The sequence below is a fragment of the Xenopus tropicalis genome, chromosome 2 (genome assembly GCF_000004195.4).
Source record: "Xenopus tropicalis strain Nigerian chromosome 2, UCB_Xtro_10.0, whole genome shotgun sequence".
Taxonomy (NCBI): Eukaryota; Metazoa; Chordata; class Amphibia; order Anura; family Pipidae; genus Xenopus; species Xenopus tropicalis.
In genome coordinates this window covers 148,799,071-148,871,159 of record NC_030678.2, presented here as the reverse complement: position 1 = coordinate 148,871,159, position 72,089 = coordinate 148,799,071, and the positions used below count along the sequence as shown (strand labels likewise).

Sequence of the window (72,089 nt, the reverse complement as noted above, 5' to 3'; positions counted from 1 at the left end):
CTTTTGGCAGTCAAGCTTGATTGCAGACAATTTACTTTTTTCACATTTTCTGGTGATTAAGATGGTTTGTCGTGAATATTGTGTTTTACTAGCGGCAATCTGAAGTTAAGAAGTGGGGAAGGCATTTCCAGGAAAGTGCAGATATACCGTGGGTGACAAATCTGTGTGCCAGTACCCTAGGCACCTTCATAGAAGCTTACAGAGGGGAGGCACACCTAATGATAAACAAACTGGCCTACCATTGCTGCATATGTACAGCCACACTCAAAACATAATGTGTTTGTTTAATTGCTGGAGTTTTGATCTGGGACTGTGGGTGACAGTACACGTGGGGGTACTTGGAGAGAGAAGAGAGACCACATACAGACAGAGGGATTGATAATCAGGCCTGGTGTGGCAAAGGCCTCTGGATTATTGCTTTATCATTCATAGACAAAAAAAGACATAATACAGTCTTATATAATCCTCAAATCACTTGAAACCGCACAAGGAACCCTGTGTTCTATGGAAAATTGTTACAGGAGGATGTTCACCTTTGCTTAATATCTTGCACTGTGACCTGTTAGATGCCCCTGCTAAACACAATACTTTTATACATGATCTCCTGCTAGGGATTTTTAACCTTCTGAATGCTGCCCTCTGTGCTGAATACACAGGACTGTTCTTAATTGGCATGTATGTGCAGTTGTGACTTATGTGCTACAGCAGCCTGTGATGTGCTTACTCTAAAACACATTAAAGGGGATATATACCATAAATTTTACAATGCACTAAACCATGTAAAATAGAAGTGACCACTTCCTGTGGGAGACTGAAGCGACACTCCCATCTTTCATTTCAATCTAGCTTCTGACTTGAGAGGTTGTGTATTCAGCTCTCATATAATGACTGTTTTAGGAGGTAAAATGCTTTCAAAACATCTCTTTCTGCATCATTTCACATTTTGAGGGATGATGAATATTGTAATTGAATATGAACTTTACATAAAATGTCTCCTTTAAGGGTCAATTACAATGCCAGGCAAAGTTTAATAAAGCTGCAGTCTTTTTGGATCACAGAGACCCACAGCATGACTTAGGCAGGGCTTGATCCAAGAAGGGTGGGGCACACAGATATCCCCACTAACTTCATCATTCAGATGCACAAGTCAGGGAGTGAAAACAGGGCTATCTGCACCTCCCACTGTGGGGACTAATATGGCTAATTTACAGCTGTATATTATTAAAATGCTGCATAATATATCAAGCAAGTATTTCATAGTGGCCGTTCAACTCTTTCCACAAAGTGGGCCAATTTTAGATTATATCAAAAATCATGTTTTGCACAGCAGTTCATGGAGAAGATAGGGAGCATAACAGTACCTTGGAGAGGGCCACATCTGGTCCGCTGGCCTCAAGTTGGATAGCCCTTTGCAAGGGAAAATCTGCTATTGCGCTCTGTAAACAGTGTGACTGTACCACATACATGGCCGTGATAATGTGGGCGGACGGCTGTTTCTCATTCAAGTTTTTCTTATGGGTCCTGATTATTTTGTGACCCTTATTCAATGTATGCATCTCATGTCAACTACTATGGGCAGTTGGATATGCATTTACTGTAAATGGATCATGAGGACCCCTTGTTGGGTCTTGACAAGGGTTGAAAATACCTGCTTTAGTCTCTTCTGTAAATGTTTCCCTATTAACAAAATGGGCAAAAACCTTACAATGAATGGTCAGATACCCCAGTCACATACTTTGTTCCACATCAGTCCAAACCTGTTTCAGGATAAAATTTTTCTGGCTCTAACTCTGTCAAGTGTATTTGCTCTGTGTGTTGGAACAAATAATCCTGCAAGTGTTTTGCATATTAAGGAGCCAGGTATTCAGTTTGTAAAAAAAAAAAATACATTTTATTTTAATTGTCTACTTGCTGAACATTAGGAAAAGGGGATAAGTTATCATTTATACACAAGAGACTGATATTTTCAATCCCAGAACCTCAAGATGGAATTCAACAGGAAGCCATTTCATGGTAAAGGCAACATGCTCCCTGCTGGACAGATTGGGTTTGTGTTCAGGTTGGAGCCAGAATGATTGATTCAGTCTTTCATGATTTCTTCAGTCTGATTTTCTGCTGCCAAGCGCAGTTGTTCTCTACGCTGGAAATAACGATACGCCCGAACACTACACAAATAACCACCATATAGCGTCAACAGCATCATTGATCCAGAAAAGAGTCTGTAACCAATATCTGCATAGCGTTTGGGAGAAGCCATTGCTGTCCTATGAAACATAAAAAGAAAGAAAGGTTAACAAGTAAATCTCTGGACAGGAACAAGTCAGGGGGGTTATCCTGAGTGGTATGGATGTGCCATACACTGTGCCCTTGTATCGTGCTTTTTGTGGGCTTCTGCCTTCAGTATATATGGTAGCATACTCCCAGCACAGCAGCCAATCTTTCAGCCAACTGCACCCTAACACACCACACATACAAATTCACAGTGCACCCATTAAGGTTCATCTTCAATGTTTAATTTACCTAAGGGTAATCTCCAGCTCCAACTGCCATCACAATAATCATAAAAAGTGTTATATAAAGCAAACAGCCCTTGAGGGCTACAACAGATGCAATCAAAGGCAATAGGATAACGTATTAACTACAGCTAATATGCAGAGTCTCCTAGGCACATGTGTACAGTGTCACCGCCCTATATTAAATTGCAAGTAGTACAAAAACATATCAAATGTTGAAACAGAGAATTGATATTGTTTTCTGAAATATATTCCCCTTTTCAACACAAGTTGGAAAAGGGCAAGTTTTCCACTGTGTTTTATCATCAGGAGACCAGTTGCTGAAAGTGAAATGCTCTCCCACTCTTGCCCAATTTAGGATTTCAGCTGCTCAACAGTTTGGGGTCTCTCTTGTCATATTTTTCCTTTTCATAATACACCCAATTGTTATCAGTGGGTGACAGGCCAGGACTGCAGGCAGGGGGACATTTCAGCACCCAGAGTCTCTTACTATGGAGCCATGCTGGTGTAAGAAGCGCAGTGTGGTTTGGCATTGCCTTGCTGAAATAATCATGGCCTTCCTTGACTATGAAGATTTTCATTCATCCAGGTCATGGTATATCTAGTATATATAAATGGTATATCTAGTATATAATAAATTTCCTCCCTTGGAAAAGTCGTTGCCTGGATGGCAGCCTTCCCAGATGTGCCAGCTACCCATACTATCAAGCACTCTGGCTTTTCAACTGTGTGCTTCTTTTTAGCCCAGAATTTACAATGAAATATACAGTTTAAATGATTTGCAAGTCGCCCATTCTCTTTATTTGTGTGCGCATCTTTCTCCTTTGTGGCTGAGCAGTGAAAGGTAAGCGGAGCAAAGAAGTAAGAAATATGTTCAACACAAGCCCTTTTTGTTGCATTCATGTTAAACAAGTGCAATGCTGGAAGGGTTAGCCAAATCATGGGAAATTGCAGAGTCACGCTGGAATAAGCCAGTTATAAAGCTGCTGGGTCACAGCATGACTGGGGTGCTGGCAACTGGACCGAGGAACCCAAACAGTAGTTCTCCTTTAGAAGACAGCCGCATGTCCCCTCTCTCACACTGCACCAGTGCTGTTCAGCATGGTGGACAGCTGCCATGTCTGCCTGCTGGCAGCTATTGCTTACTTGGTACATGTGCACTTCAAAAGAAAATATATATATATATTTTTTTTTTAAACTGGCCATACACAGAAGGATCCGCTTGTTTCGCGAGGTTGCCAAATGAGTGGATCTTTCCCCAGTATGCCCATATTGGATTGATCCATTTGTTTGGCCGCAGGCCGTATGATCAGTCACATTGACAGGATGCAGCCCATTAGGGTGAGGGCCACATCAATGTGCTCCTTGCAAAACACTGCCCAATCAACAACTACCCGATTTCTAGCTAGATATCAGTTAGGCAGACCCACCTATATAGATTGTAAGCTCTACGGGGCAGGGACCTCCATCCTCTTGTGTCTTTGACTCTTAACTTATTGCAACTCTATTTATCTTGTATCTATCTGTATTTATTGTTGTACTTTTTATCTATTATCTTAATAATCCCCTGTTTATATTAATGTATTCTACTGTACAGCGCTGCGTACATAAGTAGCACTTTATAAATAAAGATATACATACACAGACAGACTGATAAGCTGCCGACTGTCTGGCTGAAGCTTTTATTGGGCCCGTGTATGGGCACCTTTCCAGAGCATGGTCCCATAATTCTGCATTTTCAGCACCAGTACTGAGGGAGGAGTAGGAGGTGGGTAAAAGGAGCCTATTGTTTGTTCTCTGAAAAGGCATAGGACGACATTAAATAATGTAGACAGTGATATTCCAAGACAATTTGCAGTTGGTGTTTTGTTTTTTTTTTTTAAATTTGGGTTTTGTTCAGCTGCAATCTGGGTCCAACTTTCCCTAGCCCCTTTACAGTAATTTGAATGTGACAGGTGGAAATGAATAGGAGAGGGACTGGAAAAGGGGGATAAAAAGAATTAAAGCCTCACAGGGCAATAGATTTGGCTGCTGGGGTCAGTGACCCCCCCCCCATTTAAAAAGCTGCTAAGAGTAGGGCATTTCACAAGATACAACTACCCTTTTAATCTCACCTATACTGCCCAGCTCACACAAACGGGGCCAGGTGGCGCTTGTGGAAGCAATGGTGAAATGGTGAGACAGTGTAGCGCAACTCATTCCTGCCAGTGACGCACAGGAGCGGTGTGTAGGTAACAATATCAGGCCTGTCACTGGGTAGCACAGCCGGGCTTTCCCTCCTTACCTTCAGTCAGCAGCTCCCCCTATGTGTCCGAACTGCACCGCAACACTAACTGGCAGCCACAACACCGCAAAGGACTTGACATTCACACGATTTCCCCGTCACTTCCGCGACTACCACGTGACCCGCTAACTACGGTGCCTGTTATAGTACAAACCGCAGCCATTGCACTGAGCGCCTTACGCCCCGCCCTCGTCACGTTTTAAAGAAAACAGCGAAGTATGAAAAAGAGGCAGATTTGTGTGAGGCACTCGCCGTGTACAAAAGCTGTGCCTATTGGCTGGTTTTAGCTGTTGCTGAGGGAAGTAATGATTTTGCGCAATGATACCCAAGCAGCAGGCTAGCTTCCTTACAGTGAGTTGCAGTGTAACAAGATGGAGCCACATTCAGCAGGTAACTTACCTGTTACTTTCAGCACAGGGTGTAAAACCATTCCTATGGACACTGGGCTGATAGCAAAACCAGTTCTTTTGCAGCCGGCAAATTTTTTGACCACGCCCACGTTGTGGCCACGCCCCAATTACCAAACCCCATTTTTTAAAATTCATTTTTAAAATAGTGCCCCCCATACACAGTAGCCCTCTATACACAGTAGCCCCCCATACACAGTAGCCCCCTATACACAGTGCCCCCCATACACAGTAGCCCCCTATACACAGTGCCCCCCATACACACTAGCCCCCAATACACAGTAGCCCCCATACACAGTGCCCCCCATACACAGTAGCCCCCTATACACAGTCCCCCCCATACACAGTAGCCCCCCATACACAGTAGCCCCCCATACACACTAGCCCCCCATACACAGTAGCCCCCCATACACAGTTCCCCCATACACAGTAGCCCCCTATACACAGTGCCCCCCATACACAGTAGCCCCCTATACACAGTGCCCCCCATACACAGTAGCCCCCTATACACAGTAGCCCCCTATACACAGTGCCCCCCCATACACAGTAGCCCCCTATACACAGTGCCCCCCCATACACAGTAGCCCCCCATACACAGTGCCCCCCCATACACAGTAGCCCCCTATACACAGTAGCCCCCTATACACAGTAGCCCCCCATACACAGTAGCCCCCCTATACACATTGCCCCCCATACACAGTAGCCCCCTATACACAGTAGCCCCTATACACAGTGCCCCCCCCATACACAGTAGCCCCCTATACACAGTGGCCCCCCATACACAGTAGCCCCCTATACACAGTGCCCCCATACACAGTAGCCCCTATACACAGTAGCCCCCCATACACACTAGCCCCCTATACACAGTGCCCCCCATACACAGTAGCCCCCTATACACAGTGCCCCCATACACAGTAGCCCCTATACACAGTGCCCCCCATACACAGTAGCCCCTATACACAGTGCCCCCCATACACAGTAGCCCCTATACACAGTGCCCCCCATACACAGTAGCCCCCTATACACAGTGCCCCCCATACACAGTAGCCCCCTATACACAGTGCCCCCATACACAGTAGCCCCCTATACACAGTGCCCCCATACACAGTAGCCCATACACAGTAGCCCCTATACACAGTGCCCCCCATACACAGTAGCCCCTATACACAGTGCCCCCATACACAGTAGCCCCTATACACAGTGCCCCCCATACACAGTAGCCCCTATACACAGTGCCCCATACACAGTAGCCCCCATACACAGTGCCCCCCATACACAGTAGCCCTATACACAGTGCCCCCATACACAGTAGCCCCCTATACACAGTGCCCCCCATACACAGTAGCCCCCTATACACAGTGCCCCCCCATACACAGTAGCCCCCTATACACAGTGCCCCCCATACACAGTAGCCCCCTATACACAGTGCCCCCCATACACAGTAGCCCCCTATACACAGTGCCCCCCATACACAGTAGCCCCACCTCATACACAGTAGCCCCCCATACATAGTAGCCCCCTATACACAGTGCCCCCCCATACACAGAGCCCCCCATACACAGTAGCCCCCAATTGCCCCCATAGAGAGTACCTCCAATAGAAAATACCAACAGTGCCCCCCATAGACGCTGCTTCTTGTGGCTCCTGCTCCTTATGCGGCTCCTTCTACGGCGGCGACAGGACCTTTTATAAGGTTGCGCCCCGTGCGTACGTGTGACATCACACTTACGCACGGGCGCAACCTTATAAAAGGGCCTGTCGCCGCCGTAAGAGGAGCCAAATAAGAAGCAGGAGCCACAAGAAGAGACGGAGACGGAGCGCTCGGCTGCAGCCAGCGCATCCCGCTGGCCTGGATAGTTTAATTGAACAATCGGGGACAGCGGGATGCGCTGTAAAAACCGGGACTGTCCCGCGAAAAGCGGGACAGTTGGGGGGTATGCATTATACAAAATGTGGCAGGTTATTTAAATACACAAAAGGGGGTTGTGGGAGCACTCCAAAACTAAATAGAGTATACACAATGGAAGTGCGACTGATCTAACCAAATTAACTACAAGCATACAAAAAAGAGACGGGGATTGGTCAATGCACATTCCCTGGTCCCCTATTTACAAAAAACAGGGGTTTTTAGTTACAAAATTATGAGCGTAAGATTGGTAAGCCACCATACCACGTCAAGGTAAACCCCATATGGTGGTCCTATCTATTTACCTCTGGTCATATTTTTCAAAGGCTGGCACTCCCGTGCACAGTAGCCATTCTTGCCTGGGGGCTGGTTTGAGTCAGAGGGCTTAGTCCACCCCCATGCCTTCAGCTTTTATAGAGAGAGATTGCCAAATCCACAGCATTGGTTCTACAGGCTTAATCCTCCCCCGCTTGCGGCTTGTAAAGGAGAAGACTGCCCATTAACCAACACCCATTTTTTTAAAGGCATAAGACCCCCCCCCCCATTTTACATTCGGACAAATATTCAGATGATGATGAAATATTTAACAAAACTGACACATTATTGGCCAATAAATTACGCTATATTGATATCACCCTTACCTATAGCCTATGCACAAAACCTAGATCAATAACTAGTAACCCACTCACAATTGTCAACACTTTTTGAGAATACTATTCGCAGTTATATAAAAACCAAACCATGTTTGCCATCCGCAAAGCTGATCTAATTTTTCAGAAAGTGTGCCTACCAGAACCCTCGATACGAAAGCCTTCATGGCACAGCCTGTTACCACTGTAGAAGTTCAATGGGCCCATGAAACCGTCTAAGGCTCCTTGCCTTGATGGATTTACAGCCCTGTATTATAACCTTTTTGCTAAAGTTTTAATCCCCCATATCACTAACTTTTTTAACTTTATAGGGGGAAATCAATACACACCAGACTCTCTGGGCATATGTCACAGTGATCCCAAAACATAATAAGGACAGAAATTTTGTTGAAAATCATAGACTTATAACCTTCCAGAATCATGATATGAAATTAATTGGGAAAATGTATGCAAAATTCATTGACATTTCTCCATACTTGTACTGATAAAGGCCAGGTGGACTTTGTGCCTTTTAGACAACCGACGGATAACATATGCAGCGTCATTGCCTTGATAAACCGGTCTGGGGGGGTAGGCACTCCAGCAGTGCTCCTCTCCCTGGATCTTGAAAAAGCATTTGATTCTCTGTTACGGGAATTTCTCAAATATGTGCTTGCTAAATATTATTTCTCTTCTAACTACTTGTCCCATATTTCTGCGTTGAATAACTTTCCAGGTGATCAGATGAAATACTGTGAATTTCTTTAAGCCCCTATAACAATAGAATGAGAAAAATGACAAAGGATCATCTTGTCCCCTATCACATTTCTTTTAGCAGTGGAATTGCTGGCTGAACTACTACGCACTAATAAAGACATCAGCAAAATAACTGTAGATCAGCAAGAATACAAATGCTGCTTATATGCAGATGACTTGATACCAGGGCTGTGGAGTCAGAGTCGAAGTCGGAGTCGAGGAGTCGGAGGCAATTTTGGGTACCTGGAGTTGGAGTCGGCAAAAAATGAACCGACTCTGACTCCTACTAAATTTAAATTTGAATAAAAAAAAAAAATAAAGCAAGTTTAAATGTCCCAATTCACAAACAGTCATAATTAATTACTTCTCTGCTATAAGAATAAAGCCCAATGCAGAGCCAGTAGTTTTGTGGTTAAATGACATGTATGTCTCCTTCCTTTCCTTCAATGAATGTATAAAAACATTAGCATATTAAAAACCGAGGAGATGGAGTCGGAGTCGGAAGTATCAGAAACTGAGGAGTCGGAGAATTTATCTACCGACTCCACAGCCACTGCTCTCCCTGCCAAATCTCTTTAACACTTTAGATAAATTCATCCAACTTTCTGGACTTAAGGTCAATATTACCAAAAGTGAAGCTCTCCCACTTAACATGCCATCTCATATGATAAAACTTTTGAAAATGAATTTTGATTTTGCATGGTTCCATTGGCACATCAGATATATAGGCGTTTGAATAACTAATTCATACAACACCATGAGTGAAGCCAATTATAAAGATTTCTTCAAAAAACTTTAAGATGGACTCCTGGAAACACTCCTGGTCTCATTGTTTGGGAGAATTAACTTTATAAAAATCTGTGTAGGAACACATAGGATTAATATGCCCCCATGGCTTTAAACCCTACCGTTTCCTCTTTCTCCTTGTTTCTGGGCAAAGACTTATGTGTCTAGTTTGATATTTGCATTGGCTCATAGGTAGACTATCTTCGGCTGCATCTGTTGAGGTTCCACTGAGTCTGAGATCAACAGGCCTCAGTAAACCACCCAAACTCTAGCAAAGTCGGAACAGGGACCCCGTGAATGAGGATTAACAAGAGCAGGATAATACCTTTCATAGCACTTTCTAGGAAAGTGAGATAGTTAGTTTAGTTGGAAAGAGCAGTCTCTGGTTCCAACCAGGAGAGATTAGCGGGGAGTATTCTCCTATATGGGCACTGTGACCTTAGTGTAGGGCTGCAGTTAGAACACAGGTGTCAGGTCAGTGCTTATCCCTGAACCACCGTCGCTGTTGGGAAAGTTGGGGAACCATTGCAATTAAGGTATACATCCTAAGGATACAGGATACTTACCCAGACTACTCTCCACAGTGGTGCTTTGCTGTTTGTCTTTACCCTGCCCACACTAAGCTGAGGTGGGATAAAATGGTGGACACCATCCTTTCTACTTTTTGTGCCTTTACCTGCCTAATCCGTCTTGTGAGTATTTCATAGCCCTGTGGATAATTTGTCTTGGACAAATAAAATAGTTCAGTTCTCTTTACTGCAAAAGAACCTTCTGGCGTCCATTCTTTCATTTACTTTGCACACAGCCTAAGTGAGTTGTAGTAGCCCATCCTGTGTGTTAGAGTCCTATGTACCCCATGCTCTAAAAGCCTGCCTAGCTGGCCTGTAGTTACAGCCAAATGCGGCTTACATGTGTATTCTCCCACGTATTCTATACTTGTTCAGAACACTCCTGATAGCTCCTCCATAACAGTTACTAGCTAAATTACAGAAAGTATGTATCCAATTCGTATGGGAGAAGAAACATTATATACAGTCCATTGGAGGACGTAGCGTCCCAGACCTTCGGGAATATTTCTTGGCACAGGCTATACACTAGGATACTTTTGTGTCACCACAAGAGGGCAGCATTGGAATATATATACCACCGTTATACACGTAACGATAATATTGTATGAAACCTCGTTTCGTACGATATTCGGTGCGTGTATGGCAAGTCGGCGAGTCGACCGGTATCGCAGGAGGCTGCTGATATCGGTCGACTCGCCGATCAGGCGGGTTAAAAGATTTCGATTGGGCGCTATAGAAGGTGCCTGATCAAAATCTGCCTTCAGGGCTGAATCGGCAGAAGGAGGTAGAAATCCTATTGTTTCTACCTCCTTATCTGCTGTTTCAGCCCTGAACGTTAGTGGCCGATTGAACGATCTTTCATGCGACCGAAAGTTCGGAAATCGCCACGTGTGTGGCCAACTTTACTTACATGCGTGTGCTCCTTCTATACTGGGACTGCACACACAAAACACTCTATTCAGATATATTTATTACCAAGTGGTAAAGATTTTAAGTTTTATTTCAGAAGACAGTGGGTCAGCATATTCTGGAAAATGCCAGACACGCTGATGTAAACTGCCATTGACCTCTGCTTTATTTTAGGCCTGTGAAAGGTATGAAAAATGGCACCTCAGCTGTAATTCCTGTATGCAGTGCTGGGACATAGTGACCTTCAGTGTGGCTTAGCTCTATTCCAATACACTCCAGTAAATGATTAGCATACCTGCCAGCTGCCCCATATTCCTTGCTTGAGCTGAGGCAGGGCTGACCAGAAAGTGGTGGGACTGGAGCATATGAGCAACTGTCTTCTCACCAGGGGGAAAAATTCTGGATATTTCACTATTATTATTGTATGTATATTTCATATTTATAGTGTTATGTATTTGCAGAACTGTACAGCAGTACTGTACAGATAGAACAAATGGGGTCATTGCAATAATAGATACAAATAAATACTAGGTACAATAATAAATACATAGTACGGTTGCATTAAAGATTCCCCAGAGATAAGTGTCAGAGACCAAAACATGGAGGTTCCTGCCTAATAGAGCTTACATTGGCAGCAATGTATTTTATGTGTGAGAACATCTTTGGTCATGCAAGACCTTTCCATAGACACCTATAAGAATTCTTACCTGGTGCTAAAAATAAAATTGATAAACAAGGACAGTGCTGTAATAATAAAACACGTGGGGGGGAAACAAACTTATCCTTTAATAAATCAGCCCTTGAATGTCACTAGTACAAATCTTTAGTTGCCATTTAAGGCTAATGCCCCATGGAGAGATTAGTCACCCAAGATAAATCTCTGCTACCACTGGTGACTAATCTCCCTGAAATGTTTTTCCACCAGCAACAAAGTGATTGGATAGTGGAAAGGCGTACCCATCTTTGTTTTTCCAAAGTTGCGGAGTTTCCTCCTGCAGGCAATTTGTGTGACTTTGAAAAACAAAGTGGGGCAAATACCTTTCCACCACTGATTCAGTTTGTTGCTGGTGGAAAGGCATTTCAGGGAGATTAGTCGCCCACGGTAGCAGAGATTTAGTGCAGACTAATCTCTTCTTGGGGCATTAGCTTAAGGGCTGTGACAGACGGGGGGATTAGTTGCGCTGCATCTTCCGGTGGGATGGCATACGTGGCGCAGTTTCCTCTCAAGGCAACTTTGGTGACTTCTGCAAATTGCGGCGCCGCGTATGCCATCCCACCAGTGATTTACATTCTAGCCGGTGGGATGGCATTGTGGGGAGATTAGTCTCGGGCCTTAAGGACGGTAGATAATCACAGTAATGACAATAATGCCCAGCATTACATTCACAGATGTACTAAAAATCTGCAAAGCATAAAGTTTTGTGCACTCTGCTATGTTTTCTACCCACAGTGCAAATGTATCCCAATAATTTCATTGTAATTGTGGCTGTCCCAAACTGGTACTCAGATTCTAACATTTTGTGTCAGTAAATAAACTGCACACATTTGGGCTTATTCTGTGAATGTGGCATAAGGACTGACACGTGGCACAGCTGGTACATTGGTGCCATATGCAGTTAAACAGGCACTGGCACTGCACCACACCTTAGCCTTGCACTGAAGCATAAGAAGCTTCTCACCGAGTCAGGCAGCTTGGCAGCCATAGTTTGTCTAATCCGGATCAAATAAATTGTGGTTTAGTCGCTTCACTAACAACACAAAGGAAAAGGCAGATGGGGAAATTAAGAATCAGATTATAAATGATCAATGCCCATTCTTGACATTTTCCCTGCTCAGCAGGTAGCCAAGAATGTGATGTTAGTCTTCCCCCCATCCCCTGTGATAGCGTTTGATGTGAAAGCAAATAAATTAGTTCAGTAATTGTGGATCAAAACAGCTTGAAGGCTTTTGAGGTTGATGTGGTTGATTTACAGGGTATTATAAGAAGGGACAAATTAGATGTATTTTCTTTCCCAATATGGCCTGACTTGATAAAAACAGGCAAATGCAAAATAAACATTGGTTACATGTGATCAACAACATCTTAATGTCGTCCTAAACTGACACTAATGTATAATGATTCTACAAACTGGCTTTTGGATAACTAAACACTGCTTAACTGGCAATATTGACATTTTAAGGTTATTTATTTCCTATTACTTTACATATAGCCTACATGCCTCCCCGATATCGCCACCCGTAGGTGGGGATATCGGGTGAAGATCCGCTCGCTTGGCGACGTCGCCAAACGAGCGAATCTGCCCGTGTATGGCCAGCTTAAGGCTGACGCCCGCGCAGTCATATTAAGTAAATATATATAGGGCCTTCCTACTGGCACCATACAGGTACCCCACACATCATGCCTGGACTGAGACTCAAAATAGTCACCGGCAATTCAAGTACTCAGAGGCCTAAACAGCCCCCACCAGCCCAATAGTGACTGTCTGTCAGCAGCCCCTCTGGCATTTGCCAGAATCCACAGATTGCCAATCTGGGCCCACCCCACTGCTCCAATATGGTGATCACTAAAGTCATTAGCTTAGAAACTCAAAATATGCAGTTCTCCCAAGCAGCACACTGCCAAATCACCATGATGTGTTTTTAGTGAAAAAATAGTAGTTATTCACATGCCTTAAAACCAAAAATGATCGGCTGCAACCCTTACTTAAGGAATTACAGGAGGAGATATTGATATTACTCCTTTATGCCTCTCTGGTCAGCAATGCAGAACCACTGATTTAATGGCATGGTGCAGCCTAATAATTCAGAAGCATAAGTCCAAACCAGGAGACAAGCCTGTTTGATCTTTTTATAAGTGCAAAATATTAAAACATGGCTTCTGAGGGCTAGGACTTGGAGAACAACTAAATTGAAAAACTAACAAGGTTAGGAGGAAAAGGGCTATTATAAGCCAAAGAGTCTTTAGGAAAAAGATAAAATTCCAAAAGAAAAACTTGGATTAACATCCTTAATAATTTAAAGGAGAAGGAAATTCATTTTGGCATTTTACTACCAATAGATTTGCCACATTAGTACCACCTAGAACAATATATTTATTCTGCAGAAACCATTACCGTACCTGAGTAAAGAGCCCTAGAAGCTTTCTCCGTTTGCTTAAGACAGCAGCTGCCATTTTAAATAGCTTCCTGCTTGCCGATATAGCTCAGATCACACATTTCTAAGGGAGGGGGCAGCAAGAGAGAGGAGAAAACTGTGCAGACTCTGGCCATGGGAATTATGTATTTCTCTGAGAGAGGAAGTCAGACACAGGAACAACATGTTTACAAAAAAGGAGACAAGAAATCCTGTGTTTCTTTTGATAGAGGACTCAGTGCAGCGTTTCAGTGAGTGCTTATGTCTGTATTTACATAGATCTTAAGGATAGGGCTTACTTAGTTTTTACCTTTCCTTCTCCTTTAATATCAGCGAGTGGGGGTTTGGCCACTCTATCATGGAAATACATATAGCCAAGGAAGCAAGAGCAGCACCCCTGGTAATTACCTGGGCAAAATATAACATAGATATTTAATAAGGGTCATGTGCCACAATCTTGCAAAGTTATTCCCTGGCATCATTGTTTTTTTTGTGTGGCTGTTCTGGTGCTTTGCCACTAGTTTGGAGACCACGGAAAGGAGTAGTAGGGTAGTCAACAGACAAGTGACTAGAACTACAAAAAAGCTGATAGAATTTGTGCCATTACACAAGGGTTTGGGTGCAGCATGAGAAGTTGTAGATGCAGGAGTGTGATGGGGCTGATTTACTAAAATTTGTTTTTTTCCGGCCTTGAAAGCCGTATAAACTGAACATCTTATAAATTCGAATGAAACTCGGTCATTGCTGTATTTATAAAATGTCACAATAATGCTTAAATCATTTGTAGGAAAATTTCAAGTTTACAATCGAAAAATCCCAAATTTTTTGAGTTGAAAGTATTGTTAAAACTCGAAAAATTCGAGTTTAAATGGACGTTCGTTTCCATGAATCCTATTTTTCCCAAACAGGAATTGCTCCAGCAGCCATTTTAGGAGCACTGGCGATCATTCTTGAAAAACAATAATGTGTTTAAGTTTCACTTTAAACTGGGTGAAATAGAGAACAATGATGGGATTCACTTCCCCTTGAAACTTGTGATGTGGTTGTGATGGGAAGGGGTGCAAGTATAAGGCAATAATAATCCCGCCTTAATGTATGCCACCTTTCAGGCTAAGTACAATCTTCCTTACTTTCTGCTCATAGTCTGCTACTCTTCCCTGCCTTCCTTCCCAGCGTAACATTAGCCCGCCCAGCAGAGGCTACATGGAGCTGAAATTACTGAGGGAAAGCAATGCAGAGAGCTGGAGAAGGTGCTGCTTTACCTTATTAGTAAGATAAGCACACATATATTCATTTATATATCATTTATTTTTATAGTCTTGTACTATAATCGGAACTGTAGGAGTGCTGGCAAAGTTTTACATAGTTGTAATGGATCTCATGTTGATCCCATATAAATTGAAGTACACCCAAGAGTTAAGTCTGAAGTGGAAACTGATTCTTTTGGGGCTATCTAGAATAATTTTTCTAGGAAATGATAGGGATTGATAAAGGATTGAGGTGCTAGAAATAGGAACTCTGTTAAGGCTTATGGGAGAAATGTTCAGCTGGAATTGGTTATTTTGGGGGGCTTAAGTTTTGGAACTGAAGATGTTAAGCAGAAAACATGCATGATATGAGTGGCCAGCCAGCCTTCTATGGAAAGTCTCTCATATAACCCACATAGGGCTTTATTGGGTCCAGCTGGAATAGCCATACAGGCACCTGCTTTCAGGTCAAACACTTTTCAAATAGATGTGCCTATTTTTATGTTATGAATAGTGCAGCACAGTTTCCAGATTCATTGCCTGCCTTAAATTTGGTTGATTGTCCCTGTCACAGCTAGTGGAACTGAGTCTATGGCAGCTGAAAGTAACTATCACAGGAAACATCACTTTCTATCCACTGGTAATAAGAAGTCACTGGAATTGGTTATTGTGGGGGGCTTAAGTTTTAGAACTAGAGATATTAAGCTGATAATGGCTGGACTGGCTGGGAGTTGACAGAAAAATGCAAGAGACAATCTGTAGAACTTAAAAATGAAAGCTGGGAGTTGATTGTAAGGCAGCCGCTGGTTTAGAATTATTCTCATATTAAGTGTTCTTAGAGAGACAGCGTTATGGAACTGAACAGAGTGAAAAAAAAATTCCACCTGTAAAGGACCAATGCCACCAATAAATGAATGATTTTTTTCCATGTTACCCTAACTGCTCCAAACGGCATTTTTACTTCAGTATTTTAAAGTTCTCAACGTATGTGTGTGACAACATTTTTAAAAAATTGTTCATGGCTCTTACATACAAGTGTTTTTCCCTGCCTTTCCCTGTGCTGGATCTTTCATGTGTTTCAGCACAGGGAGAAATGCAGGCCTATATATCCTATTAGGCTGTACTCTGTGTGGCACAGGGACGCTCCTAACACAGCAAGTGGCATTCCACCTGCATTCCACACTTGCCTGTGCCACAGTGACTACAGTCATATAGGAAATACAGGCCTGTGTTTCTTTTTGTGTTCCCCTGCGCTGAAACACATGCAAGATCCAGCGCAGGAAAACGCATGTAAAAAGTGCTTGTCTATATGAGTGGGGTAAGTGTCATTGCATAGAGATACGCAACATTTTTAGCCTCCCCAAACAAAAAAATCACCATCCGCCTATGTCTGTAATAATAAAACAGAACCTGTACTTGATCCCAACTAAGATATAATTACCCCTTATTGGGGGCAGAACAGCCCTATTGGGTTTATTTAATGGTTAAATGATTCCCTTTTCTCTGTAATAATAAAACAGAACCTGTACTTGATCCCAACTAAGATATAATTAATCCTTATTGGCGGCAAAACAGTCCTAAGTGTGAAGGAATTGTTCCAATTTTGAAGACTGTAACATTTAAAGGCAATTTATAATGCTAATGCATTTACACTGTGCTGTACTATTGTTACTGGATTGGATTCTTGATTAGTAATTAGCTGGTGCCATTTATTAGAACTGCATGTATTTATTTGAATCATGATTCCAGCTTCTATTTTTTAAATGCAGCTGTAGGGGGCGCACTAGACTTGCAGTTAAACCTCAGGTGGCAATTGAGAATTGACAATATTCATAGCACTGGCTATGTAAAATAACATTTCAGAGAAAGCAGTAAATTGAGGTCAGAAATGAAAACATTTGTTCATACTGAATATAAAGAGTTCTGTCTTCTTGGTTCCTGTGTATTTTGCAAGATTTGTGTAAGCATGGGGACAGCCCTGTAGAACAGCCCTAGCCTCCAGGTGCTGGGAACTCCTTGTAGTGCAGAACTGTTAAATATTTCTAACTATTCTTTTCTAGAACCTCCTGTGATTCATGGAATGCAGACACATAAGTTCCCATACACGGGCCGTGTATATAGCAGATCAGTGCTATCTGACCAACCTGGGTAATGGCTTGAATGAGTAGATATGAACAGAAAAGGAAGCCTGGGACCTTGTGATGTTTTGCAGATGCAAAAAGTGGCACTTTTATGAATCTGTTTAAGGCAGACCAACTACATTCTGACTGTTGTATCTTCAGTCTTCATCCTGGAGTACCAGACGCACAGCAGTGGTCAGGCAGTAAGGTTGATATCAGACAGACTGGCCGACTCCTTCTCTTTTGCTGAATACCTAGGTGGCCTTACATGAGCCCAGAAGCAGTTCTGCAATGCTGCCCCCACCCCATGGTTACCTTTCCTGCACCCGGGGGCTGCATCACTAGTGCAGGGAGTGAAATCAAATTTCTGGTTTAAAAGCTGCCAATTAGGCTCCTAAAGTTACCAGGAGGGGCGAGTTGAGCATCAGCATCCCTGCATGGACTCATAAAAGCTGCTAACAGACCAAGTTAAAGGATTTCTTAGTCAATTTAAGGCATGGTGATCCAAATTACAGAAAGACTCCTTATTCGAAAAATCTCATGGATCTCTATGGGATCTCATATGTAGAAACCCAATATCAAGAAAGCTCCTAATTACTACTACTACTAATTACCTAACTCCATCTCTCACTATATTTTTTGGTTGTAGTAAAGTTTGTTTGCCTACTCTACTAACATTAAGACCTGAACTGTCAAATATGCAGGTAAAAGCAAAGGAATTTGTTATCCCTATCTGAAAATTCAGCATTAACATTACCATGTTCAGGCGATGAGACGCAGTCAGCTAGTTGATGTGATCCTCGCTCCAGTGCCCAGTATTCCCATCTTTGTGATCTGATTGCTTGGCTCTAGGTGCTCAAGGTGGGCATATCGGGGAAAATCCACTTGTTGGACGACCTATAGATTGTAAGCTTTTGCGAGCAGGGCCCTCTGATCCTATTGTTACTCTGCATACCCATGTTTGTTAAACTTTTTAAAATTCCTTGCTTGTTTAAATTTATTGTGAAGTGCTGTGTATTCTGCTGGCGCTATATACAGTGGAGGAAATAATTATTTGACCCCTCACTGATTTTGTAAGTTTGTCCAATGACAAAGAAATGAAAAGTCTCAGAACAGTATCATTTCAATGGTAGGTTTATTTTAACAGTGGCAGCACATCAAAAGGAAAATCGAAAAAATAACTTTAAATAAAATGATACTGTTCTGAGACTTTTCATTTCTTTGTCATTGGACAAACTTACAAAATCAGTGAGGGGTCAAATAATTATTTCCTCCACTGTAAATAAATGGTGATAATGATGATAATGACCTTGCCAGCTTAGTATGGCCAGCAGGAATGGCCAGCTTAACAGTGCTGTATGTTTCTGCTATGAGAATACAGCTTAGCATGTGCAAAACTGTCAAAAACTGGACATTAGAAGTTCTGAATTAAAAAGCAGCACTTTCATACTGTGGTTATATTTAGCAGATCCGATTATGGAGTAAGGTGGGGATAAGGATGGCGGAGAGAAGCAGATTGTGTGCTTTGCTTGTAATGCACCTCTGCCCACTCTGTGGTGCATGCCCTGTGCTCTCTTGACCAGAACTTTCCTGCACCCTCAGCCAAACACTAAGCATGAAGGGAAGTCTATGGGACATGCCAGGAGTTCCTCTTGTATCTTAACTCTATAATGCCTGTGGCATGGAGCATTCATCCTTCTATTTGCTGCTGAGTTGCTAAAAGGGAAATCAGTCTCACATTAAATATACGCTTATTGTCAATTAAGAATTCCTCAGCCAAGCATGGCCATAGCTATTGTTTATTTATATAAACTACAGCAGTGGTTCTGAAGCAAATGCACAGCTTTTGTATCCAGTGCATAGTAGCAGTGCATTATATTCAAATGCATACAAACTACTGTCTTTCTTTTTGGCGTTTCTGGTCCTTTAAGATAGTTACATAGTTACATAGTTACATAGGGTTGAAAAAAGACCATTGTCCATCAAGTTCAACCCATCCGAGTAAACCCAGCACACAACCTATACTAACCAATCTATACACTCACATACATAAACTATATATATACAACCAGTAATACTAACTGTAGATATTAGTATCACAATAGCCTTGGATATTCTGCTTGTTCAAAAACTCATCCAGGCCCCTCTTAAAGGCATTAACAGAGTCTGCCATTACCACATCACTAGGAAGGGCATTCCACAGCCTCACTGCTCTCACCGTGAAAAACCACCTACGCTGCTTCAAATGGAAGCTCTGTTCCTCTAATCTATAGGGGTGACCTCTGGTGCGCTGATTGTTTTTATGGGAAAAAAGAACATCCCCCAACTGCCTATAATCCCCTCTAATGTACTTGTACAGAGTAATCATGTCCCCTCGCAAGCGCCTCTTTTCCAGAGAAAACAACCCCAACCTCGACAGTCTAACCTCATAGCTTAAATCTTCCATCCCCTTTACCAGTTTAGTTGCACGTCTCTGCACTCTCTCCAGCTCATTAATATCCTTCTTAAGGACTGGAGCCCAAAACTGCACCGCATACTCAAGGTGAGGCCTTACCAGGGACCTATAAAGCGGCAAAAATATGTCCTCATCCCTTGAGTCAATGCCCTTTTTTATACAAGACAGCACTTTATTTGCTGTAGTAGCTACAGAATGACACTGCCTGGAATTAGACAACTTATGATCTACAAAAACCCCTAGATCCTTCTCCATTAAGGATGCCCCCAACACACTACCATTCAGTAGATAGTTTGCGTTTATATTATTCCTACCAAAGTGCATAACTTTGCACTTGTCAACATTGAACCTCATTTTCCAGTTTGCTGCCCAGTTTTCCAATTTTGTCAAATCGCTCTGCAAAGCGGCAGCATCCTGCATGGAACTTATAGTTTTGCACAATTTAGTGTCATCAGCAAAAATAGAAACAGTACTCTCTATGCCCTCCTCCAGGTCATTAATAAACAAGTTAAAAAGCAAAGGACCAAGGACTGACCCCTGCGGTACTCCACTAACCACACTGGCCCAATTAGAAAATGTTCCATTTACCACCACTCTTTGTACTCTATCCTTCAGCCAGTTTTCTATCCAATTACAAATATTATGTTCTAGGCCAATATTCCTCAATTTGATCATTAACCTTCTGTGAGGTACTGTATCAAACGCTTTAGCAAAATCTAAGTAGATGACATCAACTGCCATTCCAGCATCAAGGTTCCTGCTCACCTCCTCATAAAAGGCAACTAAATTAGTCTGGCAAGATCTGTTACGCATAAAACCATGCTGGCACAAACTAATAGTATTGTGAACTGCAATGTATTCAACTATCCTATCCCTTATTACCCCTTCCAGAAGCTTTCCTACTACTGATGTCAGACTAACAGGCCTATAGTTTTCAGGCTGAGAACGAGATCCCTTTTTAAATAACGGCACCACATTAGCAATCCGCCAGTCTCTCGGCACCATGCCAAACCTCAACGAATCCTGAAAAATTATGTGAAGAGGTTTGGCAATCACAGCGCTCAGCTCATTTAATACCCTGGGATGAATCCCATCCGGCCCTGGACCTTTGTTTACCTTTACATGTTCAAGTCTCTTTTGAATTTCCTCCTGAGTGACCCACGCGTCAGTAGCTAAATTACTAGAACTGGGCATATTAAAAGGGAAGCCTTCATTATCTGGCTCCTCAGATGTATAGACAGATGAAAAATAAGAGTTCAAAATTTCAGCTTTTTCCCCGTTCTCATCAACCAACGTACCTCCCCGTGATAATAAAGTTCCCACCCCTTCTTGCTTCATTTTTTTATTATTCACATAATTAAAAAATAATTTTGGATTCTTTTTACTCCTAGCTGCAATATCCCTTTCCATCTCTATTTTAGCTTGCCTGATAGCTTTTTTGCATGCTTTAGTTGCTTCCTTGTACCTGATGAAAGTTTCCGCTGTCCCAGCTAACTTGAATGCTTTAAAAGCACGTTTTTTATTACCAACCTCGACCTTAACTCTTTTATTCAGCCATAAGGGTTTTGCTTTGCGATGCCTCTCCTTGCTTACAAGGGGAATATACTGTTGTGTATACCTGCAAAGCAATGTTTTAAAGATGTTCCATTTTCCTTCTGTGTCTAACCCCATGAAAAGCCTTTCCCAGTTGACACATTGCAGAGATGCCCTTATACTGGCAAAGTCTGCACGTCTAAAATTGAGCGTTTTAGTTACTCCCTTATAGAGCTGTCTCTGCAGCATTATCTCAAAGGAGGGAAGGATGTAGAACCATGAGTTGAAGGTTTTTTTTTAGTATAAATGCAGGTAGGTATGGAAATCCCTGGCAAGGGGCTCGTTGGTAGGATTCAAAAATGGATTGCATGCTATTTTACCAAAGTTGTACTGTATGTGATTACTATTGTATAAACAACAAGTAGTAGTTGATGCAGGGAATAGTCAGACTTCAGGATCTTTTGGGAACGCCATGGCTTTATGTCTACTGAAATTGAGTTTCTGTAACAACTGCTTTGATATATCTCCATTATTATTAAAGGTTTATAATTTACATACAAATTTGAATTCTAAAATGAAGACCTGTATTAAAACCCTGGGCCGGCATCCAATGAGTTAAATATCCGAGGGTTCTATAATGAGAGCCTATCTTGCATAGAAGGTGTACCTTTAAATCTTCCCCTGAATGAAAAGGTCAGTAGTGAGATCCTGTAGCGCACCCTTATTTAGTAACAGCAGAGGGGCTTGATCTGAGCGCTATTCCTGCTATGTGCACACGATACGCCTGGAGAGGTGCAGCCAGAGCGCAGGGTTGAAGAGAGCACACAAGCCTATTGTACTTATTTAGAGCTCAGAACTGCATATATAATATATATATTCAGAGTTCTATGCTGCATCTCGGGCAGGCTCAGCAGTCAGTACCCAGGACCTGCTGCCTGTATGCAAGAATGGAAATTATAGGCTCTTGTTCCTGTTTGGCTGAAGAAAGGTTACCAGGACAGTGACATTTAGCACAGACAAGCTCCCAGCTCCCTGCTTACTCAGCAGATTGGGTTCCTTATGCCTGTGAGTTGGGGGTGGGAGCTCCAGTCATGGGAAAGGTCAGAGTCTGCACACAGGCCCACTGCCCAGTCTGCTCCATAACCAACTGCGGAAGGGCATTGCATGCACAGATGAAACTATAGGATACAGTTACATGTACCAGTATAGGGATCATAGCAGGGCACTACTGTGCTGCTTATTCTGGACTGAGGTATAGAATAGGACCTAGCATTTCTGGTACACATAGACCCAAACAAAAATAGTGACTGTTTATGGCATCTTACTGGCATTGCCAGAGTCTGCAGATTTCCAGTGTGGGCCTGCTGTAGTGTATTGTGTAGTGTGGAATGGGCACCAGGTATAAGGCAGCACAAGAGGCATAGCCAAGGGCTTCAGTTAGTGGTACACCTGCCCCTTGTGCTAAAGGAACAGGACCAGCCCAGAACTGCAAGGAAACAAAAACACTTGCTTATGGTCTGGGGTCTGTTTGTAGCTGCTTTATGTGTGTTACTGCTCTGTGTGTGCCAACCTAGGCACTTGCCATTTGCTAACATCAGGAGTGATGGCAGGATTTTGGCTACCCCTGTCAGGCAAAATGCTGAAAATCACTTTTTGAGTCTAAGAATATCCTACTAATACTGTACAACAAGGGACAGACATGTGTATTGGCTCTGCACTAAAATCAGGGGTGTTGACAACTTCAGTGCCATGTACTATATATATAGTGGTTTTATAAGTAATCTAGCAGTCAGGATTCTCACTGCAAAGTTTATCTATAGATGTTATATATGTAATATATTGTATATATATAACTGGGGCCATCAGTTACTGGAAAGCTTGTAATAGAGATGCCATGAGCAGTTGTAATGTTATGGCGCTGAGTGTTGTTGGTGCTGAGATGTTGCCTACAACTGTGCTTATGTATCATATTCCTTGTGTATCTCACACTGTTGTATTGTTATGGGTTCCCCTCGTAGGATCTAGCAGAGCTTAGTTGTGAAGTATTTGCTGTGTCATTTGGAACAGGGACATATTTGGCTTGTTCTGCTGACTCCGGCCTCACTGTCATGCTGCATTCATGCTGACACTTGGTTCAACTAAGGAGATGCTGTTCTGTAGCAATAGAATCTCTATGGGCTCTAGCTGCTATTACACTCATACCCCACAGTTCCCAACAAAGAAGGACTTAGGGGGGTTGGATTTACAAAATGGGGTTTGTGAAAAATTGGAGATAAAGTGGAGTAAAATGTTTGTTTCTGGCAAAATCATAATGTGTTGCACTGATATTAAGGATGTATAATCTCTGTGTAATGCTCGGTGAAAATGAGTTGGCGCTATATTAAAACCAGCAGATTTGTTACATTGCCTTATGCCAAAAAGGGAACAGTGTTTTTGGCAGTTTTACTGCATCTTTCTCAATCTGATGTTGCTTAGGGTGGCTGCACCTTGAAAGATCCACTTGTTGGTGATCTCAGTATGCCCACTTGAGATGGGGAAATTAATACTTGGGCCAAATGATCAGATCATAATTGCTGCTAGGCAGGCTATGGGATCAAGGACCGTATTAATGTACACATCTAGTGTGCATAAAAAAAAAATCAAACATGCTCTATCTGGACGATTTTCGGCCAGATATCTGTCAGGTATGGATGTCGGAGGGCCCCCATACACGGGCCAAAAATCTTCCAACTCAGTCTGTCTTTTGTCAGCCCCTGTATGCCCACTTTAACATAAGCAAAATGGAGTTAACCCCAAACCTTCATGTATGGGGCCTTCCTGCTGGCCTGAATGCCTGAATCAGCCAGACATCTACCAGGCAGGTCAGACAATCCTGTCATATGGGGACTGCATGCACTTATTCCTCTGCAATGCATTCCTCTCCTGACAGGTCTCCCTAGATCATTATTATGATCAGATTTCCTGGGGGCCAAGCATTTGGATCATTTTGATTTCACCCAGCACATTGGTGGCCAAATCAGTAAAATTTTCGGTATTTACAAACCTGGAGTGAGGCTTTTATACATTTTATGTTCTTTTTAAGACAGTTGTGCTACTTTCCTATTTCTTACCCCAGATTGACTTGACTTTATCTTGGTAAATAACCCCTAATAAGAGCGGCCAGTGTGTCCAGGTGTCCCGGGGATTGCTACATGCCATAACTATTTGTGTGGGGAGGAAGGGGGGGGGGGGGTGGATTAGGGCAAAGTTCAGTGTGATCAATAATGGCGGGGCAGAGTTTGGTGTGTTTTTGTTCATTCTCAGAGATGACCCGGATGCTGAAATAAATCACTTTCCCTGCTGTTTTGTGAATTCCCCTTGATCTTAAACAAAAGGACGAAGTGGAACAATGAAGATGTGCTCTGCGCTCACATTGCAAAGAAATAGTATAATAAATTGCTCTTGGGTTTTGCACTCACACATTACTTAAACACAGATAAATATTAGGCTGAAACTTTAACATAGGGGTCTTTGTCGCATTGTATATGGATGCCTTTTAGTAGACGCCAACTGGACTACTTGCATTGAGAAGGCCTCTGCCATTTAGGACAATTTAGATACATGGGGCCCCAAGCCCAAGATGGTGTCCGTGATGCTTATCCAAATGATAAACTGCAGGTCAGCTAACTAATTGAAAGGTAACCAGGCTCACCTACAATTGTTAGGTGCAGTATTGTGCGCAGAGTTACACCCAGTAAAATGCCATGTATAGTGTGTCTGCACCTAATGCTAAGTATTGTGCACCTATATACCAGTTGTACACACTTTGATGTGTAGGGTGCTAGAGGCAGCAACTCTCATGCTTGGGAGCCCAGTAAATGAACACTTGCTTTGGCACTAAGTAAAGCTGGCCATACATGTACCCATATAATCGTACAATTTCCGACCATGTGGGTGCTCAGAGTTATTGTCACGATAATTTTCTTACTGTGGTGATTGGTCGTTTAGTTGATCCGACAGGTTAGAAAATTTTGGTCGGATAACAATAAAATCTGCACAGGTACTGTGTTGATATCCTTGGGGGACCTACAATTCATTTCTGGGGCGTCACTTTTGTACAATTGGTGTCTGTCAACTATTTTATGTTTAGAACATCCTCTGATTTGTTATTTTTAGGGCTTTATCCTACAATTTCTGTCTGAATGTTAGTTTTAGGGCCGTGGTAGATGGGGAGATTAGTCGACCGCGACAAATATCCCTTTTCGCGGACAACTAATCTCCCCGAAATGCCATCCCACCGGCAAAAAATGTAATTCACCGGTGGGATGGCATATGCGGCGCTGCGATTTCCCGAAATCGTGGAAGTTGCCTTGAGAGGAAACTTCTGCGATTTCGGGAAATTGCGGCGGGTGCATATGCCATCCCACCGTCCATTTACATTTTCGCCAGTGGGATGGCATTTTGGGGAGATTAGTTGCGCGCGAAAAGAGAGATTTGGCGCAGGCGACTAATCTCCCTGTGTGCCGCAGCCCTTAGATTGTTGCATTTAAATGCACGAACGATATCTGAACCTTCATTGGAAGAAGACTAAAATCTGAATGTGTATGGCAAGCTTGCCACCAGATTTTTACAGTTTGACCTGAGCTCTTATTTGTTGAGCCAAAATATGTTTTGACAACAACAGTCTTCCTTTACTTGAGCACAGTTCCCAACCCATAGGTGTATTAAGAACCGTTACTGACATTTGACCCGTTTACCTCCACTTAAGCTACTTGCAATACAATGGTTTCAGTGATTATCTGTTATCTGCTATTTAAATATAGCCCCTGCAGTCCTGTTGGCACTTAAATGGTGGCCCTATAGTTACATAGTAGCTAATATAGACTATATCAGAACTAAATGTCACTCAGCTTAGTGTATTGGCCTTACAACATTATTTTGCAATATATTATTATGCTACAACCTTTGGATAATAGGAGTGTTGACCCTGGGAGCCCTAATGTCGGGGTGCACAGACCACCTTCACCGTACAGGAGGTGCAATTTAAGACCTGCAGGACTGGTATTCCATAGGTCAAGCAGTCATGCCGAGTCCCTGCACATAGCTGGTCAAAGGTCAGGCTAATGAATTTCACACACTAACTGTATCTTCTAATCTTAAAGGAACAGTAACACCAAAAAATTAAAGTGTTTTAAAGTAATTAAAACATAATGTACAGTTGCCCTGCGCTGGTAAAACTGGTAAGTTTGCAACAGAAACACTACTATAGTTTATATAAATGAGCTGCTATGTCAACACGGGGGCACAGGCACATAGCAGATAACAGATAAGCTTTGTAGAATATAATGGGGTTTTATCTGTTATCTGCTAAGTGCCTGTGCCTTTTCTCCTGTAAATGGCTGCCCCCATGGCTACACAGAAGCTTTATTATATAAACTATAGTAGTCTTTCTAAGGAAAAGACACCAGTTGTCCCAGTACAGGGCAACAGTACATAATATCGTAATTACTTTTATACACTTTCATTTTTTGGTGTTACTGTCCCTTTAAAAGGAGCCATTTATCCTCTTTCTTCCTATTTTACAAGCTTCCAGGGACAGCTGCAATTTTTCTGCTTGCACAATGTATGACACAAGTGCGGCTGCTAGCCTCTGTCTCTGTAAAGGGGAAGGTTTACAGCGACCTAATACAGAATTGCCATTCTCTGCTCTGTAGGGTAAGGGGCACCCAATGACAGTAAGCAAAAGGCACCAGCCTGTACAAATGTGCCAAGAAAGAAATGATTAGATCCACTGAGTGAGGTTCACCCTGACTTGGTATAGTGTGTTGGCAACTATATGATTATAAATGTGTAACTAAACCCCCTGTTTATGAAAAAGTCTGCACTTGCACAGACCAACTTATCAGTAATACATGGGACCATAGAAAATATATGGATCAGTTCCTTTCATTTCGTCCATTTATTACTAATAAGCCTTTGCGTGTTCTCATACTACCTTTACCAGTGTCACCCCCCACCCAATGGGCAGCATCTGTGCCCACCTCAGACAGGGTCATGTTGGCTGATTTAGTTGAACATGTGGTTCTAGACATAGTCAGACATTCTGCAGAGCTTTCTGAATTAAAATAGTAACATACATGTCCTTAGTCACTTTTTTATTTTTTTTATTTATTTATTTTTTAAAACACGGTGACTTTCCAAAATACATTTATTAAATATTTTCAACAGTTTAAAATGTATTTTAAAATGGAAGCAGTGTTTGTTTATCCCTTTCTGTTCTCTGTGTGTGACCCTTGAAAACAATGTAACAGGAGTCCGTTCTCCATATATTTTAATCAGCTGCCTTGCTGATTAACAGTGTTTCAGTAGTCAGGCACAGGAACACAACAGCCAGACAGATAGTGTAGCTACAGTTACATATAACTTGAAACCACTGAGAATTTGCAATTAATGTATATTGTAAAGTTTGCCAAACAGTGCTACAGATAAGCAGCACTGTATGGCAGTTTGATGGAAGTCCAAATTGTATTGAATGACTGAATCATAGGTTAAAGGGAGGTGAGGACCCCTATCTATTTCAGAGGGGCAATAGACAAATCAAAACAGTTGAGGAGACCTCCTCATACATAGGCAAATAAACACAAGGAATTTTGGGAACTTATCCCAAAGAGCTCCAAGAAAACCCTTGTATATGGGTTTATCCTAACTCCCCACCTATTCAGACTTTAATGCCCCCCAAACAGTTTCTTGATAGCCTCTGCACGGATAAAGTGCAATAGTCTGTATCTGCCATTTGAATGGCAATGACCCTGCTGTACATTGATCACTCTATGGCAGCATTATGCAGCCGAGCATATGGTGAGACGCCCTACTGTTATTGAGTATCAGCCGTTGCTGGACGCATCCTGTAGGTCAGTGATGTATAGCTTGATCCACGTAGTGCCCCAGATAGCTCATATAGCAAATAATGAGGCCAAATTGTGAAAAATGCATGATGTTTTATGGCCAGCAATGCCATAGGTGGATTGTTGTTCTGTCTATGTGCATTTTACACCCTTCTATCTCACTATGTGCGGCAATAGTGGGGCAGGTAGCCCTGTAATAAATGAGTTCCGGTATCGGTGAACACGTAACCTGTATAACCTTCTTTTCTAAATGACATGCAAACATTTATTTAAGAAATGCCATTTGCCAAGGCAACTTGGCGTCAGATTTAATGACTTACATCCAGCAGTTTCATGCTCAGCTCCTAATACATTGATTTAGAGTTTTCTGCTGTCTGTGTAAGGCAAAAGTGGCTTTGTTTCTTTTCCATTAAAAAATGAGCCCCCCTTCCCTCTCAGGCTGGAAACTCACCAAATAATTCCCTTCTGATTAGCTCATTGTGCCCACGGTTTCAATTACAAAATCTATTTCATTTGCCAACACACACATGAAAAGCCAAATGGTGCTGAATTATTGCACCATAAAGATAGGGCATTAAAGGTTACAGTTCCTAATTTACTTGTTAGCCAATGAGCTGCTTCACCTGTTGGTTTAGTCACACACACCCAATCAGATAACAGATAAGGCTTATGCAACACATGGTGGATTCTTGACCTGCGTTCATCCGCCCCTATGCTTGAATCAGAATGTTATAAATATTTATCGTTTAATAAATTTGTGTAAATTCGAACATTAACAAACACCACTCACCAAGGTGATATTTACAAATTACAAGTTATTTAGCCAGTCAAGAACTTTGACAGCTTACCGATATAATACAAAGTATATGTATGTATTCATATAATGTATTCAAAGTTCATGTATGTGTGAGTCTGGGCTGAGTGTGAGTGTATGTGTCTGAGACCAGACTTTAGTTACTGCATATATACACCCTATGTTGGAAACACCACACTACATTACCCCTAACACATTCTATATGTTTCCTAAATGTAGTCACATTCCAGACTTAAGGAACAATGGGGTATGTAAAGGTATGGTGTAAATGGCAAGTTAATTGCACACTTAAAACATTTTAACCCATTCAGGCCTGGAGTATAACTAATTTTTCAACACCCAATATTTAACAAAGCACTTTTCTGCGTCTGCACCCAGAGCCACAGTGTCAGCCAGGGTGCAGGCACAAACTTTCGGAGTCGAAATCTGCTTAGTGTGCCTGCACCCAGGCCAACGCAATGACTCGGGGCGCAGAGACAGAAGAGCACTGATTTAAGTGTGGGGCAGATTCTCTGCATGCATTTATCTGCACGCTGACACTTAGCTCCTACACTCTGATCAACTTTTGGATGTGCCTGCACCTATAGCCACTGTGTTGGCCCGGGTGCAGGCAAACGGAGCGGATTTCAGAGCCGAAACATGTGAGGATGCATTTTAGTGCCTAAATTAGCTCCATGTGCCTGCACTAAGGCCAAACGTAGTGGATACTGGCACATGGAAAGGCTTTTCAGAGCATAGATGCTGATTCTTGACCTGGGTTTATCTGCAGACCAAGAATTATTTGCTTATTATGAAGATTATGGAAGATTGCCTTCCCATAAATCGGAGCCTTCTGGGTAACCGGTTTCTTGATAATGGGTCCCATACCTGTATATACATAAGTTATGTCCAACCAGAATCCCTCCAGCTGGCCACAGGCTGGTTGGTTGGATACTGTATTCAGTAGTACAGTCTGGTGATTGTATCACGTGCATAACCTTCTGTAATTAATTTATATAGTTGGCTGTCAGGGAGGTTTCCAATATCTATCCGGGAAATTGCACTGTTAATAAACAACTGAATTAGGCCATCACCTTTCTTTATATCTGGTGCTATTCTTGTGATAAATAGACTATGACCCTTGTATCACTGTCACCTGATTTAAGTTAGTGCAAACAGAATAAGCAATAGGCTGACACCAGTATTGGCACTAATTATCTGGTCAGTTGAGGAGATAAGGCAGATCCAAAACTGAATTTGCTCTGAGCCACCCAGACCCAAAAAAGTTGTATTTATAAAAATGAATAAGTATAATATTAATTAGCTACTTTGTATATATTACATATGTGTCCCAGACCCCCTTCTCCATTTAGATTGTAAGTTCTTATGAGCAGGGCCTTTTTTACCTCCTTATCAGTCAGTTTTTGTAATCAACCTCTATGTTTGATGTATACACCCTTTCATTGTACAGCGCTGAGAAGTATGTTGGCACTTTATAGATAACAGTTAATTATAATCACAGTATACAAACCCTCCTCCCTTCACCCATTGTTTTTAGCCGGAGTCCATTATGCAGGGGGATTATCTGTGCACCAAACACTGAGTAGATTAGTTTACTGATTGTGATTGAAACAACTGGTTAGATGTATGTTCAGCAGGGTTGGAACTAGGGGCAAGCAGCAAAGGCAAATGCCTAGGGTACAGATGGGGGGGGGGGGTGCTTGACCAACAGGAAGAAGTGAGGGAGGCATCGAGGGAATGACTGGTGGGGAATTATACTGAAGAGGTGTGATGGTAGCAGCAAGAGGGGGCTGGGGAACAAGTGGGAGGTGGGATCCCGGGAGGTGTTGGTTCTTGTAGTATTGTAGCCTTGTATGCTAATACTAATTAACCCGGCTTTGTTGTTTAGTACAAGCATTATTCATTGAACTCATGTTAAACAAGAGGGTATACTGTCCCTTTAAGGGCGGGGACACACAGGGATTAGTTGCCACCACAAATCACAGCGATTTAGCCGCCATAGGCTAATATACAACTTGCTACGACTAACTGCGCACCAATTTGCAAGCGTACTAATTAGTTGCCAAGTCGTGACGACTAATCGCCCTGTATGTCTTCGCCCTACACTGCAGGCTAAGTAACAGACATGGCTTGTGAGCAAAAGCAATTTGTTCATGTTGCAAAATTCTGAGACAAATTATATTTTTCAGAGACCAAAACTTGTCCACTTAATGATGTTTGTAATCCAAACTGTTTAATGATAACATTACCCACTAGTGACACCATGGGGCCACAGGTTCCCACTCAGTGCCTGAGCTCAGCAGGGAGATGGTGCTGGGGAGGCAGTGACCCTCGGGGTGCTGGGGAGACCGTAACCTTTGGGTGCTGGGGAGACAGCTTTAAATATCTTATACAATTATTCACGCTCCATAAAATACGCTTTTCTAGATCCTCAGCCTAAAAGCAGCAATTTAAAAGCTCCTCTTCATGTTTGTGCAGTGAGTGTCACCTGGTGATAAGCGATAAGATCAAAAGAAAATTATAGATCAAAGGTGTTTCCATTTGTGCAGATAAGATATCTCCCGTAAGGCAGCCGGCCCGGCATACATTAGCACAGGCCAAGCGGCATGCAATCAGTCTCAAGTGGCTCATTAGAAATTCTCAGCAAAGTTTGCATTCGGTATTTGTGTGAGTAGCATCTGGTGGATTGTAGCACAAGATTTAACTTAAGCTGGCCATACACGCGGCGATCTGACGATGTTTCGGTCGCACGAAACATCGTCAGATCCGCCACACACAGTCAGGGCTGAAACAGCAGATAAGGAGGTAGAAACAATAGGATTTCTACCTCCTTCTGCCGATTCAGCTCTGAAGGGAGATTTTGGTCAGGCGCCTTCTATGGTGCCCGATCAAAATTTTCTAACCTGGCCGATCGGCGAGTCGTCCGATATCAGCAGCCTCCTGCGATATAGGTCGACTCGCCGACATGCCATACACACACTGAATATCGTACGAAATGAGGTTTCATACGATAGTATCGGTGCGTGTATGGCCAGATTTACAGCCTCTCTCTAAAGCTGGCCAGGCATGGGACAATAATATCATATTCTGCCTGAATGACTTCAACATCTTTGTTCATTGGCTATTGCCTGATATGTCAATGGACAGCTGGAAAGTTTTAGCTGCTGATATGCCACATGGGCCAGTGTATGGTGCAGTTTATGGTGCATTGGCAGATAAGGAAATAAAAGCAACAGTAAAATGGAGACAAGGCTCTGCTCTGCTTTTTTTTCCCCTGGGACAATGCATTTTTTTACTAAAATGAGCACCAGGTGGGGGAAAAACTTGTAACTGATTTAGTAGGAGTACCTAGTATATCTGCCCCCTATAATTAGCCACTTTATTTAGGAAATAATAATTTTTTAACATTTTAAATTCTGCAGTATAGAGAGAGTGTTCAGAAACAGAAATAATGTGAATGTTTACATGAGGCAGGTTTACATTTACAAAAATAATGTAAATCAATGACAACCATCTGTACATATGTTACACTAAGTTGTATTGATATGCCCTAAATAAACAATATTACTTTAATTGCACTTATCCTGTATGTCTCCAAAGGCTAATCAGAGATGGGACCAATCATTGCAAAAGGTCAAAGTATAAACATTATCTTTTGTGCATTATGAAGTCCTACCTGTACTCATGGTAAATATCCGTAATATCAGGTAAAGTAAGAAACCAGTAATCTCAATAATAAATAAAAGGAAAAAGAGGACAGAAAATCGCACAGCCGTTTACTGATAAGATTTGCATAAAAATCACCATAGCGCACTTAAGGTGGCCATACACGCACCGATATTATCGTACGAAACCTCGTTTCGTACGATAATCGGTGCATGTATGGCATGTCGGCGAGTCGACCGATATCGCAGGAAGCTGCTGATATCGGACGACTCGCCGATCGGACCAGTTTGAAAATTTTGATCGGGCGCCATAGAAGGCGTCTGACCAAAATTCTCCTTTCAGAGCTGAATCGGCAGAAGGAGGTAGAAATCCTATTGTTTCTACCTCCTTACCTGCCGATTCAGCCCTGAATGGTGTGTGGTGGATCTTACGATGTTTCGTGCGACCGATGGTCGTACGAAACATCGTCAGATCGCCACGTGTATGGCCACCTTTAGTAGCGTGTACTTATATTGTACAGATATCGGACCCCTTATCTGGAAACCCATTATCCAGAAAGTTCCAAATTACAGAAAGGGCATCTCCCGTAGACTCCATTTAATCAAATAATTCACATTTTTAAAAATGATTCCCTTTTCTCTGTAATAATAAAACAGTACCTGTACTTGATCCCAACTAAGATATAATTACCCCTTATTGGGAGCAGAACAGTCCTATTGGGTTTATTTAATGGTTAAATGATTCCCTTTTCTCTGTAATAATAAAACAGTACCTGTACTTGATCCCAACTAAGATATAATTACCCCTTATTGGGGGCAGAACAGCCCTATTGGGTTTATTTAATGGTTAAATGATTCCCTTTTCTCTGTAATAATAAAACAGTACCTGTACTTGATCCCAACTAAGATGTAATTAACCCTTATTGGGGGCAGAAGAATCCTATTTGGTTTAATTACTGTTTAAATAATGTTTTTAGCAGACTTTAGGTAGGAGATCTGAATTACGGAAAGACCCCTTATCCGGAAAACCCCAGGTCCTGAGCATTCTGGATAATGGGTCCCATACCTGTATTTTAAATAGTGCTCCTAGTCCGTTACTAGTAATTTATTCTATTGTAATTCTAAGAACATTACCCATGATGACCATGTTAGTTCCTCCATATACATAATGGCTCCCATTTCTTTAGTCCATTCAATCACAGTGGGTGCGATAGGTGCTTTCCAGTGTCGGGGAGAACTGTTCTAGTTGCCCGTAGGCAAAAACCTGCTAATGATCTATTCTATTTAGAGGCCGAACCTGGGAGCATGGAAAGTAGGCCAAACTATAACTTGTGATTTAGCCCAAAAATGTACGAGACCAAAGTGTGCCACTGTCACCACTTATTTTGTGGACGGTTGAGGTTTTAGATCATAGAGGAAGCAGGGGGAACAATGTGGCCCAAGGCCCTTTAGTTTTGGCAGGGGTTGCTGTATATGCTAATGGTTTGGCATTGATAGACTTCATTTTCAGCCCTAACAGACTCTGATATAATGTGAACTTTCTGTCAGTCTCCCTCCTGTTCCCCTCTACTGCTAAGTAGGGATGCACCGGATCTAGGATTCCGCCTTTTCCAGCAGGATTTGGATTCGACCGAATCCACACTCGTGGCCGAACTGAATCCAAATTCTTAAAACCATGTGACTTTTTGTCACATAAACACAGATCTTCATTTACATACGCAAATTAGGATTTGTTGGTATTTGGCTGAATCTTTTACAAAGGTATAAGGTGGCCGTACAAAGGCAGATTTAAGCTACCGATTCGAGTACTTTAGACTCATTTGGCTGGTTATCTGCCCATGCATGGGCCTCCCTGATCGATATCTGTCTGAAAATTGGACTGGTGTCATTTGGGTAGGTTTAATTTTCCTGTTGGATTGGGGTCCACCATAATGAGCCAATGCGGACCCAATCTTACAGGAAAATTAAATTTGCCCAATCAACCTGTCCGATTTTCTGACAGATATCGATTGGGAAGGCCCGTCAGATCCGATGCTGCTTATAATTTGCATTATACCAATCTGAAATAAACTCATTTGAAATTAAGAATCCTTTGTGTAAACAAAATAGTTTATTAGCTTCTCTTAGCTCGTGTTGTGAGAGCGACAGGGAGAATACACTGATATTACACACAGCACGCACCAGATAAAACCCCTTTTAATATAATACATCTATTTTTCTTCAATCGTTTGTCCCAATTATGTGCTTGATGTGCACAAGGGGCAAATGTTCCCCTCTAAGATCACCAATTGAAAATGCGTAATTACTATCATTTCCCACTGCTTATTTACAAAGATATGCCCGGGCCATTAAAATATAATAATCATTAGGCTAAAAGCATTTAATTGCACATTACTAAGCATATTCTCCCATCAGAGTTTCCTTAAAAAGCTCTGCAGAAGCCCTGGGTGAAGGCGCCACTGTGTAAGGAAAACTCAGCATCTGCTTTAAAATCGAAATAAAAACCTGCTATGAATTTGCCTGAACAAATATCCCATCAAGTAAAGGTTTATGTAGCACCCAATGCCACCTCTCTCTGCCACTGGCACCGGGCTAACCCATAAGGCTGCCGCACAGTAGTTATTTCACATACAAACTAAACTATATCAGGGTTAAGCAACCACTAACCCTGCTGGTAGGATGGATTCTGGGAATTGTAGTTCCACAGCCAGCACACCAGCAGATGCCTGCCCCAGCTCTATAAATATATAATAAAATATACTCATAGAAAACCCCATTTCTAAGTTTAAAATAAGGCACAAGGTTGAAGGACAAGGATTGCCAGGGCTGTTCCACTTTACATGTGCTCGGGGTGGTTCTGCAGACACGTTATGAATTCTGTTACTGGCTTTCCCTCGTAGCAGATCTGATAGACTGCCGTGAAGAGCGGGAACCTGGGAAGGAGACAAGCAGACAGGATGAGGGGTTATAGCCATATTTCTTGCACGACAGTGATCGTTATCAGCACCTAAAGGCCACCCTCCCAGAGATACAAAGTGACTATAAGATCAATGAGGCACATACATAAAGTCGAAACGCACTCAAGAATTTAAATGATGCCTGCAATCTGATCAATATTTAAAGTGCAAAGCGTCAGGAAACACAAGATCAAAGAGATCTCAGACTACTGTGCAGCTTCTGCCAGGGATTTTGAGCAGGTGGCAGTAGTGATAACTGGCAGTCGAGCTTTGCAGAATAATGGAGACCTGTGTAGTATAGTCCATATGCACATTGAGATCCACTCATCTTCTCCCGCTATACCCACCTAAGGTGGGTGATATTGTTTGCTGGAGACATGACTGGTAAGTTCTGTATAAAGGGACACATTAAATTCCCCAGTGTCACCTATAAAGACAACCCAAGGCAGGTGAGGTAGGAGATAAAAGTATATAAATATGCTAGATATGTAAGATATAAAATATAAGTTCAATATCCATCTTACAAAATCACATGACATGATAATGGTGACTAGCTAAGCCCCCACATGCACTTTGCTGCTTGCACAGTTGTAACCACAGAGTAAACAGAAAGCTATAAAAGGGGTGTCATTTACCCTTGAGATAAGGTATGCCATCCTCTATAAAAGGCTGAGACTTTCAGGGTCTCCCCTGAAGCTGTTTGTGACACATTTCAGCTGTTGTCTCAGAGTCTTGTTCTATAATAAGGTTCTGGTAAATTAAAAAGTACCAACACGGGCTAATTACAACCATGGGTACAGGAGCCATCAGACCGAGGACTGCATTGGCTCATTGATCCGATGGGAAAATCAAACCTGCCTGATTGACACCTATCCGATTTTTCAGCCAGATAACGATCAGGGAGGCCCCATACACGGCAGATACGCTGCTGTATGGGTCTAAAGGTGGGCATACACGTTAAGATCCGCTCACCTGGCGAGGTCGCCAAGCAAGCGGATCTTCTCCCAATATCCCCCATGGGTGGGCGAAATCGGGTGAATTCAGGCTAATTCGGTCGTTTGGCCCTGGGGCCAAACAATCAAATTAGAACAGCGGTAATAGGCGCAATTGGTTCGGGGACCAATGCAGTCCCTGATCCAGCTAAATTTTTTAACCTGCTCGATCAATATCTGGCCGATTTTAGGCCAGATGTCAGTCGGGCAGGCCTGTTGTTTGTGCCCCATACATGGGCCAATAAGCTGCCAAATCGGTCTAAGGGACTGATATCGGCAGCTACAACTGGCCAGTGTATGGCCGCCTTTTGCCTACTGCACGCAACACCTCTGCCATATGCTACTATAAAGAGACTAAATTAAGACAAAAATATGGGGTTTAGAGGAGAACCCGATAGGAATGGAGGGAGGAAAGGAATAGGGAATGGCAAAAGAAGTCTCATGAAAACTATTGAAAAGAGGTTTAGCATTAAGATAATGCAGGTCAAGGTAGAGAAAATTTAGAGAGTGCAAAGTGGCTTGAAAGAATGGACTGTAATAGCCAGCAAGCTGGGGAATAGAAGAATTAAGGGATAAACACAAATGAAATGAAGGGGCTCAGCAGAGGGTACAGATGCAGTGTCTTTCATACTTGTTTGAGGTCCAAAAAGGATGAAACAGATGAAAGAGAAAGGGGAAGACGGAATTAGAGGAAGTGAATGTACAGTAAGTGGCAGAACATAATGAGAGCTAATGCAGAATATAGGGATTTGTCAGCAGAAGGAGGACAGTTTTGTGGTGAGCTGTTTTGTGCTGTTATGCATGTCAACTGGAAACGCACATGATTCATATATGAAGTAACATACTTTTCCAAATGATTTACACTTCTATATGGCTACTTATAATACTTAGTGCAATGCAGTTACCTAGGACCAATAAGTTGGTGGCTAGGGGCCTGGCAGGCTAAGTGGCCCCAAGGAGATGAATCAGTGGTCACTCCGCATATAAGTGCACTTTTTATATAAAGCTTTGATGTAATTTGTACTTTTTCGTATTAAAGAACTGTTCAGTTCCAGCAATCATCTTTGCCTACATTCCTTCTCATTGTACCAACTATACGGATGTGTGCATAGGACTATCCATCAACCCCAGTGGAGGAATTTTTAGACATCAATATAAATAAACGATGGCGATGATTAGTTGGCCCTTATTTATGTCTATATCTATTTATCTGCATACAAATATAGAGATTATCATTATATATTTCTGTATAGAAAGCTTGTTGTACATATAACACAAGAGAGCTATTAGGCCCATGAATCTCTGCAGATAGCAATAAACAGTTTTATGCAATTTTATTTTACAAGACATTCTCCATAGATCTCCACAGAGATTACCATAACAAAACAGTTTGTTACTGTCCATAACAGGTTGCTGTTTTATAGAAGTCTGGGAACAATGCCTCTTTTAAACGTATGAGGCATCTACTAAATAGAGCATTAAATGTCAATACACTTATATGTTGATATGGTATGGTTATATGGTAATAGCAGTTGAGTTCCTGTGAAAACACAGTACACAACAGGCTGACATGGAATATTCCTGACACAGGGAGCTTATTTATGGTTGCTCAAGCCCTTGGAAACTCTTCATGAGTTTAACTCATGCTGGATTTGGGGCGAGCTTTGGTAACGAAGAAAAGTTTGTAGGCGCCAAAGTTTTTGTTTGTTACAAAAGCCCAATTGGGAAAGACTGCAGAAATAGCTGTGCTTTTTTACACCTGAAACCCTGTGTGAATTAGCAAAGTTCTCGAGCAATCATAAATCAGGCCCTAAGTCATCAGAAGAGAGGGCCCTTTTGTGGCCTGGCAGTCTTATCGAGCCCTGGCCTTATGGCCAATGGCATACAGTCATTTTCTCAGAGAAAAGCCGATTTGCTCCCTTCCCTTCCTCTTCATGAATATCTGTGCACAGTCAGACACAGGACTGGGCCCCCACCACACACTGCGGATTTTGCTGCATCAAATTCCAATCCCTTGCCTGATATGCTGAGCAGATAGCAGTACTGTATTTAGGTCTGGTGGAACCCTAGGCACTGAACTTAAGTAAGCCCTCAGTTTGCGGAAGTGACATGATGACCAGTTATGTGTGACATCACTCCCACCCCTGCGTTTTGCAACAATACACCTTTGGTGGCAGCTGGGGTGATTTATTTATTGTTCTTACCAAAAAATTATTATAAAGGCCCTAAGGGCCACCCCAGGGGCGCTGCTGCAATGAGGTGAGCTAAGAAACTTGCCTCAGATGGCAGCACCCCTGAAGTTACTAGTGGCAGAAAAAAGCTGCTCCTGGTAACTGAAAGAGCCAAAATTCTGCTTTTTAAATTGGAATTTCGGCTCCTCTAGTGCAAAATGCACTGCACTAGATATGCAGCCCCCCTCTGACGCAAAAAAACACGGAGGGGCGGCATCCCCTAGGGCGCCTCAGGGCAGCACTAGGGGCCGAAATGCCTCTGGCCACCCCCATAAATCTGCTGCCCTAGGCATTGGCCCTCGGATGCCTATATATAATATGGCCCTGGCAGATAGAGCCCAGGTCAGAACTGAACTAAGGTTCAGTTCTGATTAATTCTAAGCCATTCTGCTCCTCTCCTTTGCCTGTGCTTACATATACAATGGCCACTTACTTTCCCACCAAGTTCTTGTTTTTCAGAATGTGATTTAGTTCTGCCGAGGTCTGTGGTCCCTGTAGCTTCTGTCCGTTCAGCATCTCTTGTTCCAGCTGTTCTATAGACTAGAGCAAAAGGAGACCTGTCTGAGATTTACACTGACCGTGCCAAATAAACAGAAAACAATCAATAAAGTCTTGGGATAACTGACCGCCCTCACCAGGCTGTGACAAACATGCTTGCCTTTTAAATGTTTAATGACTCCAGTTACAGTCAATATGGCTAAAATTAGAAGAAGCATAAAATACAATAAACAGCTCCAATAAAAAAACAGCGATTTCAATTTGTGTGACGGGTTCTCTTCTCCAAGCCACTAAGCTGATTGGGAGAGCTCTCTTAGAGGGGCCTTTGTTATTTTTACTGTGCTGTAAATTAAAAGGGGCAATAAACACCTCCCAGTAAATTAAGGTGGAAATGGGCTTTGGGCAGTAAATTAAAAGGGTTATATATTTCCGCCAGTAAATTAAAAGGCATGTTTATCTCTCCCACAGGAACCTCCAGTATAATTCCTGAAGCACACTGAGCTGTGATACTAACTGTTTATACAGTAACGGTGACTATTACAGAATCTTTCTATTCTATATGAGCCACTATTTATCATTATTACTACTAAGAACAAGCATTTAGAAAGTGCCAACATATTCTGCAGTGGTGTTCTTCACTGTCACCTCATGCAACTTACCCTCCTATTACTGGAAGTCTCACAGTGCATCATGGGTTTGTAGCTTTCCCGTGCAGTATTACTCCCTAATGTGATGGCGGATTCAGCACTTTTTTAAGAAAAGCCCTAGCAGTGCTTTATTGTACATCTAAGGACTTTTTTCCGCCCACAAATGCAGTGAGCAAAGTGCACAGTTACTTTATTAAACTGTAACCCACCACAGAGTTCTATATATAAGAACAGAACCCACAGCTTGGTCAGTTGGTGATGCCTAATATCCTTAGGAACTATGGTAGGGGGTTCATTATCCATTCTGTGCTGAGAATCAACATGCATTATTGGCTCTTACCTTTCCGGTCCGAGCAAAAGCTTCACCAACTTTCCTGTTCCTCCCGCCATAGCATGTAGTGATGAGGTCAGCGACGCCGCAGCTCTCCAGGAAAGTGGCAGACGTGACTGATCCTGAGCAGAAAAGCTTGGCGAAGGCAATCATCTCCATCAGCCCAAGGCGGATTACGGCCGCTTTCGTGTTATCCCCAAATCCAAGCCCATCACAGAAGCCAGCTCCAACAGCAACAATATTCTGTCAAAAGAAGGGTATAAATTAGAATAAACATTTCCACCATCCAGGCAACCTCATTAATGATGCTTTCGACTTGGAAATGCCACTGTGCCATTTGCACTGAGATTCAGGAAGGCATTCAATAACGGCACAAAGCATGGCTAGTCAAACAGTAGGGCGTACAGAAATGTACAGCAGCCTAGAGAGACAGCCGGGCGAGTGGAACCAGTGGAGACAGTGGCTGAAAGTGATTCACTTGTTGCTGGTGAGATGGCACCTTTTCTGGTGGACTACTCTAATATTAAACATTTGCACAGTGGGCAGATATCTGGATTTAGTTGCCACAGGGCTACTGCCTACTGATGTTTGTTTGCTGAAGCTCCATGGATATACAGTATGAGTGCCACATTCAGGGAAAGTGCATGTGACCCTAAAAACCCCAAAACAGTGTCTCAGCCAGGCGAGCCTGACATGCAGTTCAAATTCAAAGTGAAGGGTCTCTGCAGGCAAACCTTTGCTCTGGTTTCATTGAATAAAATAATGAAAAGTTGCTAAAGGCAAAGCTTCCAACAAAAATATTTGATTTCTTTATAAATTCCATGATTTCCAGCACAACAGTATGGGAAGCTGGATTGGACACATGCAAAGAGTTAAGCAGGTGACATCCCCAAGCGATATGCCCACATATGGGTGGGCGATATTGGGCTAATTCGGTGGTTTGGCCCAAACACGGGCAGATCAGTCTAAGCCGAATCAGTCTAAAGGAACGATATCAGTAGCTAAAATCAACCTGTGTATGGCCACCTTAAGAGATTGGCAAAGGGGAGGGCACATCCTTGGCCCAGAATCAGAATGATTGTAGCAGATCCAGTGACAAAGTATGGAATTTTCTTTAACTATATGAAAATATATTATATAAGGTTTATATTCATTTATTATTTTGTTCAATAAAACAGGCAGGCAGGGCTTTTTTTTACCCAACAGTGCCCATACACCTCACCTGCCTGGGCCCCCATTTCCACCAGGTTTTTGCTATTTCTGGCTCTTAATATATCTCAATATATCAAACAGATCTCACTTTAGTACTTCCTGGTCCTGCAGAGCACAGGAAGAGCTTAGAAAACTAATAAACTGTTTACTGAGAGGACCTCTGATAATTACAAAGGCTGCAGAACATAGGGGTTTGTTTGTTTAAAAGTAGATAAGGAACTCAAATGTCTTAGAATGGCAAAAAATTAAGAAAATATGGATTTTATCACATTTATTGTGTTCATATTTAGAAAAGCTCTGAATGAGCAGATCTTATCTACAGCTCAATATTGGGGTTGTTTCTTCATTGGGGTTCACATTGTGAACTCAGTGCAGGCTGATGAGTTAGCATCACATCTAATGCTTATTATATTACTGATCTGTACCAGCCTCTTACAGAGGATTACTTCTTCTGCTTAACTGCAGGCCGTGGGCAGAGAAATTCATTCTTACTTTGCTTAGATAGCAGAATTCCTCTGTAATGATCTGCTGCCTCACTGCACAGCGATGTCGCCTGCTATCACTTATTTATAAAGCACCCCCTATCCCAGGGCTTTGTTTGCTTAGGTGTAAATGTAATTGCTATTGAAAGCAGTGCTGCTTTAGCCCTTTTAAGGCTGATGTGCCATGGAATGATTAGTCGGCCGCTATAGATCTCTGCTACAGTGGGCAACTAATCTCTACGAAACGCCTTTCCACTGACAACAAAGGGAATCGAAGGTGAAAAGGCTACGGTTTTCCGAAGTCGCACAAAGTTTCCTCCTGCAGGTAACTTTGTGTGACTTTGGAAAATCAAAGTGATGTGTAGGCCTTCACAAGAGTCTTCGCTATCTGCCAAGGTGAAAGACTTTTCCTTTTTGCTTCCAGCAGCTGATCTGAAGGGTTTCCCTTTAACCAGTGAGTGGTCACTGCCTGGGGGAGCTCAAAGGCCATAGAGGGATCAGAAAGCAGCCCCCAGCCAAATTGTCTGATAAAAGGTAAATGCTTGTTCCCTGAAGCCTTACTTTTATTGTTAGAACCATGCTGTGACACATACCATAAAGTGGTCTGGCTGTGAAGGGACATAGTGATTTCATTCAATTCAAGAGCAAAAAAAAAAACCAATTTTTAAAAATACATTAAAATAAAACTCGTCACAAAATTTGTAATTAGGAACCACTCACACAGGACTTAAATATAGAAATCTACATCATTTTATTGTAATTATTGTTATTATTATTTCTATATTTAGGTCCTGTGTGAGCAGATCTTATTTACAGATATATACGTATAGGCAGCATTAGAATGTTCACACTGGATTACATTTGGAAAGGAATAAAAATCAATCAACCACGCTTCCTTGCTGCTGGAAAAGCTATATCTATAGCCAAGTGTGCTCAGAGGCCAGAATATCAGGACTGACAGACAGCCCTGGGCAGTGCTGAGAAACTGTAAATTAACCTCTTGTTCAAACAATAGCAATGCAGGAACACAATCCAAAACCAACAAACACACCAGCAGGCCAAACACCGGGCCAAAGTCACTGCTCATTTGTATAAAGCATTTAAATAAAGAAAAAACCCAGGTCCTTTATCCTGCTGTGAGCTCATTATCATTCACACGCTGTTCCCTCCTCAGAAACCATTAAACATTCACATAACTGACACTGCTCAGCTGGCACCTCCTTGATTTGCATGGAAGGGGGAGAATGTGCATACAGGAATAGTTTTGGGGTGCTGGGACACAGAGGGGGAGCCATGAAATGTCCCGTTTACAAAATCCACATATAACATTGTTGAATAATTGGTACAGATTTTTTAAAAAGTCCAGTGAATTTTAGATATATTATATATTGTTACTGTTAACAGTTCAAGTAGGAAGTACAACTGGCACCTACCAATCAGGCACTGCCAAGATCTCATGGTCTCTATTAAACCAAAACATATTGGTGCCATAGTTATGACTTCATTGCAAATGGTCACATTGACATGAGCAGGTACTGACCAAGTCCGTAATGAACAGCACCAGAAGAATTCCTTTTATGATAAAAGGCCTTTATTCCAAGATGGCCAAAATCTGGACGGTACAAGCAATGTTTCAGGCCTCAACCATCCTCTTTTTCAAGCAGGTATTGACAACAAGCAATGATAAACAAGACCATAGGCTGCGCTCCTAGACTTGGACCTTTGTTTCTACCCTACTGGTACATTGTAAGCCAGAAAGGATTTGGCACTATGTTAAAGGACAAGAAAAGGCAGATTCACTGGATGGTGCCAATAAATACATTTCTACCAAGGACTGATTTGCATCTCTTACCTTCAGTGCCCCACAGATTTCCACTGTGTCCTTCTCTTCCACCACTGTGATACGGAAATTAGGGGTTTGGAACAATTCCTTCAGAATTTTGCCATGCTCTTTATTTTTACAGCCTAAAACAGAGAATGCCTTGTTACTCACAAGAAGGGGCCAGTCAGAGCTCAGGATCCAGCAATTTACTGCTTCCTTCTTTTTTTGTCAAAACATGTTACTTACCAATTGTCGTCTCGCAAAATTTCCCATCAGCCACTTCATTGGCAATGTTGGCACCCATTAGAACACTCATCTGGATTCCTAGCCTCTCCTGAATGATGTCTGAAATAAGACGCAGACCCTCTGGTCCCTCATCAACACCCTGGAAAGTTTCAGAAAGTCAGAACTGCAACAAGACAGGCTGTGTAAAATATAAGCATGAACCCTCCCCCCTTGTAAAACAAAAGGATATGTTCATCAAGGCATTTCGCATCAATAAAATGGCAAAAAACTGCAGGCTGAGTATTTTAGCACAGGCCATGGAACTCTGGGGTTTTACTCTCCCTAAGGTAAGGGTTTTGTGTGTGAATTCCTAAAACAGGAGAGAAGATGGGGCTTGTGATGCAAATGTAAATCTATTACTTGGTATAATGGGCGTAGCATACATGGTGACATTTAATAACATTTCAGGTGGCATCTCACAATATCTCAGGTGGCCTCACACATCATCTCCGGTGGCAACTCAAAATATCTCAGTTGGCATATCATAACAGAGCTGGCTCTTTGGAGACTATAGCATAAATGGTAACATATCTCATAACATCTTAGGTGGCAACTCATAATCTGATATGTTATGAGATCCCACCTGAGATGCTACAAGATGTCACCGAGTATGCTGTAAGTTGCCGCTTGAGATACTATGAGATGCCACCTGGGATGCTATAAGATGTCACCACGTATGCTTTAACTAAGATGTTATGAAATGCCACCAGAGATGCTATGAATTGCTACCTTGAATGCTATGAAATATCACTGTGTATGCTATGAGATGCCAACTGAGATGTTATGAGATTCCACCTGGAATGCTATGAAATGCCACCTGGGATTCTATGAAATGTCACTGCATTTGCTATGAGATGCCACTTGAGACCACGTATGCTTTAACTAAGATGTTACGAAATGCCACCAGAGATGCTATGAATTGCCACCTTGGATTCTATGAGATGCCACCTTGGATGCTATGAAATATCACTGTGTATGCTATGAGATGCCAACTGAGACGTTATTAGATGCCCCCTGTTATTCTATAAAATGCCACCTGGGATGCTATGAAGTGTCACTGCATATGCTATAAAATTAAATGGACCCATTTTCACTGCTATGAATAAACTTCTACAAAACACTCCTAAGAGTTCTTTTGTTGAAATAAATGAAGGTCAATGGTTCCAAGTAGGTAAAAGGTGAACAATGTACACAGTGAAATAACTTAATTCAACATGTTTGTGCCATCAGCTAGAAATGATTAACGCCACCAACGGGACAGCAACTGGAAAGAGCCAAATATTGCTGATCACTGCTTATAACACAGCACAAACAGAACACTCACCTTTATTAGAGACATGCCAAAGGCCTCTTTTTTCACATGTGCCTTTAGCTGGTCACATAACTTGCCGATAAACTGATGAGGAACAACAAAGATCAGAATATCTGCTCCTGCAGATGCTTCAAGTAAGTCAGGCACAGCCACCTAGAGAGGGGAACATCAGAACACAGTACAAGTCAGGCCACTTTCACTGTGCCATGTCTGATCTTACTGCAGCTCCATGACTCTGCAAGCTGAAGAGGACATATTGGGTATGACTAAACAGTGAAGCTGGATATGAGCTTAGAGAATGGGATCAGATGTTAGACCATGAAGACAGAACCTTTGGTGTGACTGTTCAGGAAGAATTACATACTCAAAACTTACATCCTATCTTAAAAGAAGTACTTGGGATTCTGCACTGATCCAAATAATTTGATACAATTAACAGTACTGACAGATGGTCCAATGGCAACCAGCTCAGAAGGGACACAAGTATAGAGGAAGCATGCCCAGAGGCTGCTGTGGGGCCCAGGGGGTAGTAGACTCAGTGGGGCACAGACTAATAAGCACTTTTAATATATGTCAATGGTCTTATACCTGAAGTTCTAGCGGGCCATAAAATGATTTTGCTGTGGGACCCAATACCTTCTAAATACACCCCTGCTGCTCTGCCAGTCTATGGTTTTACTAGAAAACTCTGCATGCTGGGTGCTGTAGCTGGGCCAAGCAATTCTTATCATAACCCATGGCTACATGGCTATGGCCATGAGCAGGCTGAGTATATACACAGCATCACATAATGAGCAGTATCCATACTGTATGTCTTGGTTCCCATGTACTAATATCATTGGCAACTGCATTGGCATGTTATTGATAGGCCTGTTAATGAGTAAGTGAGGGTATCAGAAGGGCATTTAAGGAATCACAATAGTTACTTTACACCTGCAGGTAAGGTATGCACAAAAATACTTCAACAGTTTATTTGTTTTAATATAAATATAATAACAATCAATATGCTTCTGGCTGCAGCTAAAATATTGTGCTCTTTGGGGTTCTATGGTACTTTTCCTATTATGAAAGTGGTTTCTAGATCAATGGATTACTTTTGTGCAGTAGTTTATAAAAAAAGATGTCCTAAACTGTTTATTCAAACAAGTCCAGTTGCTTTAAATTTATTTATACTAGATATGTTTATTCAAAGTTGAATTGCCATTTACATACAAGAGCCAATATTAGCAATAATGTTGAAGAGGTGATTAAAGGACTGAAAAGGGATCGATTATAAAAACAAAAATATGAGTGATTTATCTCTGGAAAAAAAGCTTTATAGTCAATTGAAAAAAAAATTACATTATTCTTCACTATCCCTCTCTCGGCAATGTGTCTCTCTACATGCAGGAGGTGTAGTCAGATTGTGGCTGACAGGCCAAATACATTGGTGTGTGCTCATTTTGACTAGACAATGTATTAGAATGTATTATAATTGACTCCACAAAGCTGCATGTAGAGAGACAGATTACTGAGAGGGGGATAGTAAAGAGTAACTTGATTATTCCAAAAAAGGTACAGAATTTCTAACTGATTATATTAAATAAACAAAATGAATTCTGTGAATGAATTCCAAAGGACTCCAAGAAAATCCCATTTACATTGGTTTATGGGTTTAACTGAATATATTGAAGTCTTTTTTTTTCTGACTGGGAATAATTAAGGCAGCACAGGACTGTGCGAAACTGTGGACCCCCAAGACCTATTATAACTCATTGCCAGTGAAAGATGAGCCTTTTAGCCCCATAATTCAATCATTTGCCTTCAATGTAAACAAAGCAGCCATGACATTCCTGTTTCTGTGCAGTGGGGCCACACAGGTTTTGTTACTGGAGTGGCTAATGAAGTGTCCTTGGTATATGATAATCTCACAGACTCCCTGGAATCTCAGTGCTAGCTCAGCACATGCATTTATATGCTGCTGATACTGTGCATCGTTTTTTGTTTGCTGAACTCGCTGGTGTTGCACAACTTTCTGTTAGCAAATCCCTAAGGATAAAAATGATCAAACTCTTCATTGTGATGAAGTAAATGTGCCAAAGGCCAAGGGGATGCCCAGCTCACTTACCACGTTGGCTGGAAGCTTGTGTCCGGGGAGGTATTTGACATTTTCATGGTCTGAGTTAATGATTTCTGTGAGCTTCTTCCCCCCAATTAATTCCTCAAAGACCCACATCTTCACCACATTGTCAAACTGAGGGAGTCTCGCTGCATTGTCTCCCACGATCTTTGCTATGGCCGATCCCCTGAGGTAACAACAAATGAAGCAGTTCAGTATTCTAGAATGAAGAGGCTCTGAAAACACAGACTGATTATATTATTCTTTATTTACATAGCCCAATGTATTCTGCAGCACTGCACAGAGATTATATATTGTTCATTTCAGTCCCTGTCCCAGAAACTCTGTTAATGACCCCTGTTGCATGTAAGCATGGCGGTCACTGGCAGAAAGGAAGCAGCAGTCACCCCATCCTGCCTTAGAATCCCAGCAAAACCCACCTAAGTGTGTGGCTTAGTAGAACATGATCCAAGAAAGTGGGCACAGCTAAATTGAAATGGAAGCAACAGCTGCTATTCACTGACTTTAGCAGCAAAGACTTGTGGGAAATTTGGATGTACAACAGAGCTACAAGTTAATGATTGCCTCTGACAGAGGATTGGGCCTCCAAGATTAAAGGAATACTGTCATGGGAAAACAGGGGGATAACCATATTCTTCATTTCCCAGGGTGCCACAGCCACGTGACCTGTGCTCTGATAAACTCCAGTCACACTTTACTGTGACTAAAACATAATCTAAAATTGCAAAGCATAGTCTGGAAACAGACATTTCCAGCGTTTCTGCTCTATAATAACATTCCCTGTAGCCTGGCTACTACTGCAGCTACTAATACTGGAAGCCAAGAAAAACTTGCTTAACTGATCCACCACAAGGGTGCCCTGCAGGTAAGTGGCCAAGCACATCATTAACAGAACTGGGGAATCTAAAACATTGCTCTAGGCCTTTAGGGCACTGAGACCAGGAATACTATACTCTGGTAACTTTTAGAGTGGAATTCCTGGTATTTTAACTGCATATTTAGTATAGCTGGTTGCTAATGCCCCTGCCCCCCTACCCTGCACCAAACACAGGAAGGGTAAGTGTGTGTGTCTGTGCAGAGTGGGGAATGGGGACAGCATTGGGTCTTTCTCTTTGGGCTCGAAAATGCTAATGTCTGTCCCCACATCCCATAATGCCTGTTTTATGCTTAGTGCTTGTGCCGCCTCTCCTGTAGGAAAGTGACAGGTAAAGACTACTACTGGGCTGCCTGCGATAGTCTCTCTTTAGTTATTGCTGTAGTCTCAGTCTATTTCTTCATGCCAGCCAAAATGTATAATGAGACATAGTCACTGGGTGATTTAATTATGTAAAATCTGTAAATTTACCAATTAACCATTTGTTGGGCCGTGGCTCGAAGAAAATATCATTGCCAACCCACTACTGAGTGCCGCGCATGCTGTTCAGTGGCATTTGCACATTTACTTATGCAGAACAATTACATGTCAGGCTTAATTACATTTTGCACTGAATCTCTGCTCGTTTTTTCTTGCTCGTCTCTAGACTAAGCACCCTTCATTAGGCGCATGGAACTTTAGCAAGAACTAATCGGCCTCTTTATGAAATGCTTGTCGAGAGCTTGGATAAAGAGAGAGAGGCTTTTATTCACTTGGCAGAGCATTTCTCTCCCTGCCATTACAGATATTACTCTCTGTGTGCAATGGGTACAGCAATGGGGCCACTGACTGTGTGCATAACGGCATCGTCATACAGATCTATGGAGTGAGGTCCCTAAAAAGATCTTATTTTGGGGCCCTGTAACGTCTAATTATAACCACTAATTTGGAAAGCTCCTAAGAAAGGTGGCACAGTGCAGACCTTCAGTTATTCTATCAAAACTCCCAGAATGGCCCTAGTGCTGTGTATGCTGGGAGTTGTAGTAGAAATAACTGAAAGTTTATTCACACTGGTAACCAGGGCTTCATTAATACCAATACATTGGTAACTGCAGCTGTTATTAATAGAAAACAAAGATTAAAATATGGGAAGACTGGTATTTTTTCCAGAAAAGGTAGCAACCCTAGTATACACTGTATATGACAGTGCCAAGCATACAAGCCTCCAAATGTTGGGGGTTCTTGGAGCTATAATATATCAGTTGTAGGCATGAAACCTCTGATTTAGTTAAAATTACACCTTTCAGTTGGGGACCCCAGCTTTCCTGCACTTCCTGGGCCCGTCTCCTTACTGAAGGTGGCCATACACTAAACAACAAACAACATTTACTCCCGCCCTGTGGGTAACTGCTGTGCTATTTATTTGCTTTAAAATCTGCCAGAAATTAACTTTCATTGTAGTCTATGGTGATGGTCACACTACCATTGTAAACACACATGCAGCTTGCAGAGTGTGCAGAATCTGTTAAAGAAAGATGCACTGGAATAAAGCTTGAAATGGGTGCAAGTACGAGTTCAGTCTTTAATATCTAATAGAGATTGGCAGAACTTCACTCTGGCGGACTCTGGAGCTCTTTCGATGATAAATATGCCTTTTTCAGCCTAGTTATGAGGCAAACGAACAGCACTAGAAATGCACTGACACTGTTCCAAGCTTGATGCACCTTGAGCTATACACATATAGTGTGGGACATATACCTAGGAACAGTATGCTATGTCAACAGGAAACTCCTGTCTGATAGCCAGAAGCATATGCAGAACCATTCTCATGTCTCAGTAATAGCCAAGCTAAGCATTAAAGCTGAAACTAACAAATAGTTGTTTTAATACCAGAATGGATTCATTCTGAAGGTTATAAATGTAGGTTATAACCCCCAATCACTCCACCCCCTTCTGTTACATACAAATCTCACTTTCGGTCTTTTGTAACCCCCTGCCACAAAGTGAGATTTGCAGGTCAAATCTTACTTAGCGGGATTTGCAGGGGGAGGGGCGGGGGTTGGATGGACTGTGGGCAGGTTAATAATTGGGGCCCCTGAATAAAAATTTGAATCACCAAAATACATGTAAACGTTAAGTAAACCCAATAGAATTGTTTTGACACCAATATAATTTCATGCAGCTTAGTTGTCATCAAATACAAGGTTCTGTTTTATTATTACAGAGAAAAGGATATTATTTTTAAAATTAGACCCATTTGATTAAAATGGATTATATGGGAAATGGCCTATGAACAATATTTCAGTACAGGTATGCGATTCCTATTCCAGTTTTAGACATAACAAGCCTATTGGGTTTATTCAATATTTAAATGATTTTTAGCAGACTTCAGTTATGGAGATCCAAATTACAGAAAGATCCCTTATCCGGAAAATCCCAGGTCCCGAGCATTCTGGATAACAGGTCCCTTACCTGAATTTCACAGAATTCAGATGTTAGACAAGGTGCCAGTGCCCCATATCTTAGAGAGGAGTGCAGTGTGGGCTGAATAGCAAACCAATACAATAAGGCCCCTCTCCCACCAGAAACTCTATTTGCGCTATAAAAGAAAATCCAGTTTTCAGCATTTTTTTAAGGGTTTCATGGTTATTTGTACGTAGATTTGCTGATGAATACAATACTTGTTTAACCCTTTCTGTCCTCTGGGCCTGGCATTTGAAACAATGTGGGCTTCCGCTACATTGTTTCAGGAGTACAGAGAATAGAAACAGCACATTACATTCATAACATTTTTTTTCATTGGGCCACAAATGGATTTTGTGTGGATGTTGCCTTTAAGGACAATGTATCCTTTCCATTCTTTTCCCAGTAATATTTACATAATAACATTAGTTTCAGCTACAAATAATGTGTTTACCCTGTCTCTTCCGTCATTCAACCAGACTAACATTCAGCATTCCATAAGTTTCTGTGACGCCGCTAATATATACACCCTGCTCCCCAACAATGTCAATGTCCCATGATTTTATTTAAAGGAAAACAAATGTACAGATTCTTCCCAGCATGCACCTGAACGCAGAGTCTATTAATAAATGTAAGCATTTTTAAGTCATGGCTTGGGCCATAATAAATAGACTGATAAAAGTCACTCTCTCTAAATCTATAGTGAGCAGGGATGTCCCAGGTGCTTAGACCAGCGGTTCTCAGCTTGTGGGTCGGGACCCCTTTGGGGTCCTGTCTTAGAACAGAAACACCGCTCCTCTATGGTTGGGGGTCACCACAACATGAGGAACTGTATTAAAACAGCGCTGCGGAATATGTTGGTGCTTTATAAATAAATGTTAATAATAAGGGCCGCGGCATTAGGAAGGTTGAGAACCACTGTGCTATTCTCCTGGGGGAGACTAAATGCTTTAAAAGGCACAGGCTGGACATAAAAAAGGGGTTAAAGAAACACACTGGGTGTCATTACAGAGCAAGGTTACAAGTGGGAGACTTTGCCCCCACTCTCCTGATAGAAGGTCTTACAAACAGGACTTTGGTTCCCATGTGAAAAGTTCTAGAGACACAGCACTGTGTATACTGCCCATGGGAGGGGGGCTGCCTCTGTACCACTGCTCTATATGTACCAATGGGATTTCAGGCCATTTACATGGGCTATTGGTACTTGAGCAATTGCCCAGCCAAGCATGTGAATTTTATAGGCAAGGCACCCACTTTTGGGCAGATACTGGTGACCCTCCTCCTCCTAAGCCAACATATCAGGTTACAGATAGCCGTGTACAGTACTTGAATGCATTCCAGCCCAGCAATAATACAATTCATACAGCTCCCAGGATCCTCTGAAGGGCTTTGAAGGTAGGCTGAAGAAATGTACAGCTGTGCATAGCACTGTTAGCCAAGAGCATGTACAGTAGGGTTATTGCAGTACAGTAAGGCTATCGTAGCACAGTAGGGCTACTGTAGTATAGTAAGGTTATTGCAGTATAGTCGGGCTACTGTAGTATAGTAAGGCTATTGTAGAACAGTAGGGTTATTGCAGTACAGTAAGGCTATTGCAGCGGATTATGCCGATTCAACAACAAACAAAGGCTGAGCTGTCACTAAACCCAAAGCCGGATATCTACACGCAACTACAAATCGCACCAGCACTACTTCGTAGCGGCAGTACTTGCACTAGTAGGTAAGTGTCAGGGTGAGAGGAACAGGTGTGAGTCTCTGCAGCACAGAGCGCACCAAGCAGCCGGAGCCAACAGGGGGGCAGCCTTACAGAAAGTGTAATACAGAGCAGGATTACTGACCAGTTGCCAGAGCCTACGATGCAGACTTTCAGTGCCATTATGCCGGGGGGCTGCGGAGTGCCGTTCTGTAGTCGCCCTTGGTCAGTAGCAGCCAAACCCTTCAGCAAGTGCCGCGCTGCGCCCCCTCCCGCTTCCCTTTAGCCTCTCTGGCCATTTAAGCACGTGTGCTGCTGCCCATGTGAAACCCTGGCCCCGCCCCGTCCCACTCCCAGCCAATAGCACTGACTGTTTGCCCAGGGAGTCACCTGACTGTGCCGAGTTCTGGCTCAGCTTGTTTAGACTGGTCCCACTGTCCGGTACTGGGAGACTGGGGCAGCGTGAGGTAACGGCACGGTTCCGCCTCATAGATTGCAGGCCTGTAGGAATAGCAGCGCCGCAACCACTGGGACTGTAAGCCATTTTTTATAAATACATAAACACAAATACTTTGGGCCTAGTGGGACTTTGGTGCAGGCAAGGATTTTCTAAAAAATTGCGATTAGTCTTCATTTTGTGTAGTTTTTGAATACTTACTTTTCTCCAAGCAGCTCTCCAGTTTCAAACTTCAGCATTAATCTTGTTGCTAGGGTCGAAATTATACTAGCAACCAGGCAACTGACTGGAAGATAAATAGGAGGGGAACTGAATAAAAAGAAATAAAAATGTAGCCTCACAGAATAATAGTTATTTGGATGACAGGGTACTTAAAAGTTGCCCAGGAGCAGAAGAGGAAAACAAATAAAACAAACTAAAAAGGAAGGCCAACTGGGGTTAAAAGAACATTCTATACAAAAGTGGAAACTTACCATATTATACAGATCATTCATTAAAACTCCCACAACCCAAACCAGCCAATCAGATCATTTATGGGGCCAAACAGTACAACCGACTGTCTGCACCAATGGAAGAAATATCTGTTGGAAATGAGTAGTTGGCATTATGTACCCCTTCAGCCAGCAACATAGGAAATCATATAGGTTCTCTTTCATGTGCAAATACATAGGAGTCACTTAAACTTAACACAATGTTAATCATAGGCATAATTAAGCTGGTTTAGCATGATGGGAGTTCCCCTCTACCTTCCATTGTTATATAATACCAAGTGTTACAAAACACAGGTAATGCTGAAAATACACCCTAGAAAGTTTTGGGAGAGGAACTGCTGGTATTGGTGCTTCTGTCAGGCTTGTATTTGTCAAGGGGAAGAAGGGTTGTTTGGTTGCATCTCTGCCAAGAAACAATAGTCGCTGCTCTAGTTCCAATAACAAACAGGAAAAGAGCAGGTCTGAAAATCCCATTGGTCGAGGACCACTTTATCACGCTGATATGGCCCTTGGCTGAGAGGTCTCTGGTCACTCACACTATAGGATCATGCTGTGGGCCTACAAACTGGAAACATTTCTGCTGGTCTGGCAACCTTGCCAAATGAGTGATCCTTATATGTGTGGCCAGCACTACAGGAAGAGAGGACTATATCATGAACCTTCTTCTTATATTAAACAATATATGAGTTCCTTTAAGGACATGGCCCACTGTGAGATTAGTCACCAGTTTGCTACCACGGGCAACTAATCTTCCTGAAATGCCTTTCCACCAGCAATTAAGTGAATCACCAGTGGGAAGGCATACACGTCGCTTTGTTTCCTGAAGTTGTGCAAAGTTTCCTCCTGCAGGAGAAATGTAACGCCCTACTGGTGGCACTGGCCCAGGGTAGTTTATGGCAGGGTGGTCAGCCAAACTTCAGAAACAATTGGGTGTGAACATTCACCAAGCCTGACCTGCCATGCAGCCCAGCAAATTGGCACCTCCCCAGTGACCTTACCTTTCCTTGCCCTTTAAGTGTCGGAATGAGCACCATCTCAGTGAACACTATAACACACATGGATATACTTAGAAGTTGCTTTTATTAAAACTTGTCTTCAGCTACAAGATACAAAACAATATTTTGGTCCATCAAAACCATAATTAGTTTTAAAAATAAAAAAGGCTACATTTTATGAGAATAGAGGTGCTAAAAGCACATTCGGTGAGGGCGTTTGAAGGGCACCCAAGGTTTACCCGAGACACCCAAGCAGTCAGTTAAGAGACCATTCCTTAGAATGATTACGCTGTATTATATAATATAACTGTACACTCCACTGTGCAGCATGCCTGCTGCCTTCAGCAGATTCCTTCATCATTGAAATCTAATGACCACAATCCTGCCCAAATGAACATGTCACTCACAAATAGATGGAAAAACCAAAAAGACAAGATGTGGGAGGTTATCCCTGTGTGTGTGCTGGTGCCAAAAACAAATGACAAATATTTTTTAAAGCGGAGATGGACACTCCAAAACCATGCTGAACTACACCTTCCAGGACACTCTCAGCCTTTGGCTTATGGGAGTGCTGGGAAACCTAGTCCAGCAACATTTGAAGGAATGCATGTTGCACAAGGCCATCATGATCTTCCTGAATTACAGGTCAAAGATTCACCTTAAAAAAAAAAAATACAAGGTTCAACTGCAACTTCCAGCATCCTCCTTCCAGTCAGAACATATTGGAAGCTGCAATAGTGGCAGGTTGCTCTAATCATGGAATTAGAGTGATGTGTAGCACCTTGTGAATTGTGAAGGGTCGTGACAGTAAATAAAAGGGATACAAATGTACTGGAGAAGCCAGTAGGAGGGCCAGAAACAGCAGAGTTTGGGCTGGGCAGCCAAGCCAACTGCAGTATTAAATAAACTGTTCTGTGGAACTAAGCAATATAAGGCCCCAGACAATGAAGGGCTGAATAACCATAAAAGGTTCTAGAGAAGAGGCAACACTAAGGCCTAAAATAATACATTTACAAAGAAAAATTACACTTGATGAAAATTATGCTAAAACATTTTGTCTTGCAGTGTAAACACCGAAGTCCAGACCTCATCACATTGCTGGCAATGCCATAGCATATAATAACGTGGGAAGCATTGGCAGCGGGGCTAGAGGTTGTCCTTCCAACTGCTTAGAAACCCTGATTTGAACTCACTAAAGCAGCTTCCTATAACCATAACCTTTATGCTGCAATGTTATTGGCTAGGGCAGAACCACTTATGTTCAAAACGTAGGGGTGTAGCAAGCAGCTGCTGGGCCTCACTAGGTGACGCTGTATTTATGTATTTCGGATCCCGAGAGCCTGTTCAAGCTCCTGACGTCTTTGTTGCACCTATTTGATAAAAAAAAGAATCATTAGTCTCCCAAGGTATACAATAAGTGTACAGTGTACAATGTGAATGGTGGGAGGGATTCTCTGAAGTTGCCTCACAAGGAGCAAATAAGCAAACAGACAAATCCCCATGAAACCCTGGAGTGGACCCAGTTATATGCAAAAGGGTATTATGGCTCCTCTCCCACCCAGGGCTTAGCACATTTACACAGCTCACATATTTGCCATTCCTGCGTTCAGCTGATTGAACAGACACACTGAATTATTTGCAATCTCAGTATAGCACTAGATAAATAAAAGAATATAACAGTCTCTGCCCCCGTGAAGCTTAAACTCAAAGGTCCCAATCACATTTAGACACAATAGGGTCAGATTTATCAGCAGCCAATTAACCTGCTTGCATGTTGTTAGAGTGTGTGAGGAAACTGGAATACCCAGAGAGAACACAAGCAGATATACTATTTGTACTGTGCATGACTAGCAAGCACCTTTTAACTATTACATAAAAGCTAAAAGCAGACTGTCAGACTTTTGAATACAGTTATACTGTGGTTAACAAATGGCTTTCCATCTCACACTCGGTACTGTACAAGAGTAATATGTACTAAGTCCTAATGTGCTGGGCATAGAATAGGCAGATATCTTGGAGAAATGTAATTACAAATTACATGTTTGTAATATCCTTATTCACCAGGACATGCTCTCATGGTAAACTATTTGGAATCCAAAATTCCATATATGATTCAACCTTCACTGGGTTTAAATAAAAATCATCAATCTAGTATATGTATATATCTCGTTGCAGCAAAAGCTGCAGCCTTGCAGGATCAAGCACTTTTTATACAGGAGGATCCATAAAAGGATGAATTATTCTGTAAGAGGATGAATTATTCTTTTCCTAAAAGGCTCATATATATTGACTGCACTGCTGCCAAGGGAAATCTTTGTCTCATTAAATGGTGACTGAAAGACATAAAAGCCCCTTCAAAATGACTGTAATTTTAATTTGCATTAAGTGAGATCTTAACCATTATTGTAAATTATGTTAAAAAAAAAAAAAAAGGGGGAGAAATGGCAGCATGAAACCCTGGAAAAGAGCTTGTTCGTACCTTGGAGTAGAAATACCGGCACACAGCCTCCTGAGCCCATGGCTGGAAGTAAAACTCAGCTCGGCGTTCTTCTTCAGGATTACCTACCACATCAGTCATTGTCTAATGGGAAAAGAGGCAACAGAACGGTTACAACATGGTCAGAAATTTCATTCACATGACAAATATTTAATCCTATAAGTACTCACTTTGAGGTCCCGGCACTGTGACTGTAACCAGTCATTAATAAATCCTTGAGGGTCACGGGCAAAGCTCAACATAAATTCCCTCTGAATTTTCAACTGATTAATAGTTTCAATTGTTTCGTGAATCTGTTAAAAAGAGAAAAAAAAAAAAAGATTTTACAGACAATATCTATAACTGTACAGGATACAGAGTGAACAATTATTACTGTGCTCCTGTTAGGAGAAAACTGCACCAGCTGGGGTTAACATTCTATGACGTAGAGAGTAATATTCTGAGAATTTGCAATTAGTGCTTTTTTTTAATTTAACTTTTTGTTCAGCAACTCTCCGATTTGGAAAGTAGTTATTTGGCTGTTGGGGTTCAAATGATCTTAGCAACCAGGGGGCGGTTTATATGAGAGACAGGTATATAAACAGGAGAGGGCCTGGATAGAAAGAAACATAAGTAATAAAAAGGAACTATAACAATAAAATTGTAGCCTCATGGTGCATCAGGTTTTTGGCTGTTGGAGTGACCCCCATTTGAAAACTAGAATGTGTCAGAAGAAAAAAATAAAGACCAAGTGAAAAGTTACTTAGAATTGGCCATTCTGTATTAAAAGTTACCCTTAAAGGTGAACAACCCCTTTAAGCTACCAGCTCTGGCCTACTTTCAGGCTGCACTTTATTAAAAAAAAAAAAAGTTGTGGGAGGCCTTAAGCTGGGCATAGACTAAAAGATCTGCTTATTTGTCGAGATCACCAATTAGAACACCTGCATGCCCCACCAATATCTCTTTGATAGTTTGGTCCCTTGAGGCCTCGTAGGTTTGGGCAGGCCTGCACCAAATATGACCCACTTAAGACTCAACATGGCCCAGGGCCACTCCTGCAAGTCTCCCCTCACCTGAACAGCTCAGATGTCTGATAGCAATTTCATCCCTGGCCCTCCACCTACCCAACAGCAGCCAAATACCCTAACCAAGCAAACAAGTTTGTGTTGAAAATGCATCCCCAGCCTTTGCTTTATTCAGCACCCACTACCCACTCTACTCAATGCATAAGGGAAGCCATGTTGTGTATATTCCAGCTCAAAGCATTTATCTCTCACCTTGTTATCTAGAGCAGCTATCTCCTGCTGACTGGCAGTGGACAACAGGAAGGAGTTCATCTGAGTTTTTAGGGTATCATCAACTTCTACATCAATGTCATAACAAGCAGTTTTCTTCTGATCATTAGGGTCAACGCTAATTAAAACAGAACAAAGTCAGGGTGATTTTGTAACTAGGATCACAGACTAGTATCTAACAGAACTACATCTTACCTAATGACATGATTGATTATAATTGGTTCTGGAGGCATGAGGAGGGCATGCAATCTCTGTGGGATCTCTGAAAACTTCATCCTTTGAGACTCAAATATCTGGAGGATGGAAGGAAAAAAAAAAACATTTTGTTGCTGATGAAAAGGTGTATGGAAAATTGTTTATATTCTGCTACTGCACATGCAGCACTATAGATTTTTATAATACAATAGTACAAACAGGGTCAACACATACTGTGATATATACAATATTTGCCATATGAACTTTGTTACTGTATTTTTTTTTAGAGACATAGGATACAAAGAGACAGGGAATTCAATAATGCCAAACAAGTATATGAGTTAAACAGCCTCCCTGGAACTGCATGGGTGTCCACTTAGGGAATCAGAACAATTTGATTAGAAAGATGTAGCTATACAGGTGTGAACCATAATGTATACAACAGCCTACCCTGTGGGTCATCTAGTAAGATATTCCAAAAAATATGACCAGCATAAAGCCAACCAGGACTGATAACTCTTATTAATATGAAACATGCTTTATTACCTGATAACCTGTACTGGCTATCAGCATCCCAATTTTATTCCCAGAGAGCTTATTATGTTCTCCATCTATACTTTAGCTTATGGTTTGCTCATTAAAATACTACTGTACACTGTAGAGTCTCTAAGCATTTGGGTAGCTCCCATACAGACAAACATAATAACCTGAAGCAGATAGAGCCTGTAGTCTATTTTGCACCAGAAATTACTTGCATCAAATAATCCGCTTTTACCACATGCCAAACATACACTAAAGAACTGGAGAACTTTTCCTAGTATTGCAGTATTTGCATAATTAACAACTGTGAGTGTATAGATAGGTCAGTATAGGTTGTGTGTGCTGGGTTTAATTGGAAGGGTTGAACTTGATGGACTCTGGTCTTTTTTCAATACAATGGAACTATGTATGCTGTATGTGGAGAACATAATGGGAACAACAGAAACACTTAAACAAGTAGGGCACAAACTTACAGTTACAATCAGATATTAGGCTTTTCGAGCGTAAACGGTTTAAAGCAGGGCTTTGTTTACTTTTTGTATTAGTGGTATTTCATTGGAAATAGGCACTTACCTGCTGCAGATACTTGTCACATATAATAAACTCCCGTTCATGAGGGTCTTGAAGTTTGTGAGTCTTAATGTACTGCCAAAGAGCTTGAATGATGACTGGACGAGTCTGAGTGTGAATCCCAAGGAGGCGAGCCAGTCGGGGATCAAGTTTAAATTGTGGTGGCTACAGTTAAAAAACACACACAGAACTCAAACACACAGTCTGTGATAGGAATTTGTCTTTCATCGCTGCATTCACAGAAATATTCTTCAAATAGTACACACAAAGAACACACCTGATAGTCAAGCATCAGTAACACGGTGCAGCGCACGTTCATATCCCCAGGGCGCTTCACCTGAAAACCATCAGTCTCCTGTGTTGTAGGAGTTCTGTGCCACTAAGAATGAAAATATTACAGTAACTTAGTGTAACTCTATACAAACAAATAATGTAAAGACTGTCAAAATCAATATATTGGTAGTTTACAATGTTTAAAATGTCACAAAATGCAAAGAAAAATTGACTGATTTCCTATTCATTTCAATGCTCACTCATATTTTTGATCTGTAAAAGAAAAGCTCTATAAGGCCAATATCAAAGGCTATTTTGGCTGCTGATGACACCACCAAGGACGAAAACCGCTGCATACAAAAAAACAAAAATCCCTATCCACCTGTCCATAGTTCCCAAGGTAACAGATAGGAAACAAGCCATGCATGCACTTTACTGAGTGGAGGTACACCTTCCAGCAGTATGTGTGATTCAGGCACTGCCTTTCTCTTCGATTGCTGAAAGCAGTGGGGGAGAAAAACCCCTGTGACTGGTCAGTGGAGCATGTGCTGGTTTGCACAGGGGCAATCCAAAACAAGAACTTTAAAGTTTAGATAACCCAAAGGCTGTACTTCCTTTGCCTTTCTTTAATTAAAATGGTCAAAAAAAAAGCTAGACTAAATGAAAATATTTTATAGCAATGATGGAGTTTTTACCAAAAGCTTCTCCTTAAAATGGCAACACTCCTTGTATTGATCACAATCAATGGTTATCAAACATACTGTGTCTTATTCAATGGTAAAGCAGCCTTGTTTGCTAAATATTTTGCTGGCTTTCAGCAAGTTCACAGTGCTCACCTCCACCAGGTGGTTATCCGGCCCATACAGGTCTTTATCCAGCTCAATAACTAGTGACTTAAAAAAAGATGAGAACTTTCTCTTCTGTTTGGTAGCATCATATTTAGAAAGTGCCGCCTGCAAAAAAAAAACAAACACCCCTTAAAAAGTACTCATTCTGTAAATATACTATACAGCAACCTGCAGTGTAAGGGTCCCCATACACGGGTCGATTATAGCTGCCGATATTGGATCCTTGGACCGATTCGGCAGCTTATTGGCCCGTGTAGGGGCAGAACCGAGGGGCCTGGCCGACCGATATCTGGCCTGAAATTGGCCAGATATCGATCGGCCAGGTTAGAAAATCCAGTCGGATCGGGGACCAAATCGGCTCGTTGATGCGGTCCCCAAACCGACTGCCCCATTGGGCCAAACTGCCCCAGGGCCGAACGATCGAATTCACCTACATGCCTCCCCGATATCGCCACCTGTAGGTGGGGATATCGGGTGAAGATCCGCTCGCTTGCCGACATCGCCAGGCAAGCGGATCTGCCCATGTAGGCCAGCTTTAGAGAGAGATAACACACAGCAACAAATCAGCCACTAGCATTTACTGGCTGTCAGTTTGAAACAGACTGACTGGTTGCTATTGTCAAACTTAAGAATTACTATTACAATCCCGTGTAAGTGTATGAAGTCATAGAATAATCGTTTTCATCCACACAAGAACCTGTTATTTAAAAGGCCAGTAACATTAAAATAATGAAATTACCATAGCATTATTTCTCCCGATACATAGACCTGGTTTATTTCAGCACATTTGTTTTGAGCTCTGCTTTGTTTAGACATCTTTTATCTGTTCTCTAAACAAAGCACTGCCAGGTCAATTGTATTGAATGGAAACTTAGATAATAAATACTTATGAGCTGCCCCAAAAGCCCTACCAGAACAAGTACAGGTATTATGAAACACACATATATCATGGTTTCTAGAAATGGAGACACAATTACTGAGCACAAACTAAGTGAATACTGTATATAAATGCTTTTAGGGCCTTTCTAGTGTTAATGACCTTAATACCTTTTTAACATACCAGTGGGTCATTCTATCAATTTAAAAAGAAAAAAAAACGCACAATTATTTTTGTCTATTTTAAAGCAATAGTGGATCATTGTGTGCAATGTATTGCCTCCATATTTACCCTCTGATCCTTCACAGCTGCGGTCTGGCTCAGGTAGCTTGTTATTCTGCATCCCCATGAATTTAAAGGGACAGAAAGATGTTCCACTTTAAACAGGGTGATAAGGTTGATATAGGCTTATTCCCATGCTGCTGTTAAAACTGCAATGTTTCACTATCCCTTTTATACCGCCTTAAAAAGTTAAGCTCAATTAACAATGACACTTCCCCACTAGTAAATCTTTCTGGTATTTAAACAAGCGCCTCATCCAGATCTACCAAATAAATAGTCACTTATAATTTAATATATATAATTAACTAAGAGCACTGCAAATATTGTATTTCTTATGCTTGTCCACTCAAACCAAGTTCCCCAACAGAGAACAGGTTTTGTTAGAAGCACCAATATGGTCAGAAAACAGCCGCTGTAGTTTAACAGTTCCCTGTCTCCAACTGCTTTAAATGGCCTTTCTGCATCTTATTATAACAGAAACAGATAGGCCCTTCTTCCTGAACTTCATTAAATGGCACAGAAAGGATCTGACAGCTTCTATTGGAAATATTTCATCTCAATACAGAATTTCATTAAATTAGCTTCGGCTCTTCTCCCTCCCGTCAGCTTATATTAAGCTGAGCCCACATCTTGCTGATAAAATTCAGCGCTAAAATGGAAAATGTCAGGGATGTCATTATCATTCATTTTAACGGCAGTTCCCCTTAAACCCCAGGATGAAATATCCAATAAGCATACCATTTTTTTTTTCTAGAGGTCTTGTCAATAAAACTTTTATCTTTCAGATTAATTACTTTAAAAGGAAATAATTACTTTGAAAAGAATAATAAGTATGGGTCTTATTAACCAGTTTTGAGGGATTCATAAAGCAGTCAGTAAAGAGTCTCCTAACGCCTGTGGAGCACCAATATGACTATATGCTGTAGCCTGTTGACTGGTCTAAAGTATTAACGTAATAACATAGCAGATGAGGTAAAAAACAAAAACAAAACACCAAACACACACATTTTTCTACAGGTGAAACCAGAGGGGAAAAATCCTTCTTTATTCCAATATGACAATCAGACCAGTCCCCGGGTCAGCTTTGCTCTGAGTATTGTCCGTGGCAGGGTATTTTCTGGCATTTTTAGGCCGTTGACAAGTAGCTGCTACTAAGTAGCTCCATGTCTCTTAGCCCTAACAGCTAAGGCCCTGGTCAGTCAGACAGGGAGAGAAGGGGACCGCTCTAATACACATTGCCCTGTAACTACTAGGGATGCACCAAATCCAGGATTCGGTTCGGTATTCGGCCAGGATTAGGCCTTTTTCGGATGGATTCGAATTCGGCCGAATCAACGGTCCTGGCTGAACCGAATCCCAATTAGCATATGCTAATGCCCTGCAAGAGCTGTTGTGTCCTGCTTCCCCCACCTTGCCTGCCCACCGATGTGCCGTACCCTGCTTCCCCTGCAAGAGCCGTTCTGTCCTGCTTCCCCCTGAGAGCTGTTCGTAACTTGACAGCAGCCGTTATGCTGCTTACAAGGAATGTTCGGCTCTGTTGTTCTCTAGCCACAATGAGCACAGAGCCAAACGTTCTTTATAAGCCGCACAGCGGCTGCTGTCAGAAGTTACAAACAGCTCGGGGGGGGGGGGGGGACACGATCACCTGTAAGGGGGTGCAGGCGGGAATTGTGCAGTTGTGATAGAGGGCCCTACAGCAGGCATATGAATGAACCGAAATTCAGCCGAATCCCTCACCATGGATTCAGGGTTCAGCTGAACCCAAAAAACAGGGTTTGGTGCATCCCTTGTAGATTGTAAGCTCTTTTGGAAGCTCTTCACCTCTTGTATCGGTTATTGATTGCTTTATATGTTACTCTGTATGTCCAATGTATGAAACCCACTTATTGTACAGCGCTGCGGAATATGTTGGTGCTTTATAAATAAATGTTAATAATAATAATAATAATAATAATAATCCCTAGTAGCTACATTGGTCATTGGTACATCACAGCTTCAGCATGCATGAAGCTACACGTAGCTGAGGAGAAGCTAAGATTGGCCCAAAAATACCAGGGTCAGATTAAATAAAAATGTCATATTTAGAGACAAAGGGACATAGAAATCCTTTGGAAGGTCACATCCTGCCCACAGGCCTCCGGTTGGACAGACCTACTCTACAGAATCCAACCTGTGACTGTTATATAAAAGGACGGGGGGGGTTGTCATTAAGTAATCAATGGAAACATTTTTGTTGCTCAGTACTCACATCCTCAAGGAGACGGCCCTCCACCCGCAGCTCCCATGAGGCAACAGTTCCCTCTCCATCTTCAGCATCTGATTTTGCAGGGTTGAAAGTATTTGAAATGAAGATCCGAAGTTTTCTCTTTTGCTAAAAATTAAGAAATTTGTATAAGAACAGATAATGTCAAAGAAGAAAATATAATTAAAAATTCCACTTTGAACTTAAAGAATTTCTGTCCAGAATACCTTTATTGGTCTCTTCAAAGCCTCCTGAATATCAAGCCGTTTCCTCATGATTGTTTGATCCAGCTTTCTCTCGAACGCTAACAGATCCATGTAAGCCTGAGATTCGGGTACCAGTTCCCTTATCTGTAGGAATAGAAAATAATATATATATATATTGTCGATTAAAAAAATAGAAAAAAGTTAAATAACTATGGTGCCATCTTCTCGAGTACTTACCCTCTGAGGTAGTATCTTATCAGCCATTTTCTTCTTTTTAGCACTGTATGAAGAAAAGAACAATAACTTTTACTCATTTATGGATCCACTTTAAGCCTCTAAAAGAGGATATATTAGCTAAGCCTATTACATACAACCATTTGTTCAACTACATTGGCACACATGGGAAGATATGCTTTTTGGCTATCCATTTGCTCTGCAAATGGCCGACAGTAAGAACATTTAAAGCTGGCCATACACGCACCGATTCACATGATATTCGGTGCGTGTATGGCAAGTTGGCGAGTCGAAGCTGCTGATATCGGTCGACTCACCGATCGGGCCAGTTAAAAGATTTTGGTTGGGCGCCATAGAAGGCGCCTGACCAAAATCTGCCTTCAGCGCTGAATCGGCAGAAGGAGGTAGAAATCCTATTGTTTCTACCTCCTTATCTGCCTCTTTCAGCCCTGAAGGTTAGTGGCAGATCGCCACATGTGTGGCCACCTTAAGGCCTATGGAAATCTGCAGGGAGAGAACCACATCTGATAGGATTTTTCTGCCTGATAGATAACCAGCTGATTATCAGGCAGGCTGGCTGCCGGGATGGCTGCTAAGTCGGTCTGAAGCAACAGTGCGGAGAACTAAATTCCACTGGAATCATTAATGTGCCCCAATCTGCACTGTACACTGAGGGTAAGAACTCACGTAGTGGTTTAGTAATCCACAATTGATCTTGCCTGCAGGAAGAAACTTTGCACGACTTTGGAATACTCCTATTGTTGCCAGTGGAAAGCCATTTCGGAGTGGTAGTCGCCCGTGATAGCGTTCTATTGCGGGCAACCGAACTGCTCCGTTGGTTCTTACCCTAAAAGTGGCCATACATGAGGGGGTTGGGCACATATGTCCATGTGGCATTTAAAAACTACAGTACAGAATACTTCAAATAAGCCATTTAACTTTAAGCTGCAGCTATGCTAGTGAGCCATGTATTTTGAGAAACCAACTTAAGCAGTTTTGGAGATATATAGGTCCTTCTAAAGCAGGAACTGCTAATTCAAATCAAAACATTACCTATGGTTCCTATTCTGAGCAGCCTGTTGTTGCACCTGCTGTATTTGCTGGGGTGCAGGACGTTTCCGAGACTGGTCCATGCCTGATTGGGCCATGCCTGGCCGAGCAGCTGGACTTCCACCATAACCAGGGGGGCCCATTGCTGGTCCCTGAGGAGTCATTCGGCTACCTGGAAGCATTCCAGGTCTCTGCACAGAATAAATATAGAATAAGGTTTCATTACACAAGAACTGACACTGTTTGATATACATTATTTGAGAGACACACACCGTGCATTATACTGTTCATTTTATACAACTGTATATTAAAATCTACATCGGTCTTCTTGCTTGTTCCACCCAACACTATTTTTCTCCCTCATCTACCATGTTCTGCATATTCATGAAGGCAGGGGTAACCTTTTTTTTTTTTAGCAGTGAACCACATTTAAATATAAAAAAAAAAAAAAAAAAAAAAAAACAGTTGGGGAGCAACACATGCATGAAATAAATTTCTAGTAACTGTCAAATAAGGGCTGTGCTTGGTTATTTGGTAGCCCAATTTGTACTAGCAGCCTACAGGTGACTCTGTTTGGCAGTACAAAAGGCCTCCAAAACAGAAATTCAAAAACAAGTATGTGCTTTGGGGGGACTGTGAGCAACATCCAAGGGGTTAGTGAGTAACATGTTGCTCCCAAGCCACTGGTTGGGGATCACTGAATTAAGGAGACTCTCCCTTTTTCATAGATTATAGTTTATAGTAGCTGTTTATTTAAATATTGTAACTCTTAAGCACATACAAATATTAATAGTATTGCATTATGCTGCTAAGCAGAGTGTGCCATGAAATCTGCTCGAGAGCCAAGAATGGAGTGGAGTAAGTGGATGTCTAACATAATAGACAGAACACGACTTCCCCCTTTCAGCTCTCTAATCTCTTGACTGATGTCCCATGGAGTGGTTCAGTCTCCCGCAATAGATCTCTGTTATTGCAGGTGTCTAACCACTCTGAAATGTCTTTCCACCGACAACAATAGGAGTTGCTGGTGGAAAGGCCAATGTTCACTTAGTCTGCTTTTTATCCTTAGCACGCAGGTGAGGTTCAAAAGAAAACAGTTATGTCCCATACTATGTTTGCCCTCAAGTCACTGGCTTTTAACAGGGTGGACAGCTGAAAAGGAAGAAGTTAACTTCTAGCTATTATGTATTGACATACTGGTCAACATACATGGCCGGGGGTCAACATACATGGCAGATAAACTGCCAAATCCGGTCTGAAGGACCCAGCGGCTTAAATCTGCCCGTGCATGGTCACCATAACTCTGGGTTTTTTTAACAAGCAATAAGGCAGCACCAGGCTTTGAGTATGGTGTATTTGCTACAATAAATACACCATACTGTAATGTGTTAAAAGTTACACGGACAAACATTACAGTACACAGTTTTAACAGAACAAAAAATCAACAATTTACAACCTCCATATAACGTGAGTGATCAGAACAGCAATCCCAAATGTTATATATTCATAGAGCGACAGACAGCACTTGACCCCAAATGTCAGTAAGAGAACATAGCTAAATATAATACAAACAGCATGTAAACGTAGTACAAGTATGCAATCCATTATCCGGAGACCCATTATCCAGAAAATTTTAAATTACAGGAAGGCCATCGCCCATAGAGTACATTTTAATCAAATAATTCACAATTTGTATATTTATTTTTCTCTGAAATAAAACAGTACCTTGTACTAGATCCTAATTAAGATAGAATTAATCCTTATTGGAGGCAAAACAATCCTACGGGGTGCATATTTAAAAATTATTTAGTAGACTTAAGGTATGAAAAAAAGAGCACGTATCCAGAAACTCCTGGGGTTCAAGCATTCTGGATGACAGGTTCTATAGCAAAGAGGCAAGCAGGAGTCATTGGGGATTGATGCATCGAGTCCGGAAGCAGTAAGGCTGTGCAGTTGAATACCTACATTTTGATCCTATACCTGTACTATTGGAGCAACACTATATGATACATTTTAATTTTTTTCCTCCCACAAGGGGCCCTGTTACCCTAGGAAATAATTCCAAATTGTTTTATATTGTGTTTGTCAAGCAAAATAAACTTTATATAAATTATGTAAATCTTGTGTCCATCAGTCTTGGAATTCACAATCACAGCAAGCAAGCAGGCAGGCGCCATTTTGTGGGCACGGTTATTAAACAAGATTTTGGCATTATACAAAACTTGCCTTATGTGCCACAACAGGAGACCTGATGCCCATGCCCTGGCTACACAATTAGTGAGGGGGAAAAGTGACTGCTCGATGGAAAGTGAAAGTAATTATCTGGCCTGCCTCTATGAATAACGCATAGGGATAGGGAAGTCAATATATAATTGACAGCTGAGATTTCTACATAGCTTTGAAATGCATATGGATGTGTTAAAAAAAAAAAAAAAAAAAAAGTAATTTGGATTTCATGGTTAATTTGAAAATGACTTTTATAATACAGCTTTTTTTATGCCTGGGTGACAAGTTCCCTTTAAAGGGAATCTCTGGACCAACGGACTGGAAACCATTGGTAACCCTAAAACCCTTTAGTCATGGACTGTGCTGCCATCTCCACAACTCTGTGCATCCTATGCTGCAGGGAAACATCAGGAGTGGGCAGACCAGAGATGCGCAGCAAGGAGCACCCCTAGCAGTACCCAGTTGAGCCGATCCCTACAAATTTATGTGGCCCTAACCTTATGTGGGGGGGTGACAGCACAAACCAAAAACAGTGACTGACTTTGAAATAAATGATTAGAATAAGTGAGCCCAACACTTTGGCTACAAAAATTTGTCAGGCCTTATATATGAAAAAGCCTTTCAGACTGTCTGCCATAATGAAAGAAAATGTTATTCTGAGCAACTTTCCAACATACATACATTAACAATTCAGTGGTTTTAATATAATGTATAATTGTAATATTTGCTGTGAAAAGTGCATGTTTATCCCTTTCTGTTCTCAAAAGTCAGTTCTCTAACAGATCAGCTAACAGGTTGGCCCCCAATACACTGTCCAGAATACACATGCTGCTTCTGATCGGACTGACATTTCCAAGTATATATATATAAAACCACAGGAAATGTATTTTATATTTTAAAGTTGTTTAGAATTATATTTTCTTTTTAATAAGCAAAGAAAGAGTTTTGGTTAGAGTAGGAGTTCTGTAGAAGTGACCGGGATGCTGCAGGACTGGGCGCCCAGTAGGTATCAGTACCCCTCCCCCATTACATCTCAGTCCGCCAAGGAATAAAGTGATGGGCCAGGGATGTCCAACTTGCGGGCCCCCCTACCTATAGGCTACCGCACTTAATATAGCGCGCTGCCAGAACTGCATCCAGCTGCAGGAAGGCGGCTACTGGCCCCCATGGCTAGCTCACACTCCGTTATCTCCCCCTCCCCTTAATGATGGCCTCCTGAGACGCTACATCCCACATCACATTCTCTTACCGGGTAAGCAGCTCCAGGCATTGGAGAGCGGTACATCCCCTGCCCAGGGGCAGGGCCCATTCTTACCGCTGGGCCAGGGGTACCGGGACCCAGAGCAGCCGTAGCTGAACCGGACCCCCCCGGGGTCACTGATTGGAATCCAGCCCGCGCCGCCATCGCTTTGCAACAATGGGGCCGGAACCGGAAGTACCGTGTCACAGAAGGTGGCAGAGGCTCCTAGTGTGGAGTTAGTAAGCCGGCATGAGTGAAAAAGCGGAAACTCTCAGCCGCCATTTTAGGTGTGGCAACAACTGTGTTTCTATGGTATGTGAGGCGGTGGAAGGTCTCCGTGCCTGAAGCGGCCATTTTAGATTATGGTAAATAGCAATATGACAGGGATTGGTTTGGCGGGCACTTGCGGGTTTTCTCTATGCGCTTTTGAAACTGTCAGCTATTATTTTTCCACACTTAAAGATGGCGCCGTTTCGCTCTACATTGCGCTTATATTGAGTCAATAAAAAGGCGGGCAATGGGGTTGTTTCGTATGTATTTATAAAGAACTGTAAGTTTGTGCGGGGCGTTATAATAGTTGGATGAATTGGCCAAGGGTTTGTGTGCAGTCATGCTTCCAACCTGCCGCTTGTGTATTCAATAAGTGGCCTGTTTGTAGCGGGAAGATGGGAACACGACATTAATAAGGCCAGGAATGCTTCGGGCTGGGATTGGATGGATATTATGCAGGGCATCTCTCTCTATGCATTTATGTTTTGAAATCAGTGGGCCAAAGTCATTTAATCCTTTAATACACTAGCTATTTATTTATTGGATGAATAAGAAACTAATGGCATTTTGGTGCCACTTTTTATGCCCAGAACCATTTTGGGCCAAGCTAGAACATTGGGTATATTATGGAGCTAGAACATTATGTATATTATGGAGCTAGAACATTATGTATATTATGGAGCTAGAACATTATGTATATTATGGAGCTAGAACATTGTGTATATTATGGAGCTAGAACATTATGTATATTATGGAGCTAGAACATTATGTATATTATGGAGAGCATCCCCGCCTGTTCCTCTGTATCTCAGTGGCCCAAAGTCATTAATGCTAGATAAGAAACTGAACAAATAAAATGCCAACTTCAGAGCCATCAAGTCTGTGCACATTGTCTATAACACCCCCCATATGGCACTGAAAGCTCTTGCACTAATTATGTGTCTCTCATGTTTAATTTAGTGCAATGTGCCTTGTAATAGCTACTGTTACTCATGCAAGCTTGCACAGTGACCATTTTAGTGTTATTATTAGAAAGTCTCAAGTGTTTTGAAGCCCAAAAGTCAATGATTTAGCCTGCATTAAATCTTGAGGATTGTTTTTGGTGCCATGGCAAAAGACAAAGCTAATGAATAGTGTAGGAACCCATAGGTTTAAGGTGGCCACACACGTGGCGATCTGACGATGTTTCGTGCAACCCTGCTCTACAGGAGTAACTATCTAACTGGTCCTCGTTCACGTTGTCCCAGTCCCCGACTTTCTCTAGAGAAGATGGTGACTCTAGGGCAATAATTGCTTTACTGGGGCCTTGTTCTGATCCCAGGCTCAGTGACCTATTCCTGAGACACAGGAACCACACCCTCCTGCTAAACACTATATGAGAGTGCAAGAGATGTGGTCAACCCAATAAGCATAAGTACATAACATTAGACTGATACATGGGTCTCTGCCCAGTAACAGCAGAAATAAGGTTGTAGGGTTTAAAGCCATAGGGGCAGATTAAAGCTGGCCATACACGCACCGATAATATCGCACGAAACCTCGTTTCGTACGATATTCAGTGCATGTATGGCATGTCGGTCGCATGAAACATCGTCAGATCCGCCACACACTGTTCAGGGCTGAAACAGCAGATAAGGAGGTAGAAACAATAGGATTTCTACCTCCTTCTGCCGATTCAGCCCTGACGGCAGATTTTGGTCAGGCGCCTTCTATGGCGCCCGATCAAAATTTTCTAACCTGGCCGATGGGCGAGTCGTTCGATATCAGCAGCTTCTTGCGATATCGGTCGACTCGCCGACATGCCATACACGCACCGGATATCGTACGAAACGAGGTTTCGTATGATATTATCGGTGCCTGTATGGCCAGCCTTAATCTGCCCCTATGGCTTTAAACCCTACAACCTTATTTCTGCTGTTACTGGGCAGAGACCCATGTATCAGTCTAACGTTATGTACTTATGCCTTATTGGGTTGACCACATCTCTTGCACTCTCATATAGTGTTTAGCAGGAGGGTGTGGCTTCCTCTTTGGCTGCCTCTGTGTCCCAGGAATAGGTCACTGAGCCTGGGATCAGAACAAGGCCCCAGTAAAGCAATTATTGCCCTAGAGTCACCATCTTCTCTAGAGAAAGTCGGGGACTGGGACAACGTGAACTAGGACCAGTTAGATAGTTACTCCTGTAGAGCACTTTGTATGAAAGTGAGATAGAGAGGGATGGAAGCAAGAGCAGTTTCGGTTCCACCAAGGAAAGTAGCTGGAAGTACCCTTCCTTACAGGCAATGTTGCCTCAGCATAGGGCCACGGTAAAGACACAGGAGACAGGCAGTATCTAAACTCTGTAGCACAGTCGGCTGTAGGAGGTATTCAACCTGAGGACTGAGGTATCTATCCTGACTGCTTCCAAAGGGGTGCCAAGCTGACCAGGTGCATTTACCCTGCCCAGACTCTAAAGGAGGTGGGATAAACCGGTGTGCATCCTCTCTTGTTTTCCTTAGAGTAGTTCTATCATTTACCATCTGTATGTGAGTATATGAAATAACCCTGCTTATTTATTTGTCTCTGACAGTAAACCTGTGCTATAGTTCAACTGCAAGAACCTTCTGGCGTCCATCTTTGCTAATCTGCACTGACCACAGCTACAGTGAGTTGTAGTCACACTACACCCTAACTCCGCAGGCCACTTCCATCTAGCGAAGGCCCATCCTGTCTGAGTCGCATGTGCCCCATGCTCTAACACCTATACTAGCCTGGGTTTGACTATTTTATAGCCAAATAGGGGTTACAATAGTTTCTAAGGACAATGGCCCACAGAA

The 72,089-nt window shown here is 42.1% G+C and overlaps 3 protein-coding genes across 5 annotated transcripts; all 3 read right to left on the bottom strand.

Annotated features, from left to right (window-relative positions):
- Positions 1 to 1,863: 1,863 nt before the first annotated feature.
- cox14 (cytochrome c oxidase assembly factor COX14) lies at positions 1,864 to 5,269 on the bottom strand. Of its 3 annotated transcripts, none has more exons than XM_012957865.3 (2): positions 5,197 to 5,269; positions 1,864 to 2,264 (listed from the first exon to the last, which is right to left on the bottom strand). In XM_012957865.3, the coding sequence occupies exon 2, from the start codon at positions 2,255 to 2,257 to the stop codon at positions 2,081 to 2,083; it is 177 nt and encodes a 58-aa protein (XP_012813319.1). In that variant the 5' UTR covers positions 2,258 to 2,264; positions 5,197 to 5,269; the 3' UTR covers positions 1,864 to 2,080. The 3 variants fall into 3 exon arrangements, with proteins under 3 accessions (XP_012813319.1, XP_004912019.1, XP_031753076.1); XM_004911962.4 differs by lacking the exon at positions 5,197 to 5,269 and adding an exon at positions 4,798 to 5,190; XM_031897216.1 differs by lacking the exon at positions 5,197 to 5,269 and adding an exon at positions 4,628 to 4,753.
- Positions 5,270 to 34,704: 29,435 nt separating this feature from the next.
- Positions 34,705 to 52,742, bottom strand: gpd1 (glycerol-3-phosphate dehydrogenase 1). The gene is made up of 8 exons (NM_001006807.1): positions 52,652 to 52,742; positions 47,486 to 47,663; positions 45,391 to 45,531; positions 44,028 to 44,166; positions 43,812 to 43,924; positions 40,275 to 40,508; positions 39,223 to 39,329; positions 34,705 to 35,542 (listed from the first exon to the last, which is right to left on the bottom strand). Exons 1-8 carry the CDS (start codon positions 52,687 to 52,689, stop codon positions 35,446 to 35,448), a joined length of 1,047 nt encoding a protein of 348 aa, NP_001006808.1. The 5' UTR covers positions 52,690 to 52,742; the 3' UTR covers positions 34,705 to 35,445.
- Positions 52,743 to 54,515: 1,773 nt separating this feature from the next.
- smarcd1 (SWI/SNF related, matrix associated, actin dependent regulator of chromatin, subfamily d, member 1) lies at positions 54,516 to 69,188 on the bottom strand. The gene is given in 13 exon segments (NM_001004862.1): positions 54,516 to 55,819; positions 56,929 to 57,030; positions 57,117 to 57,239; positions 58,203 to 58,338; positions 58,416 to 58,513; positions 59,529 to 59,690; positions 59,803 to 59,904; positions 60,635 to 60,751; positions 64,054 to 64,176; positions 64,275 to 64,397; positions 64,491 to 64,533; positions 65,541 to 65,728; positions 69,013 to 69,188. Coding segments are annotated over 13 exon segments (1,527 nt in total). The 5' UTR covers positions 69,169 to 69,188; the 3' UTR covers positions 54,516 to 55,765.
- Positions 69,189 to 72,089: the final 2,901 nt, after the last annotated feature.

Coding starts and splice junctions, on each gene's coding strand:
- cox14 (XM_012957865.3), bottom strand. CDS start 2,257: ATGGCTTCTCCCAAACGCTATGCAGATATTGGTTACAGACTCTTTTCT.
- gpd1 (NM_001006807.1), bottom strand. CDS start 52,689: ATGGCACTGAAAGTCTGCATCGTAGGCTCTGGCAACTG. Junction 47,664..52,651: donor ATCGTAGGCTCTGGCAACTG/GTCAGTAATCCT, acceptor TTGTTACCTCAG/GGGATCGGCCATAGCAAAGA. Junction 43,925..44,027: donor ATTTTGCGAGACGACAATTG/GTAAGTAACATG, acceptor TCTCTGTTTTAG/GCTGTAAAAATAAAGAGCAT.